Here is a 71,005-nt window from a genome sequence, read left to right on the forward strand (position 1 = left end):
CCATCCTCATCACGGTAACTATATTCACCAAATAAAAGAATAATTCAAGAGTGAAAAATCCCAACACCCCAAATCACAACACGAAATATATATACAAATACTCGACATGCTGAAAACCTCAATTGCATATGAAAACCCTAGTTCCACAGGCATGCGGGGAATCAAACACACAAAACTCATCAAAATCCATCAATTAAAACCCTAGTTGCATCATTACGGAATACGGAATTATACTTACGGGTCATTTTCGTAGCCCATCTTTGATTCTGAAAAAAAAAATAGTTCCCACAACAGCGCGAGCGCATATACGAGCTGCCTTTGAATGCCGTAACCGTTTTGCGCTTTCGTATGAGGATGGATGTATGCCTCTTTATATCTGCGTGGTTTCGGGTGAAATTCACCGGAATTTTTTGGAAAAATCTAGGAAATCAAATTATTACTCGATTACTTGATTGATAAAAGGAAATAGGAATCAAGAGGTGGAGCAATTGACGAAACGATCAATTGAAGCTGGGAATTATTTGGAATTATTTCACGGGAAATTATGCCAAACATGAGAAAATAAATAAAAATAAAAATAATTTTTTCGGTTTGAAAATCCGCGGGCTTCTTGGCTCAGGGGAAAGGAACCCGCTTAAATATTTTACTGTAGGCTGCGGCCTTTTATTTATTTTCTCTTTTTTTTAGAGCCTGCTTTTTTTTTTCTTTTTTCTTAATTTCCATTTTCCTTTAAATTTTATGTTGCTTTTAGGTTATACTTAGGGGGTGTATTTGTTCAGGATTTTAATAGATTTCTACATATTTTTAAAATCTGAGTGTATTCGTTCAAAACTTTTAAAACTCTATGAAAATCTGGGTATATTCGTTCAAGACTTTTAAAACTCTATGAAAATCTGAGTGTATTTAAAAATCTATAGATTTTAACATTGGACTGATTTCCATTGATTTCATTCAAAAAATACACATAAACAAATCCGACCTCGGACCACGAGAATTCTGAAATCTTCAAATGCCAGCACCGGCTGGGATCCAGCGGCCGCGGCTAGCAAGGGCTAGAACAAGTTTATAAATACTCCATCCGTCTCACTCCAATAGGCTCATTTTCCTTTTTGAGTAAAAAAATTATACTTAATTGGTGTGGACCACACCACTTTCCTACTAAAAAATAAATTTTCTTAATCTCCATGCCCAAAAGAAGTGAGCCTATTGGAGTGGGACGGAGGGAGTAGTAGACGTATTCAGTTTTCTTCAGCACGCAAATTCTTGTAGTCGCCTTTAAAAAATAACACAAGCTTAGGGTTCTGCATTGGCTATTAGTAAGGTATTCTCTCATAAATCTTATATCTTTCATATTATTTTCTTATTCAGTTTTTCTATTGCACAAATTTTGTATCTTTATAAATTGTTAGCATCGTATTTTCATGTGAGTTGATTCCAGTTTTTGTTGTTTTTCTTTATTTTTTCTTTTATTCATTGTTATATACTATATACGTATATGTATTTTGTGTCTAGTAATATTATCATGGGAGATTCTCAACAACAAGATATGAAAAAGAGGGCAGCCTATGAACCATGGACTAAGGAACAAAGCGATGTGTTGTTAGAAATCTTGGTTGAGTCTGCGAATCGGGGATGGCGTGATAATAGTGGTATCTTTAGCAAAGCAACCGTTGAAGAAAGAATACTTCATGTTCTTAATGAAAGACTTGGGTGTAATAAGACATATAACAATTACCTAAGCCGTATCAAATGGTTTAAAAACCGTTGGTCAGCTTATTCAACACTTATGAAGTTTAACTCTGGTTTTGGTTATGACAACAATACCAAAAAGTTCACGGCTCCAGATGAAGTAAGGGTAGAGTACTGCTAGGTAAACATTGTTAGCAATAATTTTTTTCAAATATTTTCACGGCTCCAGATGAAGTAAGGGTAGAGTACTGCTAGGTAAACATTGTTAGCAATAATTTATTTCAAATATTTTTTTTTAATAACATAGTTAATTGATAAAGTTATTCTTTATTATGTTAGGCTCACCCAAAAGATGCATATTTGCGCCATGGGAATTGTCCGGATTATTATGACTTGGGAATTGCTGTTGGAAATGGTGTGGTTGTAGGAAAAAACTCAATTGGATTGGATAGTGCTACTGATGCTAGGACATTAGGAGTTGATGAAAATATAGCTCCACACATAGAAGACTTGAATTATGATGCTGAAAATGAGGCGTTTGTAGGACTAGCTCAAGATGATCCACCATCATCTGGATCCAAATCACCTTTGGTATTCCCTGAAGTGCCTGAGGTCTCCACTCAGAGAAGAGCTGCTGCCAAAAGAACTAGAGCCCAGTTTGACATAAATTATGGTCATACTGAAAATAGTTCGCATCATGATTTCATGTCCGAAGTTAAAAAAATAACTAACACTTTTGATGGAGTTCATAGCTGTTCGCTATTATTTTCACCACGCCGCAAGTATACGGTGTAGTTGCAACATAGGGAAGCAAGGTCGTATTCCACAAGGATTGGTGAATTTAAACTTCTAAATATTATTAATAAGTTGTTCTCAATCTATTTAGACAACCAAAGTTCAAGAGGTGTTGATAACTAAAACAAAGCTAAATAAAGCAAGTAAATAAAATAACAAGAAAATAAACTTAATTAATAAATTGGGGAATGACTCGAAGGAAAGTTATCCTAGGGACTAGATTTCGATGGATCGTAATAAACTTCAATCTAAATCAATATAAATCTTGATATGGCCTACTTATCTAGGGCGATCTCCCCACTAGTTTTAGCCCCCTCCCGGACGACTAAAACAGTAGATTACGGGTCATAATTGCCGTCCCCGGTCAATTTCTAACCTATAACTCCCAAGAGCACAAAAGATCAACAAGCCCTCACCCAACTCTCAACCTCCCGGTTTATTGAGATGATATGTATCAAACTCCTAATCTATTGTAATTATCCTCTCCCGATTCAAATCACAAATTAGAAATGCACAAAAGGTGGCCAACCAATCATACAAGAGATAAATCTAGGACTTGAAAAGATAACAATAAGCACAATCAAGATATATATTGAACAAAGAAATCAATCCATTACAAATCCATCTAATCTAATCCCTAAGATAAGAGATTTTAGCCAAGCATATTCATAATAAAAGCAAATCTCAAGTCATAAGAAAACATAAATAAAGATATAGAGAGATAGAGATTCATAGACAAATCCTATAATCTTGATCTTCAATCATGTAGTCTTGATGAGCTCCTTTCCAAGTCTTCCCCTTCTTTATTTGATTTTGGTGTTGTTTTTGTGTGTGGAAGAGAGAAAAAATGGTAGAGAATGGAGGCTAGGGTTTGGAATTGGAGAGAATTGGGGAAGATGGAGTGGGTGTGTGATGTTGGGGATGATGAATAATGTGAGGAAAAGGGGGAGAAAGGGGTTAAAAACGCGTTTGGGGGAGCCCCGCCCTTTTCCCGCGGTCACGGCCCGCGTCCGCGGCCTTCAAACGTGGGGGATGCTCAGGGGACCCGCGGTCCCGCCCCGCGGCCGCGGGTGGTGACCGCGGGTGTCTCCTGAGTCGGGAACAGCTGACCCGCGGTCCCACCCCGCGGCCGCGGGTGGTGACCGCGGGCTACTGGGCGTATTGCGCAGGCCGCTCGTTTTGCTCCGTTCTCCCTCGTCCGGACTCGGATTTGGTCGCCGTTTGCGCTCACGGATTCCTCTCGAGACGTACTTCAATCTCATATCTTCAAAATCCTCCAATTAATCCTTGATTTTTCCTGAAATTACTCCAAAACTACACCAAAACATCACATCTTCATAAAACTCAACATTATGGTACAAACACGCATTGGCAAACAAAACATGAAGGAAAATGACAACAAATCATGTGGAATTGAGGTACGAAAACCATGTTTGTCAACCCCCCAAACTTAAAGCGTTGTTTGTCCCCAAACAACAAAGAGAAGAGAAATAAAAGATAACAAACATGTGAGAATGAATTGGTGTCATTTCAAGGGCTTCAATTTTTTTCAAAATATTTCACTAGTGTATCACAAGTAGATATGCATTTCAAGAAGTCACAAGTGATAGTAAGTTCAACATTATAGCCTCCAAGCTTGAATCCTCACAAGGTGAATGTTTCAATGATGCACTCGACTCTCAAGTGTTTAGAATGGACGTGTTTACACTCAATTCGAAACAATGCATGCAATCTACCATAGGCTTGCCGTTTGTCCTAACTCTCTATGCTTCAATGTGTTATAAATAGAGATCAAAAAGGGCTTTCATTGGGTTGTAATGAGGGCTCTTTGGTAAGGTGAGTAGTTTTTTTAGGCAAAGTGACTCATCCCACAATCCATCAATCACAATGAACAAATCAACTTCACCATTTCTCTTATCAATCAAAAACCAAAATCCCTACATTTCATCTTTCATCCTTAGTGATATCTATCATGGCTATGATTCAAAAGGCAAATCACTCCCCTTTATGCTCTTTTATTCACATTCATTTTCATTTCTTTTTCTTTTTGAGCTCATAGGGGATTAGTGATTTTCACACAATCAAAGCTTGATAAGCAATTTCAATCATTTCCCAAACTTTTTTCTTCATCAAAGCAACCACTAACACTCTAAGTTCTACCCCTTTATCATTGGTTCATTCAAAGAAAGGCTACAAGGCACAAAAGGGGTAAACTAGGATCATATGAGAATTTGGCACAATTGGGGTCAAGTGGCTAACAAAGATGGCCTTAAATCACTTCAATATTAACAACACATCTACTTTTATTTTCAAGAGAGGACTCATGGCAAGTTCTAGAGACCAACATACATGCTCAATCGATTTACACTCAAGAACAAAATGAGATTGTGATAATATGACAATCAATGGCTCAAATCTTACAAGCTCATTATCAAGTTCTTGGAGGCAAAACATTTAACTCACTTGTCACAAGTTCAAACTTTTCATGCATAATCCACAAGTGATACACACAATTTCTTTTCAAAAGCAACATTCATATCATAAGCCCAACACACATTTCATCCAACTCATGTTTTTCAACAATCAAGCTCAAAAACAAAAGACAAGGAAAAGCTCAAAAACAAAGACAAAATCTCATTATTCGAAAACTAAACTAACTAAATAAATAAACAACGGATAAACGAGATAAGTAACCCATCTTCACCCTCCCCCCAAACTTATTTCACACAAAGGAGAAATAAGTTTGGATGAAGGAGAAAATGGTTACTTGTCTCGTACTCACAAACGAGGTGGAGGCTTAGGCGGTGGCCATTTCTCATCAAATTTGCATGCTCCATCCACCGCGACCCAAAAATATGGTGGCTTTGCAATTCTTGAGACATCCCGGGCGTCATGGTAATCTCGTTCACCATCTAGAGTACCACCACACTCAAACAATTCCTTATTAGACAAATCAAAGTGAAAATCAAAAGATGAAGATAAATAAAAGTGAAAGAAGCAAGCCTTCATAGAATCGCCTGTGGCGAGGTAAGGATCGACAAAATTTTTGACTTTGCTTTCTTTAAAGCTTGTGAAATCTTCATCTTTTTGAAATTGTAGAGGTTGTGTCGGAAAAGTTGGGCTCTCGACTTCAAGGGGTTTGGAGAATTGATCCTCATCTTCTTCATACTCTTCTTCAACTTCTTGAGGCTCTTCACTTAGCATTGGCATTGGTTCCTCATACAAGGTTCCATTTTGAAGGCTAATGGCCATGCACAAATCATCAATTCGCTTTTGATTTTCCATAGTGGTAGCCAAAGACCTTCTTTGCTCTTCTAGCATAACCTCCGATTTTGCTAGACTTTTTTCTATCCAAGCTTGTGTAGTTAAGAAGCATTGTAGGAGATCGTCTTTCGAATTCGATTTCTCCACTTGATAGTATCGATTTCCCCCTTGGAAGCCTTCTTGAGTGGAATAAGAATTTTCATAATTCCAACTATTGAAATGGTCCTCATACTCCAATGGTGATTGCCCCTCCATGGCATTGCACCCCATGTCATAATACTCACCATAGGAAGGTGTTGGTTGGAAGGCTTTTTGGATCATTGGTTGCCTACAATTTCTTTTGGCTTCCAAAACACGCAACTTAAGTTGCATCAACGCCAATTGTAGTTGGAGTTGCTCAACCAACTCATTCCTTCCATCATCCATTTTTGGTGCCGCTTTTACGGCTGTGGAGCAATTTTCTCTAACAAAAATAAATAAACATATAAATAAACAAACATAAAAACAATATCTAAATTAGATAAAAATAACTTTTCACAATATCAAAAGTAAAAACTCAACCAATCCCCGGCAACGGCGCCAAAAACTTGTTCGCTATTATTTTCACCACGCCGCAAGTATACGGTGTAGTTGCAACATAGGGAAGCAAGGTCGTATTCCACAAGGATTGGTGAATTTAAACTTCTAAATATTATTAATAAGTTGTTCTCAATCTATTTAGACAACCAAAGTTCAAGAGGTGTTGATAACTAAAACAAAGCTAAATAAAGCAAGTAAATAAAATAACAAGAAAATAAACTTAATTAATAAATTGGGGAATGACTCGAAGGAAAGTTATCCTAGGGACTAGATTTCGATGGATCGTAATAAACTTCAATCTAAATCAATATAAATCTTGATATGGCCTACTTATCTAGGGCGATCTCCCCACTAGTTTTAGCCCCCTCCCGGACGACTAAAACAGTAGATTACGGGTCATAATTGCCGTCCCCGGTCAATTTCTAACCTATAACTCCCAAGAGCACAAAAGATCAACAAGCCCTCACCCAACTCTCAACCTCCCGGTTTATTGAGATGATATGTATCAAACTCCTAATCTATTGTAATTATCCTCTCCCGATTCAAATCACAAATTAGAAATGCACAAAAGGTGGCCAACCAATCATACAAGAGATAAATCTAGGACTTGAAAAGATAACAATAAGCACAATCAAGATATATATTGAACAAAGAAATCAATCCATTACAAATCCATCTAATCTAATCCCTAAGATAAGAGATTTTAGCCAAGCATATTCATAATAAAAGCAAATCTCAAGTCATAAGAAAACATAAATAAAGATATAGAGAGATAGAGATTCATAGACAAATCCTATAATCTTGATCTTCAATCATGTAGTCTTGATGAGCTCCTTTCCAAGTCTTCCCCTTCTTTATTTGATTTTGGTGTTGTTTTTGTGTGTGGAAGAGAGAAAAAATGGTAGAGAATGGAGGCTAGGGTTTGGAATTGGAGAGAATTGGGGAAGATGGAGTGGGTGTGTGATGTTGGGGATGATGAATAATGTGAGGAAAAGGGGGAGAAAGGGGTTAAAAACGCGTTTGGGGGAGCCCCGCCCTTTTCCCGCGGTCACGGCCCGCGTCCGCGGCCTTCAAACGTGGGGGATGCTCAGGGGACCCGCGGTCCCGCCCCGCGGCCGCGGGTGGTGACCGCGGGTGTCTCCTGAGTCGGGAACAGCTGACCCGCGGTCCCACCCCGCGGCCGCGGGTGGTGACCGCGGGCTACTGGGCGTATTGCGCAGGCCGCTCGTTTTGCTCCGTTCTCCCTCGTCCGGACTCGGATTTGGTCGCCGTTTGCGCTCACGGATTCCTCTCGAGACGTACTTCAATCTCATATCTTCAAAATCCTCCAATTAATCCTTGATTTTTCCTGAAATTACTCCAAAACTACACCAAAACATCACATCTTCATAAAACTCAACATTATGGTACAAACACGCATTGGCAAACAAAACATGAAGGAAAATGACAACAAATCATGTGGAATTGAGGTACGAAAACCATGTTTGTCAATAGCCTCTTAGAGAAACGAGATACTGTGCTAGAGAAAAGACAAAGAGAAAGATCTTATATAACTTGGGATGCTATCAAATAAATTCCAGATTTGGATGACGACGTTCGCATCAGAGCATTTGACTTGCTTGATACCAATACAAAGAAAGATGGATTTTTGAAAATGACTGTTGCGGAATGAGCAAGTTGGATAGCTTTCAAGATTAAAAATTAGAGGATAGTGATGATTTCAGTCATGTTTTGGAAACTACGTTTTTTTTTTGTTTGACCATCTTTTTATAAGTACATTGTTTTGTTGGTGTTTTATTTTTAAACTTTCTTTTGATCATTAATAAATTCGTATTTTTATTTTTGTATTTTAGTAAAATACCTTTATTATTATTATTTTTATTATTGTTTCATTGTTTATATGGCAGCATGAATTATGAAGATAAAAATTGAGGATGGAATTGAAGATGAAATTGAAACAGAAGAGGAGCTTGAACTTTATGAAAAGGTTAATCTCTTGATGATGGCAACTAAGGCAATAATAATTTTATTAGGAAATATTATGATGATGGCGCGGACTATTGACAACTCTTTGATGCGACAACCAAAGACTAGGGAAGGATATCATTTTGTACGTAATATGCTCGACGGAGATCCAAACAGTTTTCGGTAGTTGTATAGAATGTATCCGGATGTCTTTATGAAATTATGCTGGATCATTAGAGAGAAAACTCATGTTACAGATACACGATACACATCTGTTGAAGAAATGGTGGCAACATTCTTGATCATTGTACGACACAACGATCGATATGGTAATGTTCGTCAAAGGTTAAGTCGTTCGCATTTTGCTACTAGTCAAAACTTTAATAAAGTCTTGAAAGCATTGAACACCATAGCACCGGACATGATGGTTAAGCCGACTACAACAATGCCAGCTAAAATTCGGGAAAGTACATGATTTAATCCTTTCTTTAAGGTATGGATCATTTCGATATTATATTCTTTGGGTACTTTTAGATTATTGTAGTATGATCTATTGTTTTCATGAAAAAAAATTAATCATAGTAAATATATGAAATTGATATTAATTAATGTTTTTCGTTGCATATACAACAATGTTTTATTTTATGTTCATTAATGATTTTCGTTGTATATGGAATATTTTAGCTTTCTTGTATAACATATTCACTTTATTTTAGGATTGTATCGGAGCTATAGATGGAACTCATATCCCGGTAATGGTAACAGGCAGAGACGTAAGCAGTTATCGTAACCGTCATGGTGTGCAATCGCAAAATATTTTGGCAGCTTGCAACTTTGATTTGCAGTTTATCTATGTGCTTAGTGGATGGGAAGGCTTGGCCCATGATTCAAAACTTTTAAGTGATGCATTATCGAGACCAAATGGACTTCATGTGCCTCAAGGTAAATATTTCCTAGTGGATTGTGGATTTGCTAACCGCTGTCAGTTTTTGGCTCCGTTACGTGGTGTTCGATATCATCTCAAAGAATTTGGTGGTCAAGGTAGAAATGCAAGTTAGTTATTCAATTTTCGTCATGCATCATTACGAAATGTGATTGAGCGAATTTTTTGTATCTTCAAATCCCGATTCACAATTCATAAAACGGCTCCTCCGTTCCTATTTCAAACACAAGCAGAATTAGTATTGGCTTGTGCTGGATTATATAACTTTCTTCGAAAAGAGTGTCGTTCTGATGAATTTCCAGTCGAAGATGAAGAAGAGGATGCTGCACCAGATCTTGAAAACGATGCGGACAATTTGGAATATCTTTCTCAAAGCCAACTGTCTCAAAGAAATAAAGCTAATACATGGAGAACAAGTATTGCTAATGCTATGTGGGAAAATAGGCCAATGTATGGAAACGATGGAAATGAAGATGATGAGAACGAAGATAATGTTCAGGGAGGTGTTTTGGTGGATTGTTATCCGGATGTCGTTGGATTGTTTTTTTATGGATGTTGGATTATTTTTTTATGGATGTTGATGAATTATTACTTTTTTATGGATGTTTATGATGTATTTTGAACGAAAAATATGTTGAATGATTGTTCTGATGAACGGAAATAGGGCACTCTGGACCGCTAGGACCAGCGATCGCTGGGTCCTAGCGGCCGCTGGGACCTACCCAGCGATCGCTGGTCCTAGCGGTCCAGAGTGCCTTGCTGCCCAGAATGCTGCGTTTGTTCATTTCAATTTCTACAATCTCCTCAATCATATATCATCTATCACAATAATATATTATCATTTACAATGAACTCCAAACAAATATTCATAAAACAAATAGCAGATTCCATCATAAAACAAATTCATAGTCAAAATCCAAATTAAAATACAAACCCAAATTAAAAAAAAAAAAAAAACAATCATCCAAATTAAAAAACAATCCAAACATCCATCCAAATTTAAATTTTAAAAAGATCACTTTCGAGGTCTCCAAGCCTCCCACTTGCGCTATAGCTTGGCCATCTGCTGGTCATGTGCATCAAATCGAGCATTCATCTCTTGCCTCAATGCTCCAATTGAAGAGTCGAAATGATTTTGGAATGCTCCAAAAGAAGAGTCAATGTGAGTACGGAATGAGGTCAAATCATTCTGAAATCGCTGATAGTAATCTCTCGACATTGAACCACCGCTTGTTGAGCTTCATTCCCCCCTTCCTCTGCCTCTTGATCTTCTTCTTCGTTATTCTCTTCTTTATTACCACCAGCAGCGGATGATGTGCCGGCCCCAGAATTAGTAAAAGTAGGAGGACGACGGCCCGCTGAAATCTCGGAGTGTATGAACGTACTAACACAATGCCTTTTTGCAGGAGGAACTAAAGTGAATCAATCAGAAATCAACTGGTCTCCTTTTAGCTCACTAAAATCAATGAAATAAGGAACGATTTCATCATAATCACCCTGATTGCCATTTGTGCCAGTTAAAACTCCGAATGCTTATGCCAAACCAGTGACAATGGGACAAAAAGAGGCATGAGCAGAAGACCGTTTCTGCATCTGAGTCATAGCCGTCCAAATAAAGTTTGAAAAACAAACTTTTGTGTCATTTAAAGCACAAGACAACAGAAACACTTCAGTTGCATTTACTTTGTTTGCCTGCTCCTTTCCGGGCACATTATATGTTGGGAACCTTGTGGAATATCCTAACACTTGTTTTGATGATACCAAAATTCATAGGACTTAATTGTAATAGACTAGAATCACTTTGAACTCAAGTGTTAGAGTTCGTTTCTAGTTTAGCTTGCGGTGTCGAAGACTGAAGACTGAAGAACGAAGGACTGAAGACTGAAGACTGCAGATACTAACTGAAGTATCAGTTGAAGAATCAGTTGAAGACTGATTACTTAATGCGCGCAAAGGAATGATACTAAAGTCAAGTATCAGTTGAATATTCCTCCTCGGACTGATCTTCCAATGTTCAGAGGAAGCCACGTACTCATAAAGTACAGCCGCATTAAATGCAGAGATCTCAGGATCTTATCTCTGCAGAGGTCATTCCTATCTGGTGGTTACTTTTCAGAGACGTCACATCTCCTGTCCATCAAAGAGAGCCGTTTCCACCCAGACAAGGAACCTCGAAGATTGAAGCCTCAGCCCAAATTCGAATTTCTCTCCAACGGAAGAAATCTCGAGGACGATCTACGCCAACGGATCTATTCAAGAGTTCTTCTACAAATAGCGCTCGAGGATCACTTCAACCTTCACAGATTCAACGACATAAGCTGAAGCTCTGCCGAAATTGCTACTCAGCCTAAAGCTTAAATCTCCTCAAAGCTTGAATCGAAGAAGAGAATTCCAAAGCCAAAATCAGTCATTGCTGATTACACACATTCTCTTAGACCTTAGGCAAACCTCTGTTTACCCAGAAGCCAAAGGTCAAACTTGCTTCAAAGAACTTGTTCTTTGTAGTAAAGTTGGCACTCGTTCAAACCTCCTCTCCAAAAGAGTGTTTGAGTGATTCAGAGTTCAGGAAGGTACTTTGACTCTGAGTGAGAAGTCTTAGCACGGGTTGTGTTGAGCAGAGAAATCCGACGCGAGTGAAGCGTGGGTCCTGAAGAAGGGTTTTCTTCAGTGGTACGGTTGTGTGCACCCGGCAAGCACACAGTTTGGTTTGCAGTGCACCTGTTAAGCACTTGCGGAGTGGATTGTTGGTCTGATCAACCAACCGTGGATGTAGGAAAGGGTTTTTCCGAACCACGTAAAAGTCTCTGTGTTGTTTACAGTTTTCAGTTTTACATTCTTACGTGTGTTATTTCAATTGATAAACTGAACACTGATTAACTGCAAAGAGAAACCTAATAACCAACAACGTGCTCCACCGAGGCTATTGCGAAACTAAGTTTAATTTCCGCTGCGTATGATATCAGTCTGACTGATCTATCTTTTGATAGTCAGGAAGAGTGTTATCATCTCTGTCTTAGCAAACTCGACTGAAGCCCTTACTTGCATCAGTTAAGTTCCAGCAATTTAACTGATAACTCTTTACTGAAGAGCTTTCAGTATCAGTCGTCAACCCTGTTTGGTCAAAACTGATTTCAGTAAAACAGGAGTCTTTGTTGCATGTAAAGTTTCGTTTTGATCTCTGACTGAGATCCCTCTGATTGAGGATTGATTTAAAAATAGCCCATAGGTGTATTCCCCCCCCCATACACCTATTCGAGACCCTCTAGACCTAACATTATATGCAATAAATTTGTGCACAATGGCCAATGCCGGATCTCTAATGTATCCATTCGACATACCAGAAGAATTCCAATTATTAAACCCCATCAATTTTAGTCCAAACTTGATTAGCATTGAATGATCTAGGTCTCTCATTTGCCCCACTAGTAGAAAATCCAAATACAGCTTTCATTCTTACCAAACTAACCTGATAATCCCTCCCATTCATCCTAACTTTAATCCTCTTCTTATCACCACTCACAGACATGGTAGTCAAGAATTCATAACACAGAGGATCATATCCAGAAAATTTAATATTCTTAGCATAATTATCCATCCCCAAATTCTTCAAATATGTCATTACTCTACCCTCAATTCGAAGATCCTTAATCAAATCCCAATCTAAATAATGAAGACTAGTAATTTATGATTCGTTGAATTTTTTAAATACTGTGCCCTCCCATTCAGAAATCAATTGAAACGGACACATGTGCCTTTCCGTGAGATTTTTCTCCTCCTCCTGCTCCGAATCTTCATCTGCCCTGATGTTGGCGTTTTTTGTTCGAACCATGTTGCCAGCGGTCGTTGGAGGTGAGTAGGGCTGTCTAAATGGTATCGGGTTTTGGGTATCCAATTAACCGAACCGAAATTCCTGGGTTTGGGTATCCAATAACCGAAAATTTCGGGTATTGGGTTGGTTTCGATTATTGTTTTTTTGGAAATTTCGGTTATCGGTTAACCCGAAAAACCGAACGGGTTAACCGAATAACCGAATTTTTTTAATTAATTATTTAATATATATATATATATTAATATATTATATATATATAGATAGAATATTTTAATTATTAATTAGTAGAATAGAAAAATAGAAATTACAAAATTGGGAATGAACCCTAGTCCAGCGCCTCCCTCCTCCCGTCAGTTCTGTTTGCCTCTCTTCCTCTTCCCAAATCCCGTCGCCCTCCCCTCTCCGTCTGACCGTCCAACGCCACCGTGAGACGCCGCCCTGCCCTTCGCCACGCTGCATCAGTCGACGCCGCTTCGCCACGCTGCATCAGTCGACGCCGCCCTGCCCTTCGATTCTGAATCAGTCCAAGACTCCAGGCTGCTCCGCGACGCAGCTCCGCCACGCCGCCGGCCACTTCGCTGTTCGTCCGCCGCCCCGATAAGTCCACGCTGCTTTGCCACGCTTCCTGTAACGTATCGACCAATGCTAACACTTCAGATTAATGCTTCCCTTTGTATGTAGTCTGTAGATATGTAGTTATGTTGTGATTCTTGTGAACATTTTTCAGATGGAGCTAAATTGCTGAATTGCTTATCAGAATTGCTTTTGACTAAATTGCTGAACACTTCATATTAATGCTTCCCTTTGCTGAACACTTTAGATTTGACTGAATTGCTTTTCAGATGGAACATTTTCCATATATCTTTAATTTGACTGAATTGCTTATCAGAAATTGGGGGCAACAGAGCAAATATCTTTAATTTGACTGAACTTTAGTTGTTTTATGCTGAATCAGTTAGCATTCTGAACTGAGTTAGTGATTGAAATGAGGCTGAATCTATTCTTTGAACTTATGTTATGTAGATTAAATGGAAGCTTCACAGGAACATACTCAACAAGCTTCAAATGTCCCTCCAAATGCAAATCCAAATGGAGAAGAACCCCAATCTCAGTCACATACAGAAGCCACTGTTACCACAGGAAAAAAGAGGAAAACTTCTGAGAGGAAAACTTCTGAGCAAAGATCCACTCGTTGGACAGACTACACCATGGTCGAAGTTGAAGTAGGGGATCCTCCTATTTTAAAGAAGAAAGCAAAATGCAACCGATGTGGCACCTTAATCGCAGCTGATTCGTCTAAAAATGGCACCACTGGTTTGAAAAATCATACAGAGGTTTGTAAGAGAAAGCATGAGGCGTCAGGTGGTCAAGCAAAGTTGAATTATCAACCTGTTCCCGGTGATGGAAATGGAAGTGGGGTGTTATCAACTTGGAAGTTTAACCAAAAGGAAAGCGGGTTGGCTTTGTGTGAGATAATCATTCTAGATGAACTCCCGTTCCGATTTGTAGAACGAGATGGATTTAGAAAATTTCTTGCTCGTGTTTGCCCTGACTTTAAAATTCCAAGCAGACAAACGATTAGAGAGGATGCTGTGAAGCTCAAAGGAAAAGATGTTGGGGAGTCGATTGTTGAAGTGCTCAATGAGTGGGATTTGAAGAACATATTCAGTTGCACTATGGACAATGCAACACCGAATGATGGGGCTGCTCGATATATCACAGACATTCTTAACATATGGAAGACCGATGTTTTGGGCGGCAAATATCTTCATATGCGTTGTGCGGCACACATAATAAATTTGGTGGTGAAGGATGGATTAGATGAAATTGGCATCTCAGTGGCCCGAGTTCGAGAGGCTGTAAAGTGGATTAAGGCTTCTCCGAACAGGAGCAAAGAATTTGTCAAGTGTTGCAAAGCGTGGAGGATCGACTGTGAGAAGTCATTGAGTTTAGATGTGCCAACAAGGTGGAACTCCACCTATTTGATGCTAGAGTCGGCTGAGCCGTTTGAGCAAGCATTTAGATTTTGGAGAACCATGAATCCTAGCTTTGTGAACCACATGATGGGAAAGAAGTTCGATAACCATCCCCTAGGACCGCCTCAAGATGAAGATTGGGTGAACGTGAGGAGGCTTATGGAGTACTTGAAGACTTTCTATGATTTGACGCTTCTCTTCTCATGAACCTCTTATGTCACATCACATTTGTTTTTTAAAGAAATGTGTGATTTATTTGAGGTTATTTCTGAATTGGAGAAGAGCCCAGATGCTGAAATTGCTGCTATGGCGAAAAAGATGAAGAAAAAAGTTGGGAAATATTGGTTGGAGGCAGAGGATTTAAATCCTAGAATGAACAAGATTCTTTATATGGCTGCACTATTAGATCCACGACAGAAGTTGAAGCACGTGGAAATGTGCTTGAAGAAAGTTTATGGCCTTGCTCGGGGCATTGAGTTAGTGACAATAGTGAGATGTTCGATGAATGAGTTGTTCGAGTTCTATAAGAAGCTGGTGAATCCCACTCATCCTCCACGAGTCACCTCATCTGCATCTCATTCACATGTCACTTCTAGTGCAAGCCATCGTCAACGACACCCTCGCTCCAAACGATCTCGAGGTTCATGTGCTAGTTTAACACGACAGAGTGTTGAACAACAAGAAGAGGATGATATCTCAGAGTTGACAATTTATTTGTCAGAGAAGCAACACGTAGAGGATATTGGGCCAGAAAATGAAGGGGATGACAATGATGGGATGGACACTTTTGATATTTTGCAGTGGTGGCAGAATAACAGTGTGCGCTATCCTATTCTATCAGATATGGCTAGAGATATTTTAGCTATTCCTATATCCACTGTGGCTTCTGAGTCGGCATTTAGCATGGGAGGTCGTGTTCTAGACCAATTTAGAAGCTCCTTGAGTCCAAAGATGGTTGAGGCTTTGATTTGCTCTTCAGATTGGTTGAGATCAAGCTCATTGTTCATGAATGATGAAGAAGATGTTTCTAAAACTGAACAAGAGAATGAATTTGGAATGGGTAAGCTACTTATAACTTATAAGTTAATTGTGTTAAGTCTTAAATTAATGAAATTAATTTCTTTATTTGATTTGTTTTTTACTTTTCTATAGTGATGAGTTCACTTGGTTCTGGAGAGGTGAATGCCACAGTAAGTGCACCCGTGCAAAGTCGTATCGGCCCCTCTAGCTCGAGAGCTTGATTTATGTTGATCATGTTTTTGAACTTATGAATTACTAGATGTTTGCTCGTGTTGAACTTATATTTTTATTCATATTGTTGAACTTGTGTTTTTATTCATGGTGGTGAACTTGGTATGTTGACAGGTTGAATTTAGTTGGCTAGTTAATTTGAGTTATTATGCATCGTTTTTGTGTCGTTTTTTTTTTTCTTTCTTAAATCGATTATTAGCTAAAATAAAATTATGATATATTTAATGTACAAGAATAAGTTTTAGTTTAGCGGATAAATTGCTCTGTGTATTTTCTAGAGACCAGAGTTCAAATCCTCTAACTAGCAACTTATTTAAATTTTATTTTTTAAATGGGTATTTCGGATACCCAAATAACCCAATTGGTTAACCGAAGCGGGTATTGGGTAACCGAACTCTTAAAACGGTTCGGGAACGGTTATTGAAATTTGACAATTTCGGGTTCGGGTAACCGAAATTTCGGGTACGGGTAACCAAACTCGAACCGATCGACACCCCTAGAGGTGAGTGACGGCGGTAGAGGCGTGGGGTGGCAGCGTCCGCGCGGTGGAGGAAAATGGAGGCAGCGGTCGTTGGGTGGGAAGAAGGAGGTGTTTTGGGGAAGCCGGATATAAGAAAATTAGGGCTCTAACAGCGTCTGTTTTGTATTTATATCAAGACGCCAGCTGGCTCCCAACGATCGCTAGGCGCTGAGTCCAGCGCTCGTTTAGAGCCAACAAACGCTGTGATTTTTGGTTTGAAATCCGTAAAATTCACGTCATGCTCTTGTTAAAATCTGTGAAAAATCTAGCAGACTCCTATTTAGAATTCCAAAATAATGAAAAAATCTGTGTGAAATCCATAGATTCTAAAAATCCAGAGACATTTAAATTCTACAGAATTCCTGAACGAATACACCCCCCTTAACTTATATAACCCTCAATTTTAGGTTAAATGTAATTTTTAACTAATAAAGGTAGTGATAGCGTGAATGCAAATGAGATATTATTATACGAGTTCAAAATTTTTGTAGACCACTAAGTTAGGGCTTTTTGCAAAATTAGGCCATATTTTTTTGGGCTTGTAAATTTGGGCCATTTATTATTAATTTCGGCATAAGTGAGCGACATTTGGGCCTGATCGGGCTATTTTTCACGTGAAACATGCGTGACTTCACGGCTGCAGCCTGAACGCTGATGTGGAATTTTATTTTAATCTTTTATTTGGCATATTTATACACATTTAAAAATAAATCATAAAATAATACATAATTAAAAAATACAAATAAAAAAATTCCAGATCAACGTCGGGATCCAACTGTGAAGTAATGCACATCTCAGGTGTAAAATAGCCCGATCGGGCCCAAATGTGGCTCACTTAAGCCGAAATTAATAATAAATGGCCTAAATTTGCAAGCCCGAAAAAATATGGCCTAATTTTTCAACGCATCCTAAGTTAGTGGCCTACAAAAAATTTGAACTCGTGGTTTTAGTGTAGAGCCTGTTGCTGTTTTTGTAGAAACACATTTGTTTGCTTTGGGAATTGTGCAATTCAAGAAGAAAACCTCTTATTTTCTCTTCCATTGTATTAAATGAATTTTCTTGTGCACTTGAGCTTCTTCATTCTTCTTTCAGTAGCATCAACCCATGCTTATTAACCATTTTTTAGAACTATCAAGCTGCAAAAGATGTTTGAGAAAGCGATGGTAGTTGAGTTTCTATACCTAACTAATCCTTTTACTAGAGGAATTGCAAGTAGTACATAACTAATCCTTTTACTAGAGAAATTGGAAGTACCATGTAACTTTTATAAAAATGGCCATTCTCCACTTCGATCTCCTCACATTAAGTATCAGCGTTAGGCAGTTTTCCTCGAAGCTTCTTATATTCTTATTAACATACTCCTCTTGAGCTTCGCATTAATTCAAATGATTTCTCTTGTGCACTTCAGCTTCTTCTTTCTTCTTTCAGTAGCATCAACCCAGGGATCTGGTTGCCCTACCCGATGTGGAAACGTAGTGATTCCATATCCATTTGGAGTCGGGTCGGGCTGCTCTCTGGTGGCAGCATTTGACATAACTTGCAATACTTCCACGACTCATCCCAAACCGCACATCAACATTAGGGCTCCCAAACTGTCCATCGACACTAAGGTTTTGATGGTAGAAGTGGTGGAAATAAGAGTTGATAACCCGCCCTACATCTGAATAAAGCACCCTACCTAATTAGTGGAGTTTGCTATGATACATCTTTAGACAACATGACGTTGTTTCTTGGCATAGGAGGGATAACCTTGTGGAAGACCTATGTCGGAAAACAACTGGCTCACTGGCATCAGCTGCAATGATGCTTGGATAGTGGTTGGAAGTTGGCATCCAGAACCCAAAAGTAAGTATGAAAAAAATAAATGTGTAATTAAAAGTAGTATTTGGAGTCCATTTGATATGAATAGTTCCCGTCTATAAATTTGCGCAAAGAATCTCCACCTCCCCTCGCCTTGCCTTTATATCCTACATAACAGAATAACACAAACCTATTATCAAATTAGGGCATTTTTATATCATGCATAACGAAATTATCCTGAGTGTAAAAGACAGTGAAGCCTGAGTGTATAAGACAACTTGCATTGAAGCAAGAATTTCACCTACCATTTCTTCTCTCTCTCTCTCTCTCACTATTTTTAGCCTCTCTTTCTCACTTCCTTCCTCTCCATATTCACTCTCACGCAGCCCTCCTAATTCTCGACAACCTCTTTGTCTCGAGTAGCTCGAGTGTCATACAAGAAAACCCACTCACACACACACATGTACATATAAATATATATACATGCATAGATAGATACATACATATTTAGGTTGTAGCTTAGTTTTAAGTAAAGAAGTGTTAGTTGTTTAAGGACTTCAAACTTTTTGCAGGCCAGCCACTAAGTTATGGTGTTTTACAAAATTAGGCCATATATTTTTCGTGCTTGCAAATTTGGGCCATTTATTATTAATTTCGGCGTAAGTGAGCGACATTTGGGCCTGATCGGGCTATTTTGCACGTGAGACGTGCATGACTTCACTGCTGCAGCCTGAACGCTGATGTGGAATTTTATTTCAATCTTTTATTTGGCATATTTATACACATTTAAAAATAAATTATAAAATAATACATAATTAAAAAATACAAATAAAAAAAATTCCAGATCAATGTTCGGGCTCCAACTGTGAAGTCATGTACATCTCAGGTGCAAAATAGCCCGATCGGGCCCAAATGTGGCTCACTTACGCCAAAATTAATAATAAATGGTCCAAATTTGCAAGCCCGAAAAAGTATGGCCTAATTTTTCAACGCGTCCTAAGTTAGTGGCCTACAAAAAATTTGAACTCTCATTATACTAACTAAACTAATGTGATCGGATATTGACATAAAAATTTGTTGATAAATTCTAAAATTTCATCGAATAAAGAGTGACACCGACAAATTGTACGTTATTTGTCCGCGGATTTTTTTTCAGATATCAGTGACGACTATTTCATTGTTTTGTCAGCAACGTAATTTTTTTCGTCGATAGTAAAAAGAAAAAAAAAAGACTAATTTTTCATACATAGACTCGATGTTTAAAAAAATATTTTCGATAATTCATAATATAAATGATAGTGTAAAATAATGTTGGTGTTTAAAGTGATATTTACTCATTAATTATAAATTTTTATAATAATTTATTATAGGTTTCAATAAAACTCGAACATTACATTACAAAGCAAGTATTAATAATATAGTTCGAACCTACATTTTTTGTCTTAAAAAAATATGATGTGGGAGATGATATTTTGATTTATTTTGTAAATTACATAAAAATATATTTTTCACTTCATCATCATCAAAATAACTTCAAATCTATGCCAAAAAAATATATTTTTCACGCAGATTATAAAATGATTCAAAATATCCATGTAGAATTAGTGTCTTTTAAGTCATAATTTATAGTCCAAAAATGAACTCATGCCCCAAATATTTGTAGGAGAGGACCAAAATACCGAAAAATCGGTATACCGCACTTATCATATCGAAAAAATACCGAAAATACCAAATTTTTGGTATACCGTAAATTTCGGTACAACAAGATACCGTACCGAAAATTTTCGGTACGATAACGGTATTGATTTTTTTCATACCGCGGTATACCGATATATACCGATATTGCGGTATATAATGATTAATTTGGTATATACCAATATTTCAGTGTAGACCGCGGTACCGATATATCGTATCGATTGAAATAAATTATATATATATATATATATATATATATAATTAGGGGTAAATATCATATTAAACCTTGAACTATATCCATTTTATCAAAAATACCCTAAAACGTTCGAAATGTTCTCTAAATCCTCAAAGTGTGACGTGGCTCGTCGGATGCCACATGTAATTTAAAATCTATTTTTTTTAAATGACGTCATTTAATAATCTGCCACAGTGGAGCCCTAATTCAAAATCTGGCAACTCTCTTTCTCACCTCTTCCATCCAGCCGCCCACCTCCCTCAACCAACCTCACCACCTCCGTTCACCACTCCCGTCACACTCATCGCCGCCAGCCATCCTCGCCGCCGGACGCTGTCAGCCTCTCTACCGCTGCACCGCACAGAGCGGCCTTAATCCAGCCAGCGAGTGGCCTCCTTTCCTCTAAACCACCGTCGTGCCACGCATACCACCGCCGTCCTCCGCCTGCTGTGTCGCACCGTCTCGCGTCGTCAGACGCTGTTCACACCGCCGCCTTCTCCAGAACTCACTGCTGCCGCCGTCCTTTTCCACCTCTAGAGCGCGCTGGTCCCGTCCGCCTGAGTCGCGCGGTCATTCTTCTCCAGCAACGCGCAGCCCTTTCTCCTTCAAGCGCCGCACCACCAGTCACGCCCTTTCTGCTGCCGCTAGATCCAGATGCCGAGAACAGTTATTGGGGTGTATTATGAAGTGGTACCTGTAAAGCGCCACTTTTTTATTGTAGCGCACGCCCTTTTTTTATTATAGAGCACCATCTCCGTCAGCCGCCCCTGCACCAGTCCGCTTTTAAACTCTTTCTCAATTAGCCGCGCTGCCCTGCGTTCACCTTCCTCCACCGTCAGTTTGTCGAGCCCATCGCCTCATCTTCGTTAAAACCTACTCCAAATTCCCTGCTTAAGGCAGTAGCTGCCTCTTTTCTCCGAGCTCAGCCGCACATCACAAGCCCAATACACTCTCTTTTTTTGGCAGATTTTGAATTAAGGCTCCACTGTGGCAGATTATTAAATGACGTCATTAAAAAAATAGATTTTAAATTATACCGTGGCATCCGACGAGCCACGTCAAATTTCTGATGGTTGAAAAAGAGATGTGGGATATATTTGATAAAACTATGATACTTTGAGGGTTTAGAGAGCATTTCGAAAGTTCCAGGGTATTTTTGATAAAATGGGCATAGTTCAAGGTTTAATATGATATTTACCCTATAATTAGTGATAAGTTATACTGTATGTATAGATATACGGTATACCGTAAAATTTTTGTAATTTAGGCATCAAATGATATACCACTAATTTTGGCATACCAAACTTTGATTACGCTATACCGCACTATTGGTACGACATCGACATGAAAAAGTTCATATCGATTTTTTTGGTATACCGATCTTCAATATGCCGAAGAGTTTGGTACGGTAACAGTATGAAAAATCTCATACCGTAATTTACGGTACGGTACACGGTATGACGAAAAAAATTCGGCATACCGCACCAGTCCACCCCCTAAATATTTGCACATCACTGTTTTTACAATTTCACCTAACGTATTGTTGGGGATGAATCCAACAATTACGGATAAGGACGTCGGGGTCGTCCGGTACGATGGGCACTAGCAACCTGAAACACGAACAACATTAGAGCCCTTCTTAGAGCACCGGTGGGGGTGTCCATGGAAGGTAAATGAAAATAATTAAAAAATATTATTTTAATTAAAAAATCGTATTGAAAATAATTGAAAGTAAAATGAAAGAGTAAATCGGGTTGACGGAGTTGAAGGGCGATTGAGCAATAACCGGGAACCGTCCGATCATCCCGGTTGATCTCGTCACCGGAAAACCTAAGGCTGAGAGCGTGGAGGCAGAATAGTGCAAGCGGGAAGAGAAGGTGGAGAGAACGTGTTTGAGTGCGAAAGATTGTTTGTCTCTATTGACCCAATTGATATTTATTTATACCGTGATGGTCTGGCGGCTAGAGTTTTGCTGACACGTTTCCCTCAATCCTAGTTGTTCCGATATTTGTGGGGTCGATATCCCTGATTAGTTTCTGCCTTCTTCCCCAAGTCGCTGCCTTCTCTAAGACTAGGGTCGATGGGCCTTAATGGCTTATAGTACGGACTGACTTAATTGACATTAATTCAGTTTTTTGGATTGAGCTATGCACTTGGGCTGCGAATATTTATTCGAATGGGCTATGCGAAATTTGCCCACTACACGTATAAACTGTAATTAATCATTTTCTTAAGGGTTATTGGTGCATAAATATACCAATTTTGGACCAAATTTGATTTTTTTTAATATAAAATCTTAAAAGTGTCAAAAAATACATCAACTTATTGATTGTAGTAATTTTAACACGAATTCTATTTACTTTCATAGGTGCAATTTGAGACGAACCAAAATAAATATATTATAATTTAATATAATTCAACAATTCAAATTTGTGTTAAAATTACTACAATACGATGTGTTCACATCAAAATTCCGACATGCTAAGTAATCTTTAGTTTGACCGAAAATAGAATTCGTGCTAAAATTATTACAATCGATAAATTAATGTATTTTTCGACATTTTTAAAAATTCATGTTAAATATCAGAATTGATTCAAAGTTCATGTATTTATACGATAATAACCATTTTTCTTAATTCATTGATTGGACCACGATCCAAAGAGAAACACGGGCAGGCCCAATTGCAAGCCCTCATAAATGGGCTATCCGAGTCGGACCCAAATCTGTATCGGAGCGACCCGGAAACTGAGCTCCTCATTATGCGCCAGTGCGACAGTACGTGACTCGATCTCAGCCGTTAAATACTCCACGATTTGGATCCAATCATCAACCCTTAAATCCACGGTGGACACCACATCGGCGCTCTCTCTCTCTGCGCAAATCATCGGGACAACGACACAGGTCAGCAATGTCGACGATCTCACAAACCAAGCCCTAATTTTCTCTCTCTTCATTCCCCCAATTTGGGCTCTTGTTCTTTGCAGCCGAATTTCGGAAAATTGCCTCAATTATTGTTTGTTTTCTGGCTTCCCTTCCCCTTTGTAGGAGGCACGTTTGTTTTAATTGCAAAGTTGTTCGAATTCCTCTTTAGAGTTGGATAAGGAGCGGGGTTTGGTTTCCACTTTCCAGGCGTTGTGTACCTGAGTTGACTCACTGGTCGTATTGGTCGAGTTTGGGCTCGTTGTCTGTTAGCGGTAATAATTGTTTTGGAATTATTGGAAGCTTGAATCGGTTTTGTTTGACAAGCTTTGTGATTATTTGTGTTAGATTCAATATCTTATGTTTCGGCTATATATTGCTCTTTTCTGATGATCTTGTAGTGTGTGATTTAATTGTAATTTTATGCGGATAATAAAAAAAATTCAACTTTTTTATTAACTCAGCTGGATTTAGTGAATGACAATTTAGTTTAAGGGTGCTATTAGTATGAGGCTTGAGACATTGGCTGATGAATGCTATTTTCTACCAAAAAATTGAGTGCCTGTATTCTTAATCTTAGACGGACTGCATGTGCTTCAAGGGCTTGTTAGAGTCATGCGCAGAATACATTGGCTTTGTGCATTTAAATCTATGTTTTTGTTTGATGTTTTGCCTGATTGATAAATAATTTGTGTATGACATTTATGTGACAGAATGATTGGAAGTGGATAATAGCAAATCTAGAAGTAAGTTTAGTTTGAATCATGAGTAGCAGTGACGTGGATAAAGCTCCCAAGGAGGGGAAAGAACCAAAGGAGCCAAAAACTCCTTCTGCACAGGTTGGATGTGAGCCTTTGGATTAATATATACAATTTTGTTGTTGTTTTGTACATTAAAATGTATTTATTTTTGGAATTTTCAGGAACAGACTTCCTCTGCATCCGGTGCAGTTCCTGCTGATTGGTCTGGGTTTCAGGTTAACTGCGTTAACATGTTCTGAGAGATACTCACTTGGTCTTTCCCATGTTGATAATCAATATAGTTACATGTTTCCCAATGTTGCTTTCTGCAGACATATTCTCCTATGCCTCCACATGGGTTCTTAGCATCAAGTCCACAGGCACACCCCTACATGTGGGGAGTTCAGGTATGAAACTTTTGTAATTTGGAAAATCTGATAGTTTTTCTGTTCCAAGACGTATGGTGTTAAGTACCCCTATCTTGTTAGATAGAACTTAACTTTGCCTACTTTTAATTTTATTGATGTTCACTACTTGACACTTCGTAAACATAGTTCGTTTCTTAGTTGCATGCTTACTCTGGCTCTTTGCAGCAATTCATTCCACCGTATGGCACTCCACCACATCCATATGTTGCCATGTATCCCCATGGGGGCATATATGCCCATCCAACTATGGCTCCGGTATTTCCTTGCGAACATTTTTTCTTTTTTTGTTTTCAATCGCATTTGACAATCATGCTGTCTAGAGATACTCATAACTTTTTCATTTGTCTTTAAACATTTTAGGGATCTTATCCCTTTAGTCCTTTTGCTATGCCTTCTCCTAATGGTATTGCTGAAGCCTCTGTGAGTCATCTTGTTTCTTCTTCTTCTGCTCTCTCTCTCTATTTTCTTCGTTCTTCTAAGTTGTCCCAGTCAGAAAGTTATCCAATAAACTAATCAGAAATGTTTGCCAAATATACATATAGTGCAATGTTCCAGGAAACATGGAGGTAGATGGAAAGTCATCCGAGGGAAAGGGGAAACTGCCCATCAAAAGATCCAAGGGAAGTTTGGGCAGTTTAAATATGATTACGGGGAAGAATGACGAAGCTGGAAAAACATCAGGTGCCACAGAAAATGGTGTGCACCCTAAAAGGTATGGATAATACAATTAAAGTAAATGCTTGTTTTCTGGGAAAATGCGATCTGTCGGCTTTCTGTTACTTTTTAGTTATTTCTGATACTTTAGCTCTCACAAACATTTCTTTCATATGGTAGTCATTTTTATTCATTTGTTCTCTTGTTTGTGCTTTATTTGTCGTCGAGGTTCTTTTAATTGGTTGTTTTGTCATTTCTCATATTCTAACTTTTAAGCAGCACTATATCTGCTCTTATACATTTTTAGGACATAAGATTAGAGGTGCCTTTATGACGTGTCTTTGTCATCTCAATAAATTGTGCTGATAAAATGTGCAGTGGTGGGACTGCAAGTGAAGGTTCTAGTGAAGGAAGTGACGAAAATTCTCAAAATGTGAGTATCATGGTAACTGTCGTCACTAATTTCATGCAATGAATAGGGAATGTGCGCTATTTGTTTTAGGTATAGATGCCAACTTTGTCTGCTTTTACCCTGTCAAGTCATCCTTGCGATATTTTTAGCTAAAACATATGTCTTCTCGAAATGCATTTCTGTTGTTTGATGATTCCCTCTCAAAATTCTCATATTTGCATGTTTTTTTTGGATACCTATTACAGGAATCCCAAGAGAAGTCTAGTGGCAGGCCAGATTCCGGTGTGTTTTTAAGGAGTTCTACTCTTTCTCTGCAAACTCAATTTCACTTGAGCTCTTTCTTTGAACCTTTTGTTATCTTGCTACAGCTGAACCACCTCAGAGTGGTGGTGCACCTAATAATTCTCAAAATGGTACATCTCATGCAATGGCAAATCAAGCTATGGCTATGGTGCCAATTCCAGCACCGGCGGTGGGGGCTGTTAGTGGTGTTCCCGGTCCCACTACCAACTTAAATATTGGAATGGATTACTGGGGTGCAGCCCAATCATCTGCTATGCCCGCAATGCGAGGAAAGGTCCCTGCTACTCCGGTAGCTGGAGGAATTGTCGCTACAGGCTCACGAGACAACATGCAGTCACAACTTTGGATTCAGGTTTCCCTTTCTTTATATTTGTTTTGCTTAATATTGTCTTCTTCTGGTTGAAAAGGAATTACTTACGGGTTAGTTCTAGTAGATACTAAGAAGATTTGATTTTAGTTTAAACCCATAAAAGAAAGTGCACATTTTTAGCAGGAATCACTTTGATTTCCGTTCCCTTCAACCTGTCATTAACATTTTCCTACTTTCTATCTCTGATATGGATTTTTTCCATTTCCTGAATGAGAATTACCAAAAAGTTTGGGGAATGATTATAGGATGTGTGAATATAGGATGTTGGCTTGGCACATGAATAAATTCAGACAATGTCGATTTAATTAACAGCTGGCATTTGAATTAATTCATATATCTTCCATCTCATCAGTGAATTACTCAGTCATGCAGCTTCATAATTGCAACTTGTGATTTGTGAAACTGCAGTTTCACAGTTGTTTCACAATGTGAAGGATACATTGTTTACTGTGACACCATGTAATTCCTTAATGTTTTACAGAACTTATTTTAATCTCTTTAGCTTTGAACATTCTACTAAACTTACTAATTATTTTTCTTGGGAAAAATGAGGTTTTACTTCAGTGCCGTCATTTTTTGTTTAATTTAATATTTCCCAAGACATTGACTATCTATATGTTTACTGAGAGTTCAGGATGAAAGGGAGCTTAAAAGACAGAGAAGAAAGCAGTCAAACAGGGAATCTGCTCGTAGATCCAGATTGCGCAAACAGGTCACTCTCAGCTCCTTCCCTGTATGTGGTATTCAATAATAATTCAAATTTTTTATGCTGTATTTGGTTTCTTCCCATTGAATAGGCAGAATGCGACGAACTGGCCCAGCGTGCTGAAAGTTTAAAAGAGGAAAATGCATCTCTTAGGGCTGAAATGGCGCGTATGAAGAGTGAGTATGAGCAACTCGTTGCCCAGAATGCATCTTTAAAGGTATTTCCGGTTTTTCAATCAATTGTTTTCTTCATAGATTCATGTAATATTCTATTTGGCACTTTGAAGTTAGAACTGTATCCATCGAGAAATGTGTTTCCTAAGATTTTTCATTTTCTGATGGAGCGAGTATATTGGTTTAACAGGAGAGACTTGGCGAAGTTAGTGGCGAGGAAGATCCTAGGTGCAGTAGGGACGAGCAACGGGCAAGCAACAACGATGCTCAGTAATATCTGTGGCCTGATTATAATTGGTGTTGTTGCAGAATTAGCTTGATCTAACTTTCCATGACAGGGAAGCTGATATTTAAGTAGTATGTAGCTAATATTCGTCAACGCTGACCGTTTTTAGTTTCCGACGCTGCCCGTCGTTCTCGCTGTGACCAGTGTTTTGTGGCCAGGGAAGACAGGTTGTACGTAGAGGAGAGCTCGTATATATGCTTTACCCCTCAAATTCTGTCAAAAAGGGGTACTGCACTGCCGTATTCTTAATTAATTTGTATGTTGCTCAAAATGTTTGGATGGGAAAAAGATAATTTGGAGAATAATCTTCCTAGTATTATTGCATATGGGATCATTCTTTTTCATTTGCTTTTTTCTTACATTCTATTCCCTAGCTTAATTTATGTAAACATTCTCTACTTTAGCTTATAACAAAACTCTCATTTGCTTATTTACTGTCTTCAGCCTTCAGGAATGAAAAATGATATTATGATCTCATCGATAATATGACCTGGCTTTATTGGTGTATGGTTTTGAGCTTTAAGCGAATTTCATATTGTAGCCTCGATTTCGATTTATTCGTTTGTATGTTTTGAATTTTAAGAAATTATTACTATTTAATTATGATATCCTAATGCTAGAAGTAGATTTTCCTGTTAAATGGCTTGGTGTTTTGGACAACGGTAAAATAGTAACCACCAATCTACAGTATCTACTCTTGTTGTGAAACATTCGACTTATAGTTTCAACATTTGAATTGTGAATTTTAGTTTTAAAATTCGAATTCACAACTAAAATTAGTGATTCGATTGTGTATTCATCGAATTTATTGTGAATTCAAGAACATTAATAGCACAAATTTATTTTTACAATATTTTGACAACAATGCAATCTCAAATAGTATTTGATTAAATTAGTAGTAATTTCTACACAAATCTTCTTCCGTTCCTCCGACATTATTGGGCCCATTTAGACCATCATTTTGGTCTTGTTGAGCCCACAATACCGTTGCGGGAATTTGATGTACGTATAATTGGGCTGGATCCAAGAAGTAACACAATATTCTTTGGATCATTGTGGAATCATTGGAATTTAATCACTATCCGATTTTGATGTGATTAGAGTATGGACGGAATCAGAACCGATCACCTACCCACCGTGGGCATGCATAATGTGTACATCATGATGTGACAATTGTAAATATAGTAAGATAATTTTAATTAACACATCAGTAGTGGGCACGTTATGCTTGCCCACGGTGGGTAGGTGATCGGTTCTGTGGACGGAATTATCCATCGTTGATAGAAACATGCAAACTGAACAATCACTTAAATTGAATTATTTTATCAATAATACCTTAACACTTAAATTAAACACAACCAAAATTAACTGAACACTATAAATTTAGGGTGTGCTATGTTCGATGAGAAACGACGGAAAACATGTATTTTCCCATTTCCCACTCATTACCTATATTTTGTCGATAGATAATTTTTCCCAAGTAGCAATGAAGAAAAAAAAATCATGATAATATAGTCAAGTCATATTTTTTTTTTATCAGGAAAAAGAGCAATTTATTAGTGATAATATTTTCTAAGTAAATGAGATGATATACAGATCATAGGATCGTTATATCCTACGATCTAGAATTAAGATCTACAAAAAAATATATGTAACAAATAAAGTTCATAAAAATCAATGGATAAATCAAGTATAATAAATTAATTATAACGTACAAATAGCCCTTCAAAATTCTAACCTAGGATCAAATACTATTTGTACATTTTCTTATCTTATTCATTAATCTCAATTCAAGTGATTAATCTCAACCATAAGATTTTAATATCTAGCGTTGTAAATTTAATCTCTTCTTATTTGATCCATTCTCTCTCTCTCTCTCTCTCTCTCAATATATATATATATAGAAAGAGAGAGAGAATGGTAAATTTAATCTCTCTTCTTATTTGATCCATTCTCTCTCTCTATATATATATATATAGAAAGAGAGAGAGAGTGGATATGTAGAGAATCACATATATTTTAAGAATAGAGAATCAATCTTAGCCTTTGGATTTGGCAGATCCAACAGTTTTTATTAATTCGGTTTATTTGCGTGTGTGTGTGTAGAGGGCCCCGTCATAACACAAGAGGGGCACTTTTGTAATGATCATATTTATTCAAGCACGCACTTGAGCAAAGAAAATTCATTTACAGGCCGAGATGGCTAAAGGAGGTTTTAATAATGATAGAGATCCACACACCTCAATGTCTATTTAACATACGCATAAGATGATGCTACCAACTTACATTAACGTAATTTAATGGACATCTATATACAATGGTAATAATTTGGCAGTAAATAAAAGCTTTGGTGCTTCACGCGAATTGCCACCTTCAATCTGCACAAACCAGAAATACATGTATTTCCGATTTACTATATTCGATCTTTGAAATGAATCGGGAAAATAACTTTTGACAAAAGTAAGAAACAACCTACAAAGCACCTATAAAACCGCGCTTTGTTCGTTGTTCAATTAGAGGACATCTTTATACTTGTGCACTATACCAAGGCATTAAAAGAAAACACAATCTCAAAGAAGCAGTTTTATAAAAGGGACAATCATGAAAACAACACCTACATAGGCAATAACTGATGAGATTACTATATGTACTTGTTTAGCAGTAGTACACAACGATACGACCCACAAGGTAATGGATACACGTGTAGACTACTATACCTTGAAATCAGGAGCTAGAGCTGCCAAGATCAAAGTCCATGGTGTAATCGTACTCTATGGTAGGAATCAGGGAAGCCATAAATTTCAAGAACAAGAAAAGGTACCTGACAAGAAAAAGAAAATACAAGCATCAAATATAGTATTAAAAGCAACAGAACATTAAAACTCAGGCACCAAAACTAAACAGTCCAATAAATGGGCTGCCAATTTCTTCACTTTTTACAGAAAGAAAATAAGCGACTTTTTCTTGTCCGGTTTGGACAAAATCCTAGAATCATTAAATTGTAGAAATCTTAGAGCTTTACAAGTGAAAGATAGCGTATAATATATGAAAATGAACATTAATAGTAGGAGACAGGGTCCTTGCATGCTGCTACGCAATTTCTGCAACATCGCCAATATCAGCATTATGCAATGATGAAGGAGATGGAAATAGTGCTTCTTAAATTGATCCCCGTACAAAATGTCAAATTCGATATGTAGACTCCTTAACGAAGCACAGTACTTTTAACATGCTAGACAAAGAGCTGAATAAGCTTTTTTATATGCAAACATGCAAACAAAGAGATTTTTTTACTTCACAACTTATGACCTCAGAAGGAAGATAGGAGAAGAAGTTACTTGTCAACTTCAGGCTCTACTCCACGTGACATTAAAACATCAATAATTTTTTTCATTACAGCCCCATGGCGGCATGGATGTACTGAAGCATGTTTTCCAGGCAAGTGCGGATGGTCTTCTATGGTTACCTGTCATTAAAAAAAAATAACTACTGATAATAAGTATAATAACATCAGAAATGTTCATGGTCAAACAATTTAACTGACAAACCATCACCCTCATAATGGATAATAATGGAAGGATCCACTGCAAGTTTCACTAGGATAAGTGATATGGGCAAGAAGCTTAATAGTTAGCACTTAATGCACCAATTCAAGAGATTCATTTTGACTTCAATGAGGAGTACAAGATGGAATTTATGGGCATAATCAATGTCAGCAGGTGACACCCTGCTCTTCCTAGGCCAATTTCAGCATGTTGATTGGTTGTGAAGAGGGGGAGCAAAATGAGGCTTGCAAATTTGTCTTGAATGACATGAGGTGCTTGATTGGAGAATACGGAGCTATAAGGAAGCTTGCCAACGTGCTGTGTGGGTTGATGAGTCTGAACTGTTGGGGCAATTTACCCTGATCTCTGTGTTGAGGGCAGGGCTGTTTGGAAGGATGGAGGAACTGTTATGGTCAAAAGTTTACTTGAGGACATGGAAGGCACGCGTTTAGCCGCACCAGACTATCTGTTTTCTATTAAATTACTACTCCATTTGCTTAGTTAGTCTTATGACTTACAGCACAGCCGTAGTAAGCTTCATCAAAACTACCAGATCATGAATCTATCAGGATGCCTTTTGCTCCTTAAAGACCTCTGCATTCTAGCTGCACCACCTTCCCACCTTCCCCACCTCCCCAACCGCTACCTAAATGTAAAACCAAAAAATTCACACGCTCCTTCGTCCTGACCTTCTCGTAAACGGTCTCAGTATGAGCAATTTTACTATCCCCCAATGACCTTATATAATCTTTAATGAGTGGAAAGAAGGATAGACAAATAGGAAGGAATGATTCTTTCCTTGCACTAACAGAAGAAGAACTAGAAAAAGATCTATTAGAGCAAGAGCAACTGTCATTGGCTGCCCAATTCATCCACAATTGTGTCATACAAAAATCAAATACTTTAATATTGCCTAAACAGCATTCTAAGATTCTTAAATGAATAAGTTCACAGATGACACATTTGAATAGCTTAAGGTTCTGACTCTCAATCCAAGTTTTGTATACCCAAGAATGGATTACTAACCTTGTTTTGATTTATAGAGTGACTTATAGCAATGGTGTTTAAGCTCATTCTGAGGAAGCCCTGACCCGAGGACTTGTTAGCGAGAGACCCAGATAGGACAAAGGATAATCTTCTCGTTTGATTCTATTCACTATTTATGTTTTCCTAGAATAGCGACTTCACAGTACACAGATACGAGAATGTAAACTAATAACTAGAACTTAGATGGATTAGCACCCTAAATTGTAGCATAGAACTTTACTATAAAATCAAACTAGAAATCACCCAATATAAAGCTATAATTATTCTAAAATCAAAGATTGGCAGTCATAAATCTTTCCAAGAAATGTATCTGTAGTATTAATATCTTATTCCATTGTTCTAAGTCATTTACTAGACCTTGCAAATAATTTGCTTTATTTTCTCTTTAGTCTTTACAATGTCATATCCAATGGAAAAACTATTTAACATTGAAATATTAACTCTTCTGTTATTAGAACTACTTTTGCCAGGACTCCACGTAACACCAACACTATTCTCATCTATCTTCAAGGTAGTGTTATCAACTAAGTAACATAGGTCATTGTTCTTGCTTCCATGGTAATCTAGATTACGATAACATTAGGAAGAAAATATCCTTATCGATAATTTGAGTCATATTTTACCATATGAAGTTCGGATTACGTGGATGAGATCACAAATTAGTACGAACTATTAACTTAAAGACAAGTATTATAAGAGTAGAAGAAAGCTTACAGATAATGACTACCAATTCTATAGTACCGGAACCAAAAACATGCTAAACACATCTCACCGTTTTACGCGCATGGTCTTGGCTAACGTCTTCAAGAACAAGTTCTGGTTGCAAAAGCATCCTTGACTGCCACAGATAAGAAGGACGTCAATAGTTTAATACAATGAAAATGCCATGCATGAAGAAATCAGAACATAACAACTGCATGTCTTAAAAAAGCATGAAAAGTTAAGGTTAACGAGGCATGCAATCATAACTTGAAAGTATATATGCAATGATGTATGAATGCTGACCTCATCATATCCAGTGAGCCAAACACGAGGCGTTTGGTAATATTTGTCATACCTAAGAGAGAAGACCATCAAAAACGAAGCAAAATACCCCAGAGCATTTTGAAGAATCAATCCTACTTACGTGATGCTAACATCATATGTCCTGGTTCGTAGAATGTTGTCATCATCAGGCTCATGAGCCACAAGATATGTGGTCTGCAGTGTTGCCTGCATTCGTCACCGAAAGTAAATCAAACTGGGATAGAAATGATTGCTGTTAATTTATGTGGCAGGGGAACACACTGATCAAATGAAAAGTGAGCAACTAAACTAAATCATTTATGCCACAAAATATGAACATGCACATATGCAGGGTACACGTAAGAGCCACTTTTCTTTTTATTTATTTTTCCTGTTTTCTCCAGTGGGTACGGCAACCTATCTTCAAAGAACTAAAAAAGAGCTGTGTGATTATTTATGAAAGTAACATAGCGACACTGAGTCTGTAAATCCTTAACTTACGGGATCATTTTCTACGAGGTTGTCAGTCTCTTCAAATTCTGCCATGTCTGGAATATCATCTTCCTCCCCTCCAAAGTAAGATGAGATTGACTGGATGGTATTATTCTTGGAGATTTCTAGAGTCTCCATGGAGGGCAAATTATCATCTTCAACAGTTGTGTTATCTAGACACAATAGACAGGAACCAAGCAAAAGTAGTAATAAGTAATAGATATTTAACCCTTTCTTATTTTAAAAAAATGAACACTATAGAACGGCATACATACTTTTAGGTTTCCCATGAGTTGCCAGCCAACCATCATCGTCCTCGTTGTCAACTAAAACTTCACCCCCTGCAGCCTCGTATTCTTCTCCAATTGAAGCAGCTCTACGAAGACAAGGGACTGATGCAAAAGAAAACTAAAATATATCAAGACTAAGTAACACCCACATTAAGAAAGATGGTATGATTAGATAAATGATTTCAAGAGAGGTCAGGTATGAAAATATACTACTTGAAATGCCTCGGTAGAACAGTGTGTATTTTATATCGTCACAAATATAGTGCTGAAATTGTTGAGGGTGAAACTTATAAGGAACGACGGCAAGGAAAAATTTAAGAAGGTGTTTTGGTGTATATCCAAGAAAAAGTGTGAATTATGAGAAAGATATTGAAGATAATGTCAAGATCAAATCACTGTCAGCTCAACATAGTGCAGTGCAAAGATAGAATGAAAGCCACTAACCATTTCTAGTTATTAAGAATTGCTTATCTTGGGGCAAATATGACTTCCTTTTGCCCGGCTCCCCTGATTCCCTATACAGATGGAGCAAAATCATCAAATACAAGATGCCGGAGTGATAAAAACGATCATCAAAATAAGAGCAATTTTTTTTGTCATTTCGGCTGATAAGCCAAAAGAAACCAAGCAGTGGATCAAGCCAGCATTACATTCCTTTCATTTTGGATCTCTTAAGAAAACAATTACAACTTTCTATATTTTGAGCAGAATTAAAATATTTTGACAATTAACATTAAACTAGGGAGCCACACATATGTTGGAGATAATGCATATATCATCTGTGCCATGGTCATATACATAAAGATATAAGAACTACGCTTCATTGATGAGTGTTTTTTTTTTTTTTTTTTTTTTTTTTTTGAGAATAGCTTCATTGATGAGTTACAAACATACAAATTGGGGCATACTAAACAGGCAATAACTCAAAGAATTCAACTTCTCCCAAATTTCACGCTGATAAAACTGTCAATGAAGAGGAAAATATGAGTGAGATTTTACCAAGACCAGGTGGGGCACTTGGAGACGAGATTATCGCCGGCGAGAATAAATTCATTGATGCTGAGTACACCTTTCTCTTTGTATGCGGAGACGGTGCGGGGGCTCGTCATTCGCTCCACAGTCCCCTTGAACGCATCATGAATTTTCTGCGAAAGCACCATCTCCCTCCCTTTCCAACCTATCGCAAATAGGAATTCAGTGGGCCGATTAAACTTTTATTTGCTAGGCTTGTGTTTGGCTCGCCAATTTTTTTTGGCAACTGTTGTTCGAGCTCGAGCTCGTTCTCGATTCACAGTAAAAATGTGGAACCTTTTATTCGAGCTTGAATTCAGCTCGTGCTCAGCTCGACAACTAATTACCGTGAAATTGATAAGGTTCTTAATTTTAAAATAGCAAAACGAAGAATAGCAGTGCAGAAAATTGATAATGTTCTTAATTTAAAAAATAAAAAAATAATGTTCAACCAATTGAGCGGAAAAATGGACTTACTGCGTGTATGCAGCGGCGGCGATGATCGATGAGTGGCGCTGCTAGCGGAGGAGGAACGAAGTACAATCGTACGCGCTACTACGGCTGATGAACGAGAGAACCGAGAGAAGGCGGCGGCGCGACGCCGGCAGTGACGTGGCGGCGACGGCAAGGAGACGAGAGAGACGCAGAGATCTGAGGGAAGGCGGCGTGAGGTTTGGGGATTGGGATGTAAGTTTGACTTTTTAGAATTTATTTAGTGTTATTATATATACTACATATCTCCATCAAAAAGAGTCCCGTTTAAGACTAAATAAGAATTTAAATAAAAATATTAAAATTATTATAAGTAAAATAAAGGGTTTATTATTTACTCCCTTCGTCCAGAATTTAATGTACTACTTGTCTTTAAAAATCTGCCCACAATTTAATGCTCTATTTTGCTTTTTGTACCATTTTACTCTTCTTCTTTTCCTATATTTACTATTCTTTGTCACTAATGGACCCACCTTAAAACACATTTATCATTTTTATATTATATATTTACTACACTTTATCACTAGTGGACCCACTCACAACACCTTTATCACTTTAATCAACTATCTTTATCATTTTAGTCAACTACTCTTATATTTCATTCACATCACATTTTTCAGCTTTATTAGTCCATGTGCCCACACCAAAGTGGGGCATTAAATCGTGAACGGAAGGAGTATAATTTGTCAATTTTTTGGTTTATAACATGACTTTATAGTACCCATGGGGACACCAAGCGGTGCGACTTCCCAATTTTCAATTTAATCGCAATTATAACATGACTTTATAGTCTGACTAGAAAATACACAAAGTTTCAATTTATTCTCAATTATAACATGAGATAATTAATTATTTTATAATAATTATTTCATTATATATATATATATATATATATATATATATATATGGGAAGGCTAAAATAAGAACACTTCTTAAAATATAAATTATGAATCATTTTCAGCCCTTAGATCATCAAGATCTACGGTTAATTCATCACCTTGTTGGATAAATTCATAGTCCTGAGTTCGAATCCCAAAGGTAGCAAAAAATTATTTTTTGCAATTCATGCCTTTATACAGTTTATTCATGCGTGTTATACATAAAATTCATGCATTTTTGCTGGTTCGTAATTCTTAAAATAAGGTGGTTTATTGAATAACCGCCCCATATATATATATATATATATATATATATATATATATATATAATTTGATTTTATGGCAAATAGCGTCAAAATCCCTATACTTTCCCCGTTTTCGCATATTTCCCCTGACTTTAAAAATTCGCGATAGAATCCTTGACCGTTGATTAATTTCGTAATTTTCCCTTAATAAAGTTTCCGGCGAGTAACTACAATGACGTGTCATTTATGTGGCATTATTTTGCTGAGTCATCTAACTAAGTTTGCTTAGTCACGTAAATCAGCCAAAAACGTCGTCGCTTTCCCGGTTACTAAGTTGCCGCTGTCCAAATCCGCCGGTTTGACTCCCAACCACATGCTTCGGCGGCTTATTCAGGCGTGGTGCATCGCCAATGTGAAGAGCGGGATCGATAGGATCCCGACTCCCAAGTCCCCCCTCCACCGCTCCGCCGTCATCAAGCTCATCCGCACTGCGGGCAGCCGGCGGAGCAGATCGGAGAATCTCGAGGCCCTAAGCAAATTGGAGGAGCTCGTTGGCGACGAAGACGGTAAGAATCAGCAGTGCATGGCGGAGGCCGGCGCCACCAAATCGATGATTCTTATGTGATGAAATGTTTCGACGACGGCTGACTTGGTCCCCCACGGTGGAGAACAAGCAGATCGTTGAAGAAAAAAGCCCTCAATTTTTTCAATCGATTCTGTGGATTTTGAACGGCAAATTAGAAATTTCAGCCAAGACTGATGCCCTAATTGTACTATAAATGCCATAGAAGTGACGAGTTCGAATTTTTTGGAGAAATTGAAGCCGTGTTTCTTTAAAGAGATGATGAGAATTTTGAGGTCGCAGACGGCACCGGCGGTGAGGGTGGTTCTGAAAATTCTGATCCGGAAACGACGACGTTTTACGTTATTAAGTAAAACTACGTCGCTTAATACGCCGAAATTTAATCCTACGTGGATTTCCGGACTCCTTGTCAGCATTCTATAAATCGTCGGTCATTTTTTAGGGAGAAACGCGAACGGGATTTAAAGTCAAGGATTCTATCGCGAATTTTTAAAGTCATGGGAAATATGCGAAAACGGGGAAAGTATAGGGATTTTGACGCTATTTGCCCTTGATTTTAATACTCTATTAATATATTACATATATAATAAGTATTTATTCATTTAAATTATGAAATTATAAAATATTAGGACCAATAAATAATTTAGGTACATATATAATAGAAACTATGTTAAAAGGTAAATAATTTATTATTTACATATAGATGTATATTTATCAAATATATATGTATATATATATATAGTATATTGTGAGATGAAAAGAAAATTAAAAATATTTAATATTAAACTTTGATATTATTATACTAAATTAATTACAAGGTCATGTTATAATTGAGAATAAAATGAAAATTGATGTATTTTTTGGTCAAATTATAAGGTCATGTTATAAACCAGAAAATTGACAAATTATATGTATTTTCTGGCAATAACCCCTAAAATAAAAATATAATTTGTAGAGTGTTATTAGTACAAAAAGTAGAGTAAAGATGAATTATTAGTTAAAAATAGAATAAAAGAATAATTTATAATTAAATATTAAAGAGAAGGTATGATTTGATAATTCAAAAAGTAAAATGACTCTTTTTTGTTGACAAAAAGAAAGTAAGTAGAATTTTTTCTATGGACGAAAAGAGTATGTATATATATATATATAGAAACAATCCATCTGGTTGGCCATAATGAAGAACGAAAATTAACTTTTGGCCCCTAATCTTAAAACATCAAAATTTGGCCATTAATTAGACGGTATGCCTATTATACCCTTTTTATCCGCGTGACCCCGCCCAGCCATCTCCTTTTACCCGTCAGATCCAGCTCAACTCGGATCAGATTCTACTCTCTCAATCTGATTCCAATTTCGTAGCCATGCCGTACGCGTGATTCTCCTATCTTCCTTCTCTTTCTCTCTCCCCGTCGACGAAGAGAGGCGATTCTCGTCTCCTCTCTCTCTCTCTCGCCGCTTTCGACGAATTTGCAGTGATCCGGCAAGTTTTGGTTCGAGATTTTGTTTGTTTTTTGTTTGTTTGTTTCATGTGCTTCATCTTCTTCGCATCATGATTTCTTCATTCTATTATTGTTATTTTTGTATTTGTGTTGCACGTACTTATGGCACTATTAGTGCCATAAATGCCACAATAACCATTTTAAACACTTTTCCGTGGGGTTTAGATGTTCTATTTACGGTTTAGATTATCCATTTAGGGTTTTTTGTTTGTTTGTTTGTTTCATGTGCTTCATCTTCTTCACATCATGATTTATTGATTCTATTGTTGTTGTTTCTGTATTTGTGCTGCACGTATGGCACCATAAGTGCCAAAATGACTATTTTACTTTGTTTTATTTTGGATTGCCGTTGGCACTTATGGCACCACTAAGTGCCAAGATTTTACTTAGTTTTATTTTGGATTTCCCTTTGCATTTATGACACTAAATAGTGTCATAAGTGCCAAGAGGACCATTTTACTTTATTTTATTTTGGATTTTCGTTGGCTGGTACTAATAGTGCCATAAGTGCCAAGAGGACCATTTTACTTGATTTTATTTTGGATTTTCGTTGGCGCTTATGACACTAATAATGCCATAAGTGCCAACGGAAATCTAAAATAAAATGAAGTAAAATCTTGGCACCCGGCACGCGACCCACGTGCCTAATCCTATACGGTCCATCTAATTAAGGGTAAAAACGTCTGAAATCGTTAAAAATGCCAAAATTTACATTTTTTCAATTATCGGCTATAAATTGTGTTTTATGATTAATTTTGGCTATCTCATAATTTCGCTCTATATATATATATATAGGGATTAAATCAAATAAAAACTTTTCTCAGCCATTCTTTACTTTGAAAGATTATACTTAATATAAAAATAATAAGATTCTTACTATTAAGGCTAAAAAATACTCAATCATGTATCTTATTAATCATACAAAATAAACGTTCACTCAACGTACAAACTACAAATCGTTTGCACTTAATTTATAATGCAATTATACTTGACCTATTATATTAAATACAATATATATAAAAAATACGAGGGACAATATACTGCATTGTTTTAATAATCGTAGCTTTCAAATTAATTTCTTAACATTTTACGATGGTTTATTATATTAATTTGTTAAATTCGCATTATTTTTATTTCATTTTCATTTTAAGTTCGAGTGTATTCTCCAGTTAAAGTAAGATTATGAACTATTAATAATGAAAATTAGTTTATTTTTGTAGAAAATGAAATAATTTTCTTTAAAAAAATGCATAAATGTAGCTTTTTTTATACTTTCAATGTACGTGTTGTTGAATCAATGGAATTAGAATAATTATTTACTATATCAATTAAGTGACAGGGTTCTACTTTTAAGGCCATTAAAGTTCTATTTAGACACAAAATCAAATTAATGTATGGATTGGCCAAATAAAATAAAATTCGGGGGCGATACGCCCTGCGAATACTTTCAGACTTCATACTTAACAATTTCAACCCCAACAACAAATTTTAAATTCATCCCTGAATAGAAAAAATATAATGGAACAAGACCATTATACAAATCAACGCTACTTTGATGGAATATAAGTATTTCATAACTCTATATATATATATATATATATATATATATATATATATATATATATATATATATAACGATCTAAAATGTTACGTGTATGAAATACAAATAATGGAGATAATAGTGTTATGCATAACATTGTTATCCTTATGCATAATACTTTAGATAACGGTCATTATCCTTTATGTATGAGCTCATCTATATGATGGAGTTTCAGGCACATAAGTAATAGAGAATCTCCGTTATGTATAAGTATTTTTCTAGTAGTGAGACGCCCACACAAGAAAATTATGTTTTAAAAATCATTAAATTAAAATTAGGATCGGAGAAATAAACTATGTATTGACCACAAAATGACGAAACTTCGCCAAGCATATGCATTGGTCCGCATCATACGATTGCAATTAGTGGACAATTCTTACAAAATATAAGTGGAATTTTGTTCGTTATGTTTAGACTCGATTAAACTCGAACAAAACAAAAGTAATTCCACATAACAACCCGACTAGAAGAGTCGCGGCGACCGTGGTTCTAATAGGCATCCTCCCATTATCCCTCCTCCAAAACATAGCACCATAAAAGGGCAAGCTATTCAACACTCCAAAACCAGCAACGAACATTTGCATGAAGAAAGCATCCAACTCTATATCCTTCTTCAACACGTAGAAGAATCCACCTAAAAATGCGACTAGATTCAATATGGCAAGTGTGGCTAAAGGGAGAAACATAGGTGATGGAACACCAAACTCAAAGATCCCTTCATCGTATCTCTTGCTTTGCTCATCCTCCATCACTTTGCTAGTCACATTGAACCCACGCGTCTCCATACCTAAACACTTGCTTATGTATTCAGTGATTCCCAAAGGGAAAGCCGAAGGTGCCTTTATGAGCCACATCCTTTGATCGCTCCACCATCTCTCGAACGTGCCATGTGTCGAGATGAAGTCGAAGCAATCTTGACAGTAGGATCCGAGAAAAAGAAAAGCATATAATAAGAACCAAGGGTCGTCCACCTAAATCAATAGGAAGATTAGGTGTATGAGTAAGGCAAATTTGATCTCAGACATTAACTAATTAGATTAACACACACACATACACTTAAATATATGAATTGGAAAATATAGATCGATCATGTAAATCTTAAGCATTTAAAAACAGTACTTCGTTAGAAAAATAAAATTATTATAGTTTAATTATTCTTAATCAACAATTACAAAAAGTTGAGGCTTTAAAAGTTTACATACCCTAATTGTGGATTAGTCAATCCCAATAACAAATTATATATTAACTTTAAAGATTATGAAATGCTCAAAAATAATTATATATCATAAATTAGTATAATAAACCATGCGTAACAATCACAAAATTAAACTGAATTTACCGGTACTAAATAATAATAATAATAATAATAATAATAATAATAATAATAATAATAATAATAATAATAATAATAATAATAATAATGTTGAAAGTGAGAGACGGTGAGGATAGAAAATCTCGAAAGCATTTTCTAGAAGGATTGTTATGCAAATCACTTGAATTATGATAGTACTAATAATTACCTTAGGGAAAATGGCAAGTCCTTGAAGAAGAGCCAATGAAGGTATTAAAGCATAAATAGTGATAGGGAAGAACCAAATGGGCCAAAAAGCATAATGTGCGTAAGCAAGGCCCATTAAGAGCCCCCCATTCCTTACACCATATGTTAGTGGGCTGTACTTGGAAAACGCCACCTCTAAAAGCCCAATTGACCATCTCTTCACTTGGTTGAGAACATCATTTATAGTGATGGGAACATCACCCAAAAATGCAGCCCTTTTTGGATTACAAAATGCAGATTTCCAACCTTCACAATGAAGCCTATACCCCGTGTAATAATCCTCTACTAATGATCCATACCGAAACCCAATCTGCAGTGGCCAAGTCAGATTAATTTGGAGGGAGATAAATTTTTTTTTAAAATAAATAAATAAAAAAGTTTGGTAGAAAGAGACCCAATCACCTTAGAACCCCAACTTGTTTGGTTTTCATAATTGCACCCTGCAACTTGATGGGCCCGGCCCAAAACTTCTTCAGTATTGATGGGCTTATCCACAAGGTAATCCGGGCTGAGCTCTGGTACCTCGGGAGGTACGTACGAACACGGGCTTCCGAAGAAGGCCCGACGACGGAAAAAGCATCCCGTCCCGACGTAATTGGGGCCATTTAGGCCATCGATCCCCATCGAATTGACTAGAAAGAGACGCTTGTGCTCGGAAGCATATATATCGGCCCTGTTGAGCCCATGATACCGTTGCGGGAATTGGACGTACGCGTAATTGGGCTCGATGGGCGCGGGCCGGTCCATGAAGTAGCACAACATTCTTTGGGCCGTCGTGGGATCATTCGAATACATATCACAGTCCAATGTTAGGATGATCGGTGAGTTGGTCATGGTGCCCGAGACTCGAAGCTACAACATAAAAGAATTATAAATAAGATAAACTGAAAAGAAAAATGTGGCGTTATAAATGAGACAGAGAAAATAATAAAAGAAGGTGAACAGGAATGAAATAGGAACGGAATGGTACTGACGAGCGTGTTGAGGGCCCCGGCCTTGAAGTTATGTGGGCTGGCCTTGCTCTTCTCTCTAGAGACGTATACGAGATTTGGCATAGGTTCACCACTAGAGTCCACATCTTTTCTAGAGTTTAATAAAACTTGAATTATAGAGGGATGACTTTGACGACTGAAATCTTTGGTGCGATATTGGTGCAAAATTTGACCCTCTTCTTCACTTGAAATATATTCGTCACTTACTTTACCTTTTTTTACCACACTTTCCACCTTCATCTTCATGCTCTCATACATCATCTGTCACCATATCATAATCCAAGTGTGATTTATTTTTCATAACTACTCCAACATGAACTTCGATGAAAAATAATGTTGGATTATACCAAATTAATCAAGTTCTTTGTTACTAGAATTTGTCGTTGGGGGAGTTTAATTTTGAAGATTAGCCTAAATAGATAAAAAATAGTATCAATCCATTGTTTATTAAGATGGATTGAAACTTTAGAATATCCTTAAGACTTTAATATTAATTTTTATTATTTGAGGTAATTTTATTCGATTTATATGATTGGATAAATCTTGATATAGTATTCAATTATGTATTTTGTCAATCATAAAAAATGAAAGTCCACTTAAGGTTAATACATGTGTTTGAAAAATATGCAAAGGAGTCTGATGATTTTGGATAGATTCCAATTAATAAATGTATGAAATTTAGATATATTGGATTAATTATCAGTTGTCACTTATGAATACCATATGCTGTACGGCAAATATGTAAATCACTTTCAGCCTTCAAGCAAATAGTCAGACTTCAAGCAAATATGTAATTATCAGTTGTCACTTATGAATACCATATGGTGTTTGGCTAAGCTTATTTTAAAGAGCTTATAAGCTCTTAGAGCTTATAAGATGTTTCAAGAACTTATAAGATGTAATTTTTAAGAGCTTATAAGGTGTTAAAGTGTTTGGATAATTGAGCTTATAAGCTAGAGAGAGAATTTTTTGCTAGAGAGAGAAAATCGAAGAAAAATGAACTTGAATGATATATGATGAAAATAATAACTTATAGCTGAAAAATATTTATGAAAAGATTGTTGCATATGAGATTATAAAAAAAATAAGTTAGGGTAGAGGAACTTATTTTTTGGGAGCTTATAAGCTCTTGGAGCTTATTTTTGGAGCTTATAAGCTATTTAGGAGCTTATTATACTAAATACTATAAGCTATTTTAAGGAGCTTATGAGCTCAGCCAAACACCCTCTCAGTTGCCTCTTCTGTAGGTCAGTCTTTCGAAAAGGATAACATATTATAGGCATTTAAATTGGATTTTCTCTCTTAAATTTTTCCCTTTTCAATGTAATTGGACATGGTAACATCATTAGTAACATGTAAAATATCTAAACAAAACAAAATACTATAGCGTTAATATGTAATATAGAGAATCCAAAGGCTTTAATTATTACTCCCCCGTCCCACTAAAAATGACATGTATTTTATTTTGGATTGTTCTACTATAAATGACCTATTTTTATAAATGAAAAATTTTAATCCTTAAAAAAATATGAACCTTATCACTTTTAATAAATTTATATATTCTATTTAATTCTGGTATCGAAAAGGTTTGAACGACTGATATTTGATTAGTGGAGTGGGGACATAATAAAATCAAATGATGGGTCAAAATTGGAACAGATTTATAGTATCTTCCGATACATTAATGCTGAAGGGTCTCTGTCACTCATTTTGAGAGTGATGCGTAAAATAGTGAATATTTGATTCCACTATTGCGTCTGATCAAAATCAAAGAGCCCTCACTTTTGAGGAAATCGTAACACATATATTTTTTCTTTATAAAATTTATATATATACATCTTCTTAGTTCTTACAGCTTTTGGACTCCCATGCTTTTTCTTTTTCTTAAAATTGAGGGAATTTTTTCGAGTGCAGTAAAACTCTATCTAACAGTCCACACACAACAAAAAAAAAGAGGAGTTTATCTAATACTCAAAATTTTACATTACTTCCATATTTTATTTAATCAAATATATACAGATATGAAAACATATTCAAGTCTTGTTTCATAAAATATGACATTTTAATACAAGTATTTATCTCTTTCCCCCGTGAAGGTTTCGCAGTTATTTATTTTCTGGTCTACGGCCAGTCAAACTTTATTCGTGGCTCCTTCTTCTCCACATAGATTTTTGTAAGATGTTAGCTAGATAAAAATGATAAAAACATTTTATATATAAAAAAAGAAGATAAAAACACACATTTGTAAGAGTTAATTAATGATTTTTATGAAAATCATTGGTGGATCCAGCTAAGTAAAATTGTGCAAGGGGTGCAGTCGCCCCCCCCCCCCAGAAAAAAATAGTAGCATTAACAATTATATATAAATTGTTTTATATTTGGTATTTGTACTCCCAATTAAATTATAAGACTGCGTTTACTTTAATGGATAAATTTATTCATAGAAAAATATGGATTAAAAAAATTTATACATTTAAATGTCTCATTTCTTTTCCAACATTTGACACAAAATCATTTTTTCTTCTTTATTTTCACTTCAAGGATGAATAATATTATCCCTCCATTTTAAGTGAATAATATTATCTTTCCTTGAAGTGAAAATAAAGAAGGAAAAATGTTTTTGTGTCAAATGTTAGAAAAGAAAGAAGATATTTAAAGACATAAATTTTGTTATCCATCATTTTCCATTGATAAATTTATCCATCAAAGTAAACGCAACCTAATTAGAATGTAAAATATAAGTCTAATTTAGAAAAAGAGTCTTAAACCTCAATCCAAAGAAATAATTAATTTGTCACTAACTGAACAAGAAAATAAATAAAATGAACAGCAACTTTCGACTTTCAACCTTCAACGAGGAAATTAAAAAAATAGAGTATGTCAAGTTGCGAAATAGCACAAGAGATTTAATTTAAATTGATTGTTTAATCACTTTCATTAAGAAATATATATTTCTACATGTTTCTTATGACGAGATTATATTGTCAATCGCTTTTCAATTAACGAAGATTCATCGAAAAATAAATTAGCTATATATATATATATATATATATATATATATATATATATATTGAAGTGTATGACTTTAAAACTTAATAATGTTTTGGGACGTATTACTTTTAATATTAAATAGTTTTTACGTTTATGATTATGATTATGTAATTATTTGTGGCACCCTCCAAATTTAAAATCCTAAATCTACCACCGAAAAAAATAAATTAAAAATAGTGAAAAACATACTGCAATGAAAAACGTATCATAAATAGTGGAACAAATGAAGTACTTAACATCACCTACCATTTCATCATTAATATTCATATGGTGCATATCGTGAATTACAATAGAAAAAAAAAATCACATAAAATAAGATTAATAATTGGATGTCATTATAAATGAATTTCGGTTTTTGGGATGTTTTGCAAATTTGGTGAATAAATACACAAACTTTGATTATTTAAAAAAAAATTGAAAATAAAGATGATAGACCAAAATTTTTAGAAATTCTAGCCCTTTGTCATCGAAATTTTTAGAAATCTTAGCCCCCCTCGATGTCAAATTGACTGAAATTTTAATTTTAGGAAAATTCCAAAAACATAGTAATCAAAGTTGGAATATTTATTTCAGGCCAATTTAAGTTCCAGCTGTTAACAAACATATGATAAAATCCATCCACATATATTGGGTGTTAATCATTTTGCAACCACAAAAAAGTGCCATGCATCTCTCAACTACATCAACATGCATGAGCGAAAGTGAAACAGCTAAGTTATTAACACGTTACAATAAACGAGATTAAGTATTTATAAAAAAAAAAAACACTGAGATTAAGTAAGTTAGATGAGTTTACTTTGCATGCTTGATTATAAGATATATAATTAAGTATTTTTTATTTTGTATTTCTTGACTCCATCTTTTAAACAATATAAATCAAGCAAAACTAGCTTAGATGATAGAAATTATTAAAAATAATTTTTTTTCCTTTTTAAAGAGGATCAATATGATTCACCATTTCCCATTATCAACTTAGCTGTGCTTCGTCGTCTATCAAAAAATCTTAAAAATACTAATAAATTAATCTTATTATTTTTATTATATAGGTTAATCCTCGAAAATAAACGATACTTTAAATTACCTTGATTTCGACGACGGCGGCGCTCTGAGCATAACAAGAGCTGAAATACGCATCGGGGCATCGATCGACGACGTTATTCTCCCTACAAAACGGCAGCCAAAGCCTCCCAAACCGGGCCGCCTCCATGAAGGCAAACATGGTGAGCTCCGAGCCGCCGTCGTCGGAGACGAACACCGACAGCTTCCCCGGCGGGTAGTCGTACGCCATGACCGACAGCGCCGTGTTCGCGACGTCGAGGGGCGGCTCCTTGTAGGGATCCGCCGTGCATATGAATATGTCCAGGCCCGGGAGATCCCCCCGGTCGAGCCGGTTTTCGGGGTGTTCTTGGCGGCGAACCGGGTTCATGCGGAAGGCCTGCGTCGTGGACCACATGAAGGCTAGAAGGGCGTCGGAAACGAGGAGAGAGAGAGAGATGAGGAGAGAGATGGCGGAGGTTGGGTGGAGGAGTTTGAGTGAGTGGTGGTAGAGGAGGGAGAATATGGCGGCGGCGTAAACCGCCGCGAATAAGCGGTTGAAGTGGCGGCGGCGCAGCGGCTGGAGAGAGTGGAGAGGCGGCGGAAGGCCGCTTGTTGTGGCGGCGGTCTTCATTTTTCTTTTTTTCTTTTTCTTTTTGTCACCACTCGATTTTGATAGTGTTTTTTGATATATATCTCAAAGCAAGGTGATTTATAGGGGGGCACTTGGAATTTGGAGCACGTGTAAATTTAAGTGGGACATTAATTAATCGTATTTATGTCTTTAATTTTAAAACGATTTTAAAAAAATGTCATCAATATATCCTTTTTCTTCAAAAAAAAAAAAAAATTAGGAAATTTAATTTATGTCTAGTAAATCTGAGCGAAACGGTGATTGATCATATTGCCGAATTCTTGATTTAGGTTTTTTTTAGTTTTTTAATTTTATATTGAATAATGTAGATTCTGGCCATGTCTTATTAGTATTTATTTTGTTGCCGAATACTGTGAAGTAGGATATAAATAAAACGCTTTTCAAAACAGAGGATTTTTTAAATGAAATAAATTGAGGTTTAGGATACTTTTTGAAAGACACTAAAGTTGAGATACAGTTAAACTATGATTAGTCCTTTTAACAATAAAAACATCTAATGATGAATGAATTAAGACAAATAAATATTAATAAGAGAATTCGTGAGGACTAATTCTTGAATTATCACAAATATGTTATGGGATTTTCTGATCGCTTTCACATAATAATAATAAAAAATAACATTAATCATGATCATTTTTATACCCGAACGTATAAAATTTGTCTTCTATCTCTTTAGATTAATGTTTAAATAAGTTGATTTAGACTTTCTTAATCATGTGAAGATATCAAGTTCTGTCACGGCTCTACAGAGTACATAGATTGGTATTATTAAACTGCGATTTTATATAAAAATGGGAAAAAAATTTAAAAAAATCCTTGAAAGCACAGAAAAACATTTTAAGGGGATGTAGCTCAATTGGTAAAATATTCAAATTTCTTGAGGATATAGAGTACATAGATTGGTATATCAAATAGGAAATTAATATATCAAAACCCATCCCAAATTTCCAACATTAATTTGTTACTTCTTTTATAACTAAAAAATTGGTATAGTTAATACCGTTAATATAATTCGTTCGAGTTTAATTTATTAAAGTAATGACTTTGTAAGTTGTATTAATTGAAGTATGAAATAATTTCCAATCCCCCTAAAAAATGAATAAAATCACCAAAAGTAGACCAACCTAGGAAAAAGTTTCTCGAACTTGACCTATTAATTAGTTAGGATCAGTACTGTAATTAATCTTATAATTAAACTTATTTGATGTGCGATTAGTATTCCTACATTTGTGTGGGTAGTGGTTCCACCTACGTGCGGTTAGTTTTTCCATTTTTATATGGATAGCGGTTCCGTCTGCATACGATTATTTTTTCAATATTTTTGTAAAGGTTCTGTCTGCATGTATGTGACTTATTTGATTATATAATAAATACATCTTATAATTCTTTAAAATATATATTTGAGCTCTACTTCATTTAGAACTAGTACAAGCCAAAAAGATTTGCTTGATTTTGGGCATACAAATTTATTTCATTTTCATATAAAAGATGAGATTTTTGCCATACGAATTCTGATGTTTCTAACATTAGTCCACAAATAAATTCAATACTAGTATTATTTTGAATTTGAGATGAGAGGCAATGAATGTAATAGGTGTAATGCTGCACTTATTAAAGAATCAAGAGTATTTAATTTCTATGCTGCTTGTTTTAATATTTGCAAGCAGCCCTATTGGGATTAATAGCCTTATTCCTGCCTAATTTTTGCTGCATTTTGAAATAAATATGCTACTTTGCTACGATTGGATTACAAGCAAAAGGATATATATACTGAATTTTTGGGGTACGATCACATTTAAATTAAGGAGACAAACTTAAACAACTAGATGATCAACTTTTGGACTCATTCAACCTACCTTTTCTTTTTTGAGTTAATTGAAATGACTTATACTGAATTTTTCACATTTAAATTAAGGAGACAAACTTAAACAACTAGATGATCAACTTTTGGACTCATTCAACCTACCTTTTCTTTTTTGAGTTAATTGTAATGACTAAATTTCACCAGATTAATTTTTGCGTCAATATATAAAAGTACCCACTTTCATATAGAAAAAATAAATTTTACCCACTAAAATAAAAACATAAAATTTTACCCACTTTTTATGTAAAAAGACTAAAATGCCCTTATATATAAATGGGTGAAAAGACTGAAATCTTAATCCTATCTCTCTCTTCTCTTCTCGCTCTCTCTCCACTCACACTCTCGCTCTCTCTTCTTTATCCGGCGCCGCTGCCGCTGCCGCCTGCTGATTTTCCGACGAATGATCCACCGATAGAAGCTCAATCCAGAGGTGATGGATTCTGGAAAGGATGTTGTGCTGCTTTGTGTTGCTGCGGTTTGTTGGATGCTTGTATCTGAGGAGGATTATGCAGTCAGATGCGCGGCGAACTGGAGTACAGTGGTGGCGGGAGGGGCCGCGCCAGACGACGTAGATCTCGCGACGACGAGGACGGCGGCGGAATGTGAATTCAACGGAGATGAGGAAAAATGAAGAAAGCCCTAGTTTTTCCCTTAAATCTGAAATCACCGTTGTTGCTCTTCCGAACTCCGACGAACGGTCGACGCCTTCGTCCATGACGCCGCCGTCGGATCTCAGCTGGCATCGATTTCTCTCTCTCTCTCTCTCTATTTCTTCCGATCGCGTCCAGCGGAGCCTGGCCTTGGCCACGCCGCCGCCTCAGCGCCGCGCCGCCCCGGATCTGCAGAGGCTGAAGTCTCTGGTGATTTAATTTTTTATTTTAGTTTCCTGATTTGGGGAAATCGTGCCCTAATTTGAGATGAACTTGGGGCTTTGTTAAATTTTTCTTATTTTGGGGATTTTTGATGTTTACAAGCGATGTATTTCGTTTCAAGTAAGGAAATGTAATAAATTTTCTGCATAAGCTTTGCTTTGATTGAATACTAAGTATATTGGATCACATATTGAAGAAATTGATGAAAATCGCTCAATTTTGTACAAATGTTCTTGAATTCACAACCAAGTTTATGAATTCACAACTGAATTATCGGCGTTGATTGTGAATTCACAATTGAAATAGTGTTGATTAGTTTTGATTGTGAATTCAAGTTTAATTGGTTGTGAATTCACAACTTGAAAAAATGTTGGTTGTGAATTCAAGTTTTATCGGTTGTGAATTCACAACTTGAAATAGTGTGAGTTGTGTATTCACGCGAATTCACAACTAACACTATTTATAGTTGTGAATTCAAACTTTAAAACTTGAATTCACAACCAATACTTGTTATTCAGTTGTGAATTCGAGTTTTAAAGCTTGAATTCCCAACCAAAATTTATTTTGGTTGTGAATTCGTGGGTATTTGTAAAAAAATTATATGCAAGGGTAAAATAGTAAATGTGGGTATTTTTTAAAGTTTTTATATTAGTGGGTAAAATTTATTTTTACTATATAAAAGTGGCTATTTTCAAAATCCACTCTTAATTCTTCTACAATCACCACGAACCTGGTATCGTGGCTCTTATAAAAATATGAATATTTTATTATTTTGGATCGTTTCATAAAATTATAAATATTTTTATTTTTATATACTAGTAACTATCCTACCATAATTCCTTTATTTTTTTACCTCTATTATTTATAAAGTGGGCATGTTTGGTTGGCACGGATTCTGTCCTGGAAAAGTAATCTGATTCCAAAATATTAAATTCGTGTGTTTGGTTAAATTTTTGTCAGATAGAGAGAGTAATAAGAATCCTGAAAACAAGGAAAGTAGTACAACTTTCCAGGATTCTTATTTCTAGCTTTTCTTATGCATTCTTTTTCCTCATTCTCAGGATTCTTACTTACATATGTATCCAATATTATTTTTTATAAAATTATTATTATTATTATTATTATTATTATTATTATTATTATTATTATTATTATTATTATTATTATTATTATTATTATTTTAAGAAAATCATAATTTAATTTTTAGAATTATGAATCATACTTATTATTATTAATTAATTAATTATTATTATCATAATTCATGAATTATTTTAAGAAATCATAATTTAATTCTTAGAATTATGAATCATACTTATTGTTAATATTATATTATTATTATTATTATTATTATTATTATTATTATTATTATTATTATTATTATTATTATTATTATTATTATTATTATTATTATTATTATTATTATTATTATTATTATTATCTAAGAAAAAAATGAATTTAATTTAAGAATTATAAATCATTTATTTAATCTTAATAATGTACTTTGTTGTTACTATAAAATTAAGGGTAAATACCACTTTAAACCACGAACTATTTTCACACTATCAATTATATTCTGAATTATTGAAAATAATTTTTTAAACCTTGAAAATTATATTCTGAATTGTTGAAAATTAAGGGTAAATATCACTTTAATTCTTACATATATTAATTAAATATATTTATTTAATGATACAATCCAGAATCCTAACAATTAGTTTGATATTTCCAAACACTGGATAATGAATCTATTAGGATTCATTTTCCATGGAATCATTTTCCTGGGAATAACAATCCCAATTCAAATTACTTTCCTGACAAACAAACATGTCCTTTTATCTAACATTTTTTAAAAGCTACGTCACTTCTAAATGTTCATGTTTTTGTGAGACGGAAGAAGTACTATTTTAGAGTGGTTTGTTACATTAGCTTGTTAAATTTCTGTTAGTTTTATTACTTTTTGTTTTCTTAATTAATTTTTAAGGTTGAGTTTAGTCAATCCTCTAGTTAAAGTAAGATTATGAACTGTTAATAATGTACTACATGTTTTTGAAGATGAAACATTTTTTAAAAAGATATATAAGTGGCTCTCTTTGTGCTTTCAATCTACCTATTGTTGAATCAATAAAAAAAGGGAAAAAGTGCAGATAAGCCCTCCTAGGTGTAGCCCTTATAGCGTATGCCTCCCCATTCTCACTGTGCGTGCAACTAAACCCCCCAACTCAAGAAAAATGGTGCAAATACCCCCTCGCCCTAACCTCCGTTTTCTCACCGTTAGTCAGCATTATTTTATTTTCTGTGGGGCCCACCATCTTCACATAATGCGCCTCCCTCCCCTCAATTCTCGTCTCTCTCTCTGCCTCACAACGTACACACACATAGCAGCACCGATCTCTCTCTCTCTCTCTCTTCCGGCCGCCGCGACTCATCTCCGGCGAAGGGCCATCGACTGTCGCCGTTCTCCCTCATCTCTCTCTCAACTCGTGGCCCTTACCTCGATTCCCAGCGAGCGCACGGATGGAGGGCCGCCGCCGCCGATCTCGACCCTAAACCCCTCTCTAAACTCCGGCGCCGCAGCTCCTCCTCCGACGAAGAGCCACCGTCGGCCAACTAACCCTTTTTCCTTCCCTCTCTCCGTCCGTGGCCGAGCGACAGCGGTAGGGCCGCCACAACCCTGGCCTCCCTCTGCAAAATCCATCCTAGTCCAGCCACCACCGCCTGAACTTCCTCCTCTTCACTCAAACCGGCCGACAACAGTAGCAAAATTAGCAGACTGCCGCCGATGCCCTCTATCTCCCTCGGCTCTCTCAAGCCTCCCAATTCTACACGCTACTGAGCGATAAGGCCGATGCCGGCGCCTTCTATCTCCCTCGGCTCTCTCAAGCCTCCCAATTCTACACGCTACTGAGCGATAAGGCCGATGGCGTCAGATCTCGAATCGAATTGCTGCGGAGGAAACTGCACCAATCGTCGTCGACGTCGGCTGAGAATCGCTGTGGCCGCGTGGAAATCCGTCATACATGTGAAATTCGTGACTTCAGATGGTGGGCCCCACAAAAAATAAAATCATGCTGACTAACGGTGAGAAAATAGAGGTTAGGGCGAGGGGGGTATTTGCACCATTTTTCTTAAGTTGGGGGGTTTAGTTGCACGCACAGTGAGAATGGGGAGGTATACGCTATAAGGGTGATGTGTGTATTTTAGTTACCTAGTTTAGTGTGTGTTTGCTATGATTTTATATGATTTTACATGATTTGTGGTATTTTGCATGTAGGAAGTGAGCGAAAGTTGGAGATGGATGCTCGTGGACGGAGAAAGTTAGTGAAAGTCGAGAATTGTGGAAGAAGTTGATTGATTTTGGAGGAGTTTTGAGATTGGGCTTGGATTAATTATTCTAGATTTAATTAGGCTCAAAACTCATGTTTTAATTATTTTTTTTGAGGCTTTACTTTTTAAAGGGCCGAAGCCCATGTTATTAGAGGGAGGCGGCTATCTTAGGGATTAATTACCCATATATATATTTGCTTTAGAGGGGAGCCGCAACTATGAGAGATTAGGAGGATTAGTTAGTTTTAATAATTAACTTTGATACAGCCGCAATTTTTGGATTAGCAATAGTTGACTTTTACTATTTTCAATTCTTAATTTTCATACAATTCATCTCTACACTTGTTTTTAGCATTAGAATTCCTTTACTCTACTTTTACTTTTAGTTCTTGAATTGGCGGCTGGAATCGAATTGGAGCAGACGAGTTTTTTCAATTGGTTCAAGTGGTTACTTTAATTTCTTGCAATTTATTTCGTTAGTTTTTGCTTATGTTATTTCTCATGTTTGTTTTTATTTATTTGATTGTTCTTATTTTAAGCATGAGTAGCTAAATTTTAAATTCGGCGAGAATAATGAAACTCTAATTTAATAATCTGTGAGACCTAATTGGTTTTAAAATTGATTCATATTGATTCCGATTAGTTCCTAGGGTTTAAAGATAATTTCGATTTTATTTAAGTCTGGCCAACTTAAGTTTAATTGGATTACAGTCAATTAGCACCTCCAATCCGTAATTGTTGGAATATGGCTGATTAGTGATAAAACTACCATGTTCGTAGTAGAAATTAATTGGTATATTAATTATTACTAGCGTCTCTAGGATAATTGATATAAACTGGATTCCTTCATCGTAATGCTATTAGAATATTAAATCTAGGTCTGGCATCTCCAGCTAGGTTATATTTTAATAAGGAAAATAAGCAGGTCTGGCGTCTCCAGCTGTTTATCGACACAGTAAGTAGGAATTGGGGTACGTCCGTTGCGTATCACGATATCCTATAACTGGTTGGTTGATAGAGATTAATTAATCTTTGCGTCGATGATCAGAGCTTTGAATTAGTGTGGATTTATTTGAGCCGAATTACCTTTCTATTGATATTTTTTCTAGAGTCTTTTATTTGATTAATTTTGCATTCTTAGTTTTAATTAATTCTTCTTAAATTTAAGGCGTGGTGGCTACACCAAAATTATAGATTTTAGGGATTCGAATTATTTTATCTGCTCTCTGTGGGATCGACCCTGCTTATCATTATACTAATTTATTTTGATAATTCTGCAAGAATTATTTGTGAGGAGGCAGTTTATTCGAGTTCTGACGACGGCACCGGAGACGACATGACCGTCAACGATCCTAGGTTGTGCGACCTCTCCAGCCACGAGGCCGATGACCCGCCCACCCCAATTCAGATGCCGGCAGCTGCTACCGGTATTGAGATTAAACTTGGGCTGCTTAATGTTCTCCCTAAGTACTACGGCAATAAGGGAGAAGATCCGTATAATTTTCTAAGCGAATTCATCAAGATTTGCAAGGTCCAAAAATGCCCTACTGGAGTTACGGAAGAGCACTTTAGATTGGCAGCATTCCTTTTTACCATGACAGTCGAGGCGAACTCTTGGTTCGCGAGTCTTCCGCCCAATTCTATCACCACATGGGCAGAGATGAAAAGACTCTTCTTGGAACATTTTTTCCCTCCCACCAAGACGAATGCGCTAAAGAAGAAAATCAGTGGAGTGAAGCAGGAGTACGATGAGTCACTGAGCACATACTGGACTCGATTCAGAAAGTTGGTGGATAGCTGTCCAAACCATAAATTTTCGGAGGGGGATTTGCTACAGTACTTCTATCAAGGGATGACGGTAGATACCAAAAATTTGGTGAATTCATCAAGTGGAGGAGCATTTTCTTAAAATATTGTGAGCGCAGCTAAGAAGTTGATTCAACACTTGGTGGAAGCAACGAGAGAGTATGAGGAGCCACGCATTCAATTGCTCAAGAAAGTTGCACAGGCAAGTTCCTCTAACTTTGAGGACAAGTTCGAAGAAAGAATGGGGAGGATGGAAAGAATGTTAAGTACTGTGGTGGAGAAGGTGGCAAATGCTGGACAACCGACAGAAAAACCATGTGGAGCGTGTGGTAACTTTGGCCATACAAGTTTGCAATGCGCTGGGGGCGACGAAGATCTTCAAGCCCAAGTGAACTCGTCTAACAACTTTTACAGCTGTTCTGATCCACTGCCCCATTTACCCAAACGGGACCTCTACTCGAGCAACTACAATACGTCGTGGAGAGATCACCCTAATGTTCGTTGGAGATACCAAGGCAATCAAGTGCAGCAGCAGCAGCAGAGCTATAGACCGCCTCATCAAAGAGGATTCCAACAAGCACCACCACCCCCACAAGGAAATCAAGGAAAAGCTCTTGAAGAGATGATGAGAGAGTTGATTGGCTCACAACAATTGTTGCAAAATAATTTGCACACAACCAATGAAGCAGTGCAAAAACTTCAACAATCTCATGCAGAGCACAAGGTGCAGATGGAAGGGTTGGCTCGTCAGATATCTCAACTTGCAACGACCGTGAATCAACTCAAAGGAAATCAAGGTGCCTTACCATCCCAAGTCCAATTGAATTCGAGGGAGAACGTTAGTATGATTACTTTGAGGAGTGGCAAGGAGTTGAGTGAGCCCATAAGCCAGAATTCAAGTGGGTGTTCGAGCAAGACCTTTGGAGTTGAATCTCAATTGCAAAAATTCAAAAATTCTGGAGGCAAGGTGAATTCTGCAATCCAGAATGAAGATCAGTCCGGTTTGGCCAAACAGAACGGTGACCCCACAGCTGTGCAGAAAGAAAAAGAGGCAGAACACAAGTGGGTTGAGGATGAGCAGACCAAGGTTCATAAACCTTCGAGCCTACATGATCCCAAGATCGAGATACCTGTTCCCTTTCCTAGGAGGTTAGCAAGGAAGAAGCCGAAGGAAGAGCTCATTGATTTCATGAAAATATTTGGGAAGTTAGAAATCAATCTTCCATTCCTCCAAGCACTCAAACTCCCTCAGCTGAGCAAGTTTCTGAAGGACTTTATCGCTGGAAAGTCTAAGAAATCTGGAAAAATTATGATGGGCGAGAACGTGTCAACAGTGATACGAAAAGAGTTGCCGCCCAAATGCAAAGATCCAAGTATGTTTTTTCTGCCATGTTACATCGGTGATACTAAGATTGAGCATGTTATGTGTGATCTAGGAGCTTCTATTAATGTCATGCCTTTAACTGTTTATAATAGTTTAAATGGTGTGAAGTTGGTAGATACTAGAGTTGTGATTCAGTTAGCCGATGGATCATGTGTGCACCCTGAAGGTTTGCTTGAGAATGTCCTTGTGAAAGTGAATAATTTTGTTTATCCTGCTGATTTCTATGTGGTGAAAATGAGTGGTATGCAGTCGAAAGAGTCAGCCGGTGTTCTGTCAGGTCGTCCTTTCTTAAGGACCACTAGGGCAATCATTGATGTTTATAGTGGTACCATATGTTTGGATTATCATGGAGAGAAGTTCACTTTCAACATTGATGATACCATGAAAAGTCCTTCGACTATTAAAACTGCTTGTGCCACCAATGTTACTGACCCTTTTGTCCAAGAACATCTTGAGACTAAATCTGTGCAGGACAAGTTGGAATCGACCTTGACCAAAAGAGCAACTAGTCTTGATGCTCGTGGGATGAACAATGAAGAAGTCAAAGAATCTATCAAGTCTCTTCATGCCCACCCGAAATTGGCAGATTCTGGAAATACATTCTGTTTGCCCAAACAGGACAAATTTCTTCATGCTGACTCGAAACTCGCAGGTTCTGGACATACGGACTGTTTGCCCAAACAGAAGCCACACGACAGAAGTCTGCATTTTGATGTGGAACCACCCGACTTAAAAGATAAGTGTGTGGATGAGCTTCGCCTTGAAGCTTATGACACCGCGATGTGGTATAATGATCACATCAAGATGTGGCACGACAAGAACTTGCAAGGAAAGACATTTACAGTCGGCCAAAAGGTACTTTTGTTCCAGTCAAAGCTGCGGTTGATGACCGGAAAATTGAAGATGAAGTGGATTGGCCCCTTCGTGATACAGTCTGTTTGCCCAAACGGGGCGTTTGAGATTCACAGTTTAGACACAGCTAAGATATTCACCTTGAACGGACAACGTTTGAAGCCGTACTATGATGCCTCTTCTTTGGTTCCAGCGGAGTCTGTTTCACTGCTGCTTTCGGGCACGTTTTGAGCACTTGAGCAGTCGAGCCAACGACGTTAAATAATGGCGCTTATCGGGAGGTAACCCGACTTTCTTCCCTTTTAATTTTCCATTTTGTTCTTCTTTTCTTTAATTCTTGTTTTAATTTTTGTTATGTTTTAATTTTTGTTATGTTTCAGTTTAAAAAAAAAAGATCGACGGGAACGTGGCTGCACTACAGGAAAGCCTCACGAATTTGAGCGCCACGATACAGCAGAAGCTGCGGCGGCGGCGTACACGGTGACTTCCTTCCTTATCTTGCTTTGTTTCGTGTGTTTGTGTTATCTTTATTCTCTTTTAGTTGTGTGTCTCGTTTGCTCCTTTGCTTATGCTTTGTTTTGTTTGCTTGAGGGCAAGCAAAATCTAAGTGTGAGGGGGGCGTCTTTGAGTTTGGGTTCTGTTAAGTCCGTTTGTTATGTCGTTTTGTGTGTTGTGAGCCTTGTAATTGTTGAAGTATTAGTGATAAGCATGCTGCCGGTTAAGTTATGTGATGAACTTGAGATTTGATACTTGAGATTTGGGATTTTGAGATTGAAAATTTTGTGTTTTTGTTGGATGAAATTTGGGATGACAAATAAGAGCAACAATGAGTAAAAAGCCACATATAAGTGAGAATTGAGCTTATTAGAGTAGAGCACTCTCTACTATTTTTCTTTTTGAGTGGTTTGTTATTCATGAAGTTGTGATATGTTGTGAGTCATTGGTAATGCATGATAGAAGACATTAGGGTAGCCATTTGGCCTGCGTTTCATTGCCTACCTTTACATTAACCCCTAGCGAGCCATTTTCGAAGCCTTGACCAGTTTTGTTCTTATTAGTCACTAAATAATTAGCCAAGGCCTGTTTTGGACTCTCTTTTTGGCCCAGTGATGCATGTCTAATTTGAACTTCATACCATTGATTACTAGAGAAAGTTAAGCTGTGTTCTTATGTGCCGTTTGCCCAAACTGCTGTCTTGTGTAAAATGATAAGGATCTGTGATCCGTTTGGCCAAACAGTGGCATTGATCAGTTAAGTTTTTGGGATGAGAGCAGTTTTGGGAGACGATTTGTGGGGATATTTTGTAGATGATGATTGCATGTTGATTGAGGATATAAAAAAGAAAGGTGCTACAGAAAAAAAAGAAAAAAAAAGAAAAAAAGGAAAAAAAACAAAAAAAAAAAGAAAAAAAATGTTGCACCAGTTTGAGTTGAGCATGTAGTATCATTGTTATTATTGGAGTTTTTTTTCCCCCGAGTTTAGTTGCTTTCTTTCTTTCTCCATGAACTTGAATTGTGGATGATGGTTTGGATTAGACGTGCACACTTTGATTTTCAATGTTTAAGCTTAGGACCCCTAGGATCTTGCCAACATCATGAATGGTCCTTAGCCCCATTACAACCAATGAGAAAAGACCTTTTTGAGATACTATGTGACCATGACATATCACGACTAAGTGGATTTTCTTTCTTGTGTGTGAATTTCCAAATGAATTCTTGAGAGAAGAGTGAACTTTGAGAGGAGCTCGTTGTTGCTTGATTTGGACTGAATTGACAATAGAAACACATGTTTGACATTCCTTTTTCTTGATTCGAGAGTTGAGAGTTGATTGTGAGTTGCATGGTTCGATTTGGCAGTATGTTCTGTTACTGGTGTTTCGATGATTACTTGGCTGTCGTTTTCTGTTGAGTTGTTAGTGTCCTTGTTCTTTTATATTTTCTTTCTGTTTGATTGTTGTGTCCGTTGTTTCGTTCTTTGCTTTTAGAGTCCTTAGTGTCGTGTCGAGGAAGGAAGTTGTCTCTAGTGGCTGATTTTCACCATTAAATTCTTCTTTCATGTTATACTTGAGGACAAGTATGATCTAAGTGTGAGGGGATTTGATGTGTGTATTTTAGTTACCTAGTTTAGTGTGTGTTTGCTATGATTTTATATGATTTTACATGATTTGTGGTATTTTGCATGTAGGAAGTGAGCGAAAGTTGGAGATGGATGCTCGTGGACGGAGGAAGTTAGTGAAAGTCGAGAATTGTGGAAGAAGTTGATTGATTTTGGAGAAGTTTTGAGATTGGGCTTGGATTAATTATTCTAGATTTAATTAGGCCCAAAACTCATGTTTTAATTATTTTTTTTAGGCTTTACTTTTTAAAGGGCCGAAGCCCATGTTGTTAGAGGGAGGCGGCTATCTTAGGGATTAATTACCCATATATATATTTGCTTTAGAGGGGAGCCGCAACTATGAGAGATTAGGATGATTAGTTAGTTTTAATAATTAACTTTGATTAGGGCTGGTAAACCGGTCGGTTCGGTAACCGAACCGATTTACCGGTTAACCGGAACCGATTAAGGGCCATTTCCCTAACCGATAACCGAACCGATTATTGGACCGGTTAACCGATCAAACCGATTAATCCACGATTTCTCAATTTGTCCGAATTTAACCGATTTTTATTAAAAAAAAATTCAAATTTGTAGAATGTGTTCAATAGGATTTGAACTCTTAACCTTTGAAAGAAAAAATAAGGTCTTATCCACTGCACCAACTCATAACTTATAATAATTTAGAACAAAATTTTTGTTATAGATACTTGAAATATTAATGCATTATTTAAATTAAAATATTAAAATATAAATTAATTAATTTAATATAAAATAAACCGGTTAATCGGTTTAACCGATTAGTGATGAACACACTAACCGATAACCGAACCGAACCGGTAAAAACCGGTTATCGGTTAACCGAAAATCGGTTTTTTCGGTTCGGTTACGGTTAAAACCGATTAACTGGAACCGTTTTACCACCCCTAACTTTGATACAACTGCAATTTTTGGATTAGCAATAGTTGACTTTTACTATTTTCAATTCTTAATTTTCATACAATTCATCTCTACACTTGTTTTTAGCATTAGAATTCCTTTACTCTACTTTTACTTTTAGTTCTTGAATTGGCGGCTGGAATCGAATTGGAGCAGACGAGTTTTTTCAATTGGTTCAAGTGGTTACTTTAATTTCTTGCAATTTATTTCGTTAGTTTTTACTTCTGTTATTTCTCATGTTTGTTTTTATTTATTTGATTGTTCTTATTTTAAGTATGAGTAGCTAAATTTTAAATTCGGCGAGAATAATGAAACTCTAATTTAATAATCTGTGAGACCTAATTGGTTTTAAAATTGATTCCTATTGATTCCGATTAGTTCCTAGGGTTTAAAGATAATTTCGATTTTATTTAAGTCTGGCCAACTTAAGTTTAATTGGATTACAGTCAATTAGCACCTTCAATCCGTAATTGTTGGAATAGGGCTGATTAGTGATAAAACTACCATGTTCGTAGTAGAAATTAATTGGTATATTAATTATTACTAGCGTCTCTAGGATAATTGATATAAACTGGGTTCCTTCATCGTAATGCTATTAGAATATTAAATTTAGGTCTGGCATCTCCAGCTAGGTTATATTTTAATAAGGGAAATAAGCAGGTCTGGCGTCTCCAGCTGTTTAACGACACAGTAAATAGGAATTGGGGTACGTCCGTTGCGTATCACGGTATCCTATAACTGGTTGGTTGATAGGGATTAATTAATCTTTGCGTCGATGATCAGAGCTTTGAATTAGTGTGGATTTATTTGAGCCGAATTACCTTTCTATTGATATTTTTTCTAGAGTCTTTTATTTGATTAATTTTGCATTCTTAGTTTTAATTAATTCTTCTTAAATTTAAGGCGTGGTGGCTACACCAAAATTATAGATTTTAGGGATTTGAATGATTTTATCTGCTCTCTGTGGGATCGACCCTGTTTATCATTATACTAATTTATTTTGATAATTCTGCAGGAATTATTTGGTGGTATACGACGTCCACCAAAGGGCTACACCTAGGAGGGCTTATCTGCACCTTTTCCCATTAACAATTAAACTATTTATTGTATTAAGTGACTAAATTCTTGTCCTAAGCCATTAAAATTCTACTTGGACATATATAAAAATGATTGTAGGGATTATTCAATAAACTTTAACTCGATCGGGGGCTACTACTCTCGAACTCCCATACAAATATTTATAGTCTCTATAATTCAACTAATTCAATCCCCCTCTAATAAAATCCTGAATCCGCCCTTACACGCGTAATTATAGGAGATAAAATATTACTCCTTATCCTCAACTCAACTATTAAGTAAAAGACAAAAACTTATCTGCGCGCCTCACAAATTGAGCGCTCACAGAATGCGCGCGGGTCTGGGTCGGGTCGGACCCGAGACCCGGATCCAACTTATATATTAAAAAAAAACCTCACCTCCTTCTCTCTGCGTCTCGCTCTTCTCACATTTCAGATCGGCCAAGGAGAATTCGTCGCCTCCCAAATACTTGGTCTTGGCGAGTGCGGTTTCGGAGCCAGAGACCACCGCTTATTCCTTTCAAGATCCGGCAACGTCCTCGCCTTTACACCGGTGATCCCTCTTTCTTTCTCCCTCTCTTCGTCTCTCACTGGAAAAATAAAACCAAAATAAAACCCTAAATTTTTCCCCTTTTCTAAACCTTTCACCGTCTTCTTGTGAGCGGAGGGTTCAGCGAGAATGAGAGATGAGAGAAGGGGACGACGTCAGGAGGTGCCACCACTCGCCGATCCCTCAGCGGCTCTAATTTGTTCTAGAAAGCTGCTGATTTCTAGTTCACAAAATCAATCTTGTTCAACCTCACACAACAGAGGACCTTCTCAGGTAGCTCTTCTGGCTTCTGTGCCTGTTTGTTAGAGACGAGATTAAATCCGATCTCCAGCTTTCAACGATTACAACATCCCCAGTTTTTCTTTAAAATCGTTTCCAATTTGCAAATAGCATAAAATAAGTGGTGAATTTTCGTGCAATTAATCATTAGATAGAAACTTCACAAGTATTGATAGCTGCATTCATCAAGAAAGCATCAGTTGCACGTAGAAGATTTTCGGGTACCTGAATTGTTAGGCCGAGATCCAATATTCCGGTAGCTAGCCGCTCTCGGAATGCTTCGAGTCCCTTTCTTGCTATGTAACTGAAGCGATGAATGTCCAGATCAATTTCAAAATAATTGGGTCCCTGTATAAATGAGGCAATCACAATAAGAATCAACATCATGTTATGAGGAAAAAAAAATGTCACATAAATGAAGTCTCTTTGTTAGTGTCTTTTATATTGTTGAGTTGTGTCATTTAAAAGTCTGTGCATTTGTTAGTGTCTTTTATGTTGATGAGTATTTTCAATTAAAAGTCTGTGCAGTAACATTTATTTGTGCTAGTATCATTTTTATTTTATTATGATGAGTAGTGTCATTTATTTTGTGTTAATGTCTTTTATATTTATGAGTATTTTCATTTGAATGTCTGCGCAGTGTCATTTAGTTGTGTTAGTATTGTTTTTATATTGATGAGTAGTGTCATTTAAATGTCTATGCAGTGTCATTTATTTGTGTTAACAGTGTCATTTATTTGAGAACGCAAAGCAGATCATTTCTCTCTGAGAATTAGGCCTGCTGGTGAGAAGGATGGATGTAAGGGACTTGCCTGAGAAGACCCGGGCCTCCAGTCGGGTGACCGCCCTCCGATTTTAAGCAAGAGGGAGATGGGGAAACTGCTGCTTTGCTCGGCCTTCATCGTATTACCCTCAAAATCGAAGCCCTCCATCATGCTCATATATATTTCTATATGGATTACGCTGTTTTTGGTGAGATGATAAATAAGCTTAATTGGGAGTGTGTTTTGGGCTTTTGAGGAGGGAAAAAGAGGATGAATTTTTTGGGTTCAATATCGTAGAAATGAATCACTCAGCCAAGGGTTCTAGCTTGCCTTTATATAGAGTTTTTTTTTTCTTCTTCGAAAGTGTGGAGACAAAAATTGAATAAATTATTTTTGGGCGAACCTACATTTCCATTACGATTGGTATGATTAAAGAAGATAATGATGACATTTTTAGTGCACTTCATGAGATTATGATCATATCTTAATCGCAAGTAACCTAGAATTGTTAATACATGAGATAATAATTGAACTATTAATTTAGTCTGATTTTGCTACTTCCCAACTTAGTAGTGACATGGTATGCAAAATCAGAATTTGATAAAAGGCGAGTAGTATTTTGAAATGGTTGGAAGAAATGAAACTTACAGTTAAATTGCACAAATTCCAAGGGCAGTATTGTTGATCGATGATAATAGGATTACTAGCATTTTGCATGATCAAATTTTCGAAGTGAAGGTTAGGCAATATGATGGCGGCTGGGGCAGATGGCCATGTCTTGATCCTCACACCATTCTGAGTTTGGATGAAGCTGCAATTCTTGACGTATATGCCAGAAATGTTCCTCTCATTGAGGTTCCTTCCAAGGCTTCCAATGCTGATGCCGTGGCCCGGCCCGCAAGTTACATTGTGGATGTAGACTTGTGTGAGATCGTCGCCCATCGACACGCAGTCGTCTCCCGTTGCGATCACGGAATCGGCGATGTTGACCATCGTGGACCGGGCCACGTGGATTCCGTCGGTGTTCGGACTGTCGCCCGGGGCAACAACCGTCAGCCGGATGAAGCTCACGTTCATGCATGCTAGACAGTTTATATGAAAATCTTGTAATATCATTTGAAATCTTCTAGTGTAATTTGAATTGTTGAAGTGTCATTTGAAATGGCATAGTGTCATTTGAAATCTTGTAGTACCATTTGAAATGTAATATTGTCATTTGAAATCTTGTAGTGTCATTTGAAATGACACTTTTGAACATTTCGAATGACACTATATAACATTTTAAAATGACACTATAACATTTCGAATGACACTATAACATTTGAAATTACACTTTTGAACATTTCGAATGACACTATAACATTTCAAAATGACACTTTAAGATTTCGAATGACACTACATGAAATCTTAAAAATGACACTATAACATTTCGAATGACACTATAACATTTCAAAATGACACTTTAATAGTTTCAACAAATGACATTTTTGAACATTTCAAATGACACTATAACATTTCGAATGACACTATAAGATTTGCAATGACACTTTTGAACATTTCGAATGACACTATAACATTTTAAAATGACACTATAACATTTCGAATGACACTATAACATTTCAAAATGACACTTTAAGATTTCGAATGACACTACATGAAATCTTAAAATTGACACTATAACATTTCGAATGACACTATAACATTTCAAAATGTTATAGTGTCATTCGAAGTGTCAGTTGAAATCTCATAGTGTCATTTGAAATCTTGTAGTATCATTTTGATATGTTATAGTGTCTTTTGAAATCTTGTAGTGTCATTTCAATTGTTGAAGTTTTATTTGAAATGTCATAGTGTCATTTGAAATCTTGTAGTGTCCTTTGAAATGTCATAGTGTTATTTGAAATCTCGTAGTGTCATTCAATTTTTGAAGTTTCATTTGAAATGTCATAGTGTCATTTGAAATCTTGTAGTGTCATTTGAATTGTTGAAGTGTCATTTGAAATGGAATAATGTCATTTGAAATGTCATAGTGTCATTTAAAATCTTGTAGTATCATTTGAAATCTTCTAGTGTCATTAAATTGTTGAAGTGTCATTTGAAATGGCATAGTGTCATTTGAAATCTTGTAGTGTCTTTGAAATCTTGTAGTGTCATTCGAAATGTCATAGTGTCATTTAAAATCTTGTAGTGTCATTTGAATGTCATAGTGTTATTTTTAAATCTTGTAGTGTCATTTGAAATGTTATAGTGTCATTTTGAATTGTTATAATGTCATTTGAAATGTCATAGTGTCATTTGAAATGTCATAGCGTCATTCGAAGTGTCTTTGAAATGTCATGGTAACATTTGAAATCTTATAGTGTCATTTTAATTATTGAAGTTTCATTTGAAATCTCGTAGTGTCATTTGAACTGTCATAGTGTCATTTGATAGTGTCATAATGTTTAGGGTTTAGTGTTTAGGGTTTAGTATAGTGTCATTTACATGTAAGTGTCATTTGAAATATTGTAGAACAAATGATACTATTTTTCTTACTAAATGAAACCTTTAATATAGAATAAAAGAACAAATGATACTATTTTTCTTACTAAATGAAACCTTTAATATAGAACAAATGATACTATTTTTCAAACTAAATGAAACCTTTAATATTGAACAAAGAAAAGAGCGAAACTTTTAATATCATTAAGCGAAACTTATAATATCATTTATTAGTGATACTACTTTTCTTACTAAATGAAACCTTTAAATATAGAACAAATGATACTATTTTTTTTACTAAATGAAACCTTTAAATATAGAACAAATGATACTATTTTTCTTACTAAATGAAACCTTTAACATAGAACAAATGATACTATTTTTCAAACTAAAATAAAAAAATAATTAAAAATTTGAAACGAAAAGAATCAAGAAACTACATACTTAAAAGAAACTAAAAGTATTAAAAGAAATAAACTATAGAAAAAAGAAAAAAAAAAACTGCAAGTATAAAAGAAAGAAACTATAAAAGAAAGAAAGAAACTACATACTTAAAAGAAAGAAACTACAAGTATTAAAAGAAAGAAACTACAAGTATTATTTTAATAAAGAAATTCCATACTTAAAAGAAAGAAACTACATACTTAAAAGAAAGAAACTACAAAAAAAAACTACATACTTAAAAGAAAGAAACTACAAGTATTATTTTAATAAAGAAATTACATATTTAAAATAAAGAAACTACATACTTAAAAGAAAGAAACTACAAGTATTATTTTAATAAAAAAATTACATATTTAAAAGAAAAAAACTACAAAAAAACTATATTTAAAAGAAAGAAACTACAAAAAAAAAACTACAAGTATTATTTTAATAAAGAAATTACATAATTAAAAGAAAGAAACTACATACTTAAAAGAAAGAAACTACAAGTATTATTTTGAAACTACAAAAAAAAAAGAAACTATATACTTAAAAGAAAGAAACTACAAGTATTAAAAGAAATAACAAAATAAATGAAACTATATACTTAAAAGAAAGAAACTACAAGTATTAAAAGAAATAACAAAATAAATGAAATGAAGCCCAAAATTTCGCTCCTAGTGGGTTTCGAACCCAGGTCTAGCTTGCATAAGCTATGGAGCCTAAACCAACTGAGCTAAGGGCTCTCTTGATATTTAATGCTTTAACAGTTTTATATAATATATTAAAATCAGTTATAATTTTTTTTTTAATATTTAAGATGGAGCCGGATCCGGGTCGGGTCGTGACCCAGACCCGCGCTCACACCATGCGCGCTCACACCATGCGCTCACGTAAGTCCTCCCCTAAGTAAAAGAGAGCCAAATACGATAAATAACCTCGGAAGGTGTGCAACGCAACGGCATCGTATCCACAAGTTCAATGATGGAGAAGAATTTTTTTTTTTTGAAAGGTCAAGATAGATAATATGCATAAATGATGGAGAAGAAATATATGAGCATGAGAGATGACATGCAACTTGCGAAAACTCACAAATTGCACATTAATTTCTCATGCAATTATTGGCTGCAACTACAAAAACTCAATTATTGTGGACAAGATTACATATTTCACTTCAATAACTATCGTGCTATATATAGACCAAGCTCGAGGTATATCAAAATATATAGGGCAAATTGTATGAAAATACCTCACTTTATACCAAAATTTGGTTTTTTGACAATCTTTTCAATTGTAGCAAAAAATTGAACTACCTTTCAATTTGTTGCAATTGACTTCCGGGGTAATTTTCCGGCCAACTTAATGCTGATGTGGATTCCCGTAAAGTTGATGTGGCATGCCTCGTCAGACGACAAATTGCATGAAAATACCCCACTTTATACCAAAATCTGGTTTTTTTACAATCTTTTTAATTGTAGCAAAAATTTGAACTACCTTTCAATTTGTTGCAATTGACTTCTAGAGTAATTTTCCGGCCAACTTAATGCTGATGTGGATTCCCGTAAAGTTGATGTGGCACACCTCGCCGGCTAATCAAACGACAACGTCTCTAATTACCTTAAACGATGTCGTTTTCCACGATTTTAGGTAAATTACAATTTCTAGTTTTATATATTTGTCGATTAAGGCTTCAAATGTCCTCATTTCTTCTCCCAAATTTTCTCATCTCAGTTGAAATTCTTGTTCCATAAATTCTCATTTGCAGCAAAAATCTTTGAACTGATGGATTCTTCTTCTCAAACGGGACGACTGAGCTCATACAATTTCCCCTTACCTCCAAAATTCTGCAGATGCGAAGAACCAGAGCCGTGCAACTTGCAGGCTTCAAATAGTGTGACGCGGGTCGCGTGCCGGGTCCGGGTAGGATCAGGCACGCGGGTCGCGTGCGGGGTCGGGTTAGGCACTTATGACACTATTAGTGCCATAAGTGCCAAGATTTTACTTTGGTTTTATTTTGGATTTTCGTTGGCACTTATGGCACCTATTGGTTCTTTATTTAATTCATATGTTTTTTTTTCTTTAGAAAATTTATGGAACAAAAATTTCAACTGAGATGAGAAAATTTGGGAGAAGAAATGAGGACATTTGAAGCCCTAATCGACAAATATATAAAACTAGAAATTGTAATTTGCTTAAAATAGTGGAAAACGACATCGTTTAAAGTAATTAGAGACGTGTCGTTTGATTAGCCGGCGAGGCATGCCACATCAACTTTACGGGAATCCACATCAGCATTAAGTTGGCCGAAAAATTACTCCGGAAGTCAATTGCAACAAATTGAAAGGTAGTTCAAATTTTTGCTACAATTGAAAAGATTGTCAAAAAACCAGATTTTGGTATAAAGTGGGGTATTTTCATGCAATTTGTCGTTTGATTAGCCGGCGAGGCGTGCCACATCAACTTTACGGGAATCCACATCAGCATTAAGTTGGCCGGAAAATTACTCCGGAAGTCAATTGCAACAAATTGAAAAGTAGTTCAAATTTTTGCTACAATTGAAAAGATTGTCAAAAAACCAGATTTTGGTATAAAGTGAGGTATTTTCATGCAATTTGCCCAAATATATATAAGTAGAAGTTTGTTCCACACTTTTTTGTTATAAGAAAATATGTCTGCCTCCACTGATAGTGATGGAGGCGGACATAATTTTTAGGGGGGCGAATTCACCTTAAGTTTTTAAAATTCTTTAATTAACTAATAATCTCTTTGAAGAATGAATTAGAAATAAAAATTAATTTCAATACAGTTATAATATTGTTTAAATTACATCACAATATTAAAAATAGAAAAAGAAGCAACTCATAACTAAATTCGTTTCTCTAATATGCCTTGATAGTTGATATTCGTATTTAAAAGAGGTAAATGTTTTTAATGATATAATAGAATTATCATGGAATTAAATCATGTATATTGAAATATTTTAATAATTTTAAAAAGGTACGGTCCCCCCATCCACCGTGCCACCACCGGCTGACAACCACTGCCGTGTTTCCGCCATAGCTAGCCACGTTTCTCAAATCATCTACCACCACCACCACTACTGGCTAAACGGGTAATATATTTTCATGCATATTTCTATTCAACATTTTGCATATTTGTATTTATGTATCGTTATTCATCACTATATACTGACTTATTCATTGGTCTCACATCTCACGAAAAATGGCAATCTCACTAGAACCTAAACCTATACCTATATATATATATATTAGAATATAATCCGTAGAAATTCAACAAGAATTATCTTACATCGTGATTTATAATTACTTTACATTTTTTTATATTTATAGCATATGGAACATTCTTTATATAAATAATTTTGTTTATTAATTTGATTTAACTAAATTAAATTGATAGTACATTTTAATTGATAATCTCAAATTCATCACCAATTAAATAGTATTGATTTTTTGATTGGGATAATACAAATACATTTTCTTATATAAATTTTTATTTGAATTTTTATTTGATGAACTTTCATAAAAGATCAACGTGAAATTAGAGAGTTTAGAAAAATAAGAAGAAAAAAAAAATTGAAAATTTGATCTTGGATGTGATAGGGGATTAATGAGCCTCGTTTGTTGTTAATAATTTATAAAAAAAAAAAACTTATTACTTTTATACATTTTTAGACCTAATTAACTGACTTAAGCATGAAAGTGAAAAGATTATCATTAAAATTAATCTTCTATGGGAGTTTTGAGGTCTTTTTCTTTTTTTTCTTCTTAAAATGATCAATAATGATTCCTCATTTTCTTTGTGGTGATTCGAACCTCCAACAGGCTCGTACCTGATCATATGCTCAACATGCTGCTGCTTAGAGCCTCAAAATTTTCGGGGCCCAATTTATATATATATATATATATATATATATATATATAGAATTTTTTTTCTTAACAATAAAAATAGAATTGTAAAATATATATTCGTCTGATGAAGGTTCTTTTTGTCATTTAGTGTTGATTGTAAAATAGATTATACCATTAGTGTTGATTTCTTAGTGCTTTATCTTTTCTTTTGGTTGAAAACTCTTTAAAATAATTGACCAAAAAGGATTATGTCAATATGTTGTGATTGTGTCGTCAATATAAAAAAATTTATAAAGGCCCATTTTCTACTTTTTACTCAAGGTCTTGTGAGATATAGGACCAGCCCTGACCCCCAACATATTAAATGGTGGAAATCGTCTTACCAATTAAAGGCCTTGTGAGATATAGGACCGACCCTGACCCCTAACATATTAAATGGTGGAAATCGTCTTACCAATTAAGGTGCGCTTTATTATCATGAAAAATTGAAGGTTACGAGGTTGAATGATATTATGAGAAACTCCTCAATAAATACAACAACAAAAATCAGTAGTTCGGAATACCCTTTTATCTCCTAAATCAGATTAATAATATTGGTTTCTCTAAAAAAAAAAGATTAATAATATCGGCGGAGTGATCATAGAAGTTTATTTTTTCTAAAATATTTGGTATGATGGCTTGTATCATTTGTCAGCATTTAAAATTCTTTTTTAAATATCAAGAAAAATGTTCTAGACGTAATCAGAAGAAGAATATACACGTTGAATATTCCTTCATCTAAACTGCCGTTTGAATGAAGCAATGCATATATATACGTTCATGCATATACATAATAACCTTCAAATCAACTGTGATTTCAACGTTGTTGAAGGTGAAAATATACGTTCATACATATATATACTTATAATTGGTAA

The 71,005-nt window shown here is 36.0% G+C and overlaps 6 protein-coding genes and 1 long non-coding RNA gene across 12 annotated transcripts in view; 2 read left to right on the top strand and 5 right to left on the bottom strand.

Annotated features, from left to right (window-relative positions):
* Positions 1 to 636, bottom strand: part of LOC131017762 (protein IWS1 homolog 1-like) — a 5,080-nt gene extending 4,444 nt beyond the window's left edge. The window contains exons 1-2 of the mRNA XM_057946477.1: positions 239 to 636; positions 1 to 18 (exon numbers count right to left, since the gene is read on the bottom strand). The exon at positions 1 to 18 is cut by the window's left edge and continues 466 nt beyond it. Of these exons, the coding sequence (XP_057802460.1) occupies positions 1 to 18; positions 239 to 258 (38 nt within the window). The 5' untranslated portion in view covers positions 259 to 636. The remainder of the gene's footprint in view (positions 19 to 238) is intronic.
* A 22,673-nt stretch (positions 637 to 23,309) lies between these two features.
* On the top strand, positions 23,310 to 27,963 carry LOC131017763 (bZIP transcription factor 16-like). 3 transcript variants are annotated; one of them, XM_057946478.1, is made up of 14 exons: positions 23,310 to 23,443; positions 23,588 to 23,736; positions 24,175 to 24,300; positions 24,384 to 24,437; positions 24,534 to 24,608; positions 24,795 to 24,884; positions 24,990 to 25,049; positions 25,172 to 25,341; positions 25,662 to 25,716; positions 25,941 to 25,977; positions 26,064 to 26,350; positions 27,003 to 27,080; positions 27,166 to 27,291; positions 27,438 to 27,963. In XM_057946478.1, exons 3-14 carry the CDS (start codon positions 24,226 to 24,228, stop codon positions 27,519 to 27,521), a joined length of 1,191 nt encoding a protein of 396 aa, XP_057802461.1. In that variant the 5' UTR covers positions 23,310 to 23,443; positions 23,588 to 23,736; positions 24,175 to 24,225; the 3' UTR covers positions 27,522 to 27,963. The 3 variants fall into 3 exon arrangements, with proteins under 3 accessions (XP_057802461.1, XP_057802464.1, XP_057802462.1); XM_057946481.1 differs by having other exon boundaries at positions 24,390 to 24,437; XM_057946479.1 differs by having other exon boundaries at positions 23,422 to 23,736; positions 24,390 to 24,437.
* A 1,705-nt stretch (positions 27,964 to 29,668) lies between these two features.
* LOC131017765 (autophagy-related protein 3) lies at positions 29,669 to 35,670 on the bottom strand. Of its 2 annotated transcripts, none has more exons than XM_057946485.1 (11): positions 35,401 to 35,670; positions 34,912 to 35,089; positions 34,357 to 34,427; positions 33,898 to 34,014; positions 33,632 to 33,795; positions 33,252 to 33,337; positions 33,131 to 33,182; positions 32,898 to 32,963; positions 30,872 to 30,999; positions 30,251 to 30,354; positions 29,669 to 29,911 (listed from the first exon to the last, which is right to left on the bottom strand). In XM_057946485.1, exons 2-10 carry the CDS (start codon positions 35,070 to 35,072, stop codon positions 30,258 to 30,260), a joined length of 942 nt encoding a protein of 313 aa, XP_057802468.1. In that variant the 5' UTR covers positions 35,073 to 35,089; positions 35,401 to 35,670; the 3' UTR covers positions 29,669 to 29,911; positions 30,251 to 30,257. The 2 variants fall into 2 exon arrangements, with proteins under 2 accessions (XP_057802468.1, XP_057802467.1); XM_057946484.1 differs by having other exon boundaries at positions 29,868 to 30,072; positions 35,401 to 35,647.
* Positions 35,671 to 40,505: 4,835 nt separating this feature from the next.
* LOC131017764 (cellulose synthase-like protein G3) lies at positions 40,506 to 47,563 on the bottom strand. Of its 2 annotated transcripts, none has more exons than XM_057946483.1 (5): positions 46,906 to 47,563; positions 42,756 to 43,034; positions 42,184 to 42,633; positions 41,744 to 42,091; positions 40,506 to 41,136 (listed from the first exon to the last, which is right to left on the bottom strand). In XM_057946483.1, exons 1-5 carry the CDS (start codon positions 47,491 to 47,493, stop codon positions 41,065 to 41,067), a joined length of 1,737 nt encoding a protein of 578 aa, XP_057802466.1. In that variant the 5' UTR covers positions 47,494 to 47,563; the 3' UTR covers positions 40,506 to 41,064. The 2 variants fall into 2 exon arrangements, with proteins under 2 accessions (XP_057802466.1, XP_057802465.1); XM_057946482.1 differs by having other exon boundaries at positions 40,506 to 41,194.
* A 14,844-nt stretch (positions 47,564 to 62,407) lies between these two features.
* LOC131017767 (uncharacterized) lies at positions 62,408 to 63,735 on the top strand. Its single transcript, XR_009099852.1, has 2 exons — positions 62,408 to 62,548; positions 63,309 to 63,735. It is a non-coding gene; the product is annotated as an uncharacterized LOC131017767 (long non-coding RNA).
* LOC131017766 (uncharacterized) lies at positions 62,433 to 63,501 on the bottom strand. Of its 2 annotated transcripts, XM_057946487.1 has the most exons (3): positions 63,367 to 63,501; positions 62,780 to 62,902; positions 62,433 to 62,570 (listed from the first exon to the last, which is right to left on the bottom strand). In XM_057946487.1, exons 1-3 carry the CDS (start codon positions 63,493 to 63,495, stop codon positions 62,496 to 62,498), a joined length of 327 nt encoding a protein of 108 aa, XP_057802470.1. In that variant the 5' UTR covers positions 63,496 to 63,501; the 3' UTR covers positions 62,433 to 62,495. The 2 variants fall into 2 exon arrangements, with proteins under 2 accessions (XP_057802470.1, XP_057802469.1); XM_057946486.1 differs by having other exon boundaries at positions 62,544 to 62,902.
* Positions 63,736 to 63,802: 67 nt separating the features above from the next.
* Positions 63,803 to 64,395, bottom strand: LOC131018421 (polygalacturonase-like). The gene is made up of 2 exons (XM_057947144.1): positions 63,967 to 64,395; positions 63,803 to 63,817 (listed from the first exon to the last, which is right to left on the bottom strand). Exons 1-2 carry the CDS (start codon positions 64,393 to 64,395, stop codon positions 63,803 to 63,805), a joined length of 444 nt encoding a protein of 147 aa, XP_057803127.1.
* Between the last annotated feature and the right edge of the window lie 6,610 nt (positions 64,396 to 71,005).

This window comes from Salvia miltiorrhiza, chromosome 3 (assembly GCF_028751815.1).
Source record: "Salvia miltiorrhiza cultivar Shanhuang (shh) chromosome 3, IMPLAD_Smil_shh, whole genome shotgun sequence".
In the NCBI taxonomy this organism is placed as follows: domain Eukaryota; kingdom Viridiplantae; phylum Streptophyta; class Magnoliopsida; order Lamiales; family Lamiaceae; genus Salvia; species Salvia miltiorrhiza.

What these genes read in the sequence shown, in the direction of transcription:
- LOC131017763 (XM_057946478.1), top strand. Translation starts at nt 24,226, where the DNA reads ATGAGTAGCAGTGACGTGGATAAAGCTCCCAAGGAGGGGAAAGAACCA. An exon ending in AGTCACAACTTTGGATTCAG is followed by an intron (nt 26,351 to 27,002) that starts GTTTCCCTTTCT and finishes CTGAGAGTTCAG; the next exon opens with GATGAAAGGGAGCTTAAAAG. An exon ending in GATCCAGATTGCGCAAACAG is followed by an intron (nt 27,081 to 27,165) that starts GTCACTCTCAGC and finishes CCCATTGAATAG; the next exon opens with GCAGAATGCGACGAACTGGC.
- LOC131017765 (XM_057946485.1), bottom strand. Translation starts at nt 35,072, where the DNA reads ATGGTGCTTTCGCAGAAAATTCATGATGCGTTCAAGGGGACTGTGGAG. An exon ending in AAGTGCCCCACCTGGTCTTG is followed by an intron (nt 34,428 to 34,911) that starts GTAAAATCTCAC and finishes CCATCTGTATAG; the next exon opens with GGAATCAGGGGAGCCGGGCA. An exon ending in ATTCTTAATAACTAGAAATG is followed by an intron (nt 34,015 to 34,356) that starts GTTAGTGGCTTT and finishes CTTTTGCATCAG; the next exon opens with TCCCTTGTCTTCGTAGAGCT.
- LOC131017764 (XM_057946482.1), bottom strand. Translation starts at nt 47,493, where the DNA reads ATGAAGACCGCCGCCACAACAAGCGGCCTTCCGCCGCCTCTCCACTCT. An exon ending in CCGCCGTCGTCGAAATCAAG is followed by an intron (nt 43,035 to 46,905) that starts GTAATTTAAAGT and finishes ATATGGTGACAG; the next exon opens with ATGATGTATGAGAGCATGAA. An exon ending in CCGGGGCCCTCAACACGCTC is followed by an intron (nt 42,634 to 42,755) that starts GTCAGTACCATT and finishes TTTATGTTGTAG; the next exon opens with CTTCGAGTCTCGGGCACCAT.
- LOC131017766 (XM_057946486.1), bottom strand. Translation starts at nt 63,495, where the DNA reads ATGAGCATGATGGAGGGCTTCGATTTTGAGGGTAATACGATGAAGGCC. An exon ending in GGAGGCCCGGGTCTTCTCAG is followed by an intron (nt 62,903 to 63,366) that starts GCAAGTCCCTTA and finishes TCATTTATACAG; the next exon opens with GGACCCAATTATTTTGAAAT.
- LOC131018421 (XM_057947144.1), bottom strand. Translation starts at nt 64,395, where the DNA reads ATGAACGTGAGCTTCATCCGGCTGACGGTTGTTGCCCCGGGCGACAGT.